This window comes from Coffea arabica, chromosome 4c, assembly GCF_036785885.1.
Source record: "Coffea arabica cultivar ET-39 chromosome 4c, Coffea Arabica ET-39 HiFi, whole genome shotgun sequence".
Classification (NCBI taxonomy): domain Eukaryota; kingdom Viridiplantae; phylum Streptophyta; class Magnoliopsida; order Gentianales; family Rubiaceae; genus Coffea; species Coffea arabica.
Genome location: NC_092316.1, coordinates 41,383,722 through 41,455,810, shown reverse-complemented (window position 1 = coordinate 41,455,810; position 72,089 = coordinate 41,383,722). Strand labels below are relative to the sequence as shown.

The 72,089-nt window shown below is 36.2% G+C and overlaps 2 protein-coding genes across 5 annotated transcripts; one reads left to right on the top strand and one right to left on the bottom strand.

The window, feature by feature from the left end:
* The first annotated feature begins 19,835 nt into the window (after positions 1-19,835).
* Positions 19,836-23,832, top strand: LOC113738575 (protein CANDIDATE G-PROTEIN COUPLED RECEPTOR 2). The gene is made up of 6 exons (XM_027265819.2): positions 19,836-20,367; positions 21,257-21,448; positions 22,907-23,066; positions 23,174-23,276; positions 23,377-23,458; positions 23,552-23,832. Exons 1-6 carry the CDS (start codon positions 20,056-20,058, stop codon positions 23,627-23,629), a joined length of 927 nt encoding a protein of 308 aa, XP_027121620.1. The 5' UTR covers positions 19,836-20,055; the 3' UTR covers positions 23,630-23,832.
* A 571-nt stretch (positions 23,833-24,403) lies between these two features.
* LOC113739167 (DExH-box ATP-dependent RNA helicase DExH14) lies at positions 24,404-71,313 on the bottom strand. 4 transcript variants are annotated; one of them, XM_072046224.1, is made up of 49 exons: positions 70,930-71,313; positions 70,776-70,837; positions 70,508-70,685; positions 69,374-69,818; positions 69,205-69,270; positions 67,756-67,860; positions 67,365-67,664; positions 64,322-64,438; positions 64,178-64,237; positions 62,858-62,929; positions 62,666-62,782; positions 62,391-62,552; positions 60,227-60,292; positions 59,903-60,055; positions 59,729-59,812; positions 58,342-58,416; positions 58,129-58,260; positions 57,932-57,997; positions 56,850-56,915; positions 56,631-56,753; positions 55,531-55,680; positions 54,465-54,677; positions 53,675-53,830; positions 53,354-53,578; positions 53,172-53,273; positions 53,002-53,082; positions 52,827-52,907; positions 51,523-51,726; positions 51,288-51,404; positions 51,070-51,192; positions 50,297-50,386; positions 50,097-50,222; positions 45,278-45,340; positions 44,636-44,724; positions 44,276-44,366; positions 43,665-43,814; positions 43,401-43,592; positions 43,226-43,291; positions 41,852-42,007; positions 41,614-41,757; positions 39,942-40,009; positions 39,682-39,847; positions 39,505-39,567; positions 32,924-33,019; positions 32,632-32,799; positions 26,391-26,561; positions 25,440-25,604; positions 25,240-25,371; positions 24,404-24,916 (listed from the first exon to the last, which is right to left on the bottom strand). In XM_072046224.1, the coding sequence occupies exons 1-49, from the start codon at positions 71,034-71,036 to the stop codon at positions 24,851-24,853; spliced, it is 6,270 nt and encodes a 2,089-aa protein (XP_071902325.1). In that variant the 5' UTR covers positions 71,037-71,313; the 3' UTR covers positions 24,404-24,850. The 4 variants fall into 4 exon arrangements, 3 of the variants coding, with proteins under 3 accessions (XP_071902325.1, XP_071902326.1, XP_071902327.1); XM_072046225.1 differs by lacking the exon at positions 43,226-43,291 and having other exon boundaries at positions 24,673-24,916; positions 41,852-41,941; XM_072046226.1 differs by lacking the exons at positions 24,404-24,916; positions 25,240-25,371; positions 25,440-25,604; ... (1 more) ...; positions 32,632-32,799; positions 32,924-33,019 and adding an exon at positions 33,191-33,410.
* Positions 71,314-72,089: the final 776 nt, after the last annotated feature.

Sequence of the window (72,089 nt, the reverse complement as noted above, 5' to 3'; positions counted from 1 at the left end):
ATCTACTTTCAATGCTTAACATTTCTTAACATCCTCACTTGTCTCCATTACACAAATCAAAAGCTCCCGACTTCTGACATCAAGAACTCCTCTCCAAACTTAACATCAAAATAGCCATCATGAGCAGCAAAACCTCAGTCTCCCTTCTTTTCTTCATTTGCTTTGTGGACTTGCTTATTAATGGCATAGCCATAGACTCTGATGCTAAACAAACTGCAGCATTTTATAGCAATTACTTAGCCGCCTATCAAAAGTACGCAGAGAATGTTGCAAGCAAGATGAACAACAATGGCATCCATTCAGAACTCCTATTTTTTCCTCCCCCAATCTTTTTCCCATTTCCATGGCATTTTCCTCCACTTCCAATTATATCGCCTTTTCCTCCACTCCCTAGCATCGGTGGTTTTCCATTTCCTCAACACCTTCTACCACCATCTGGTGGTGATGGCGGCAAGAGCCCTCCAGGTCCTCCACAAGGTTTTCCACATCTTCCGTTTCCATGGCCTTTTCCTCATCCACCGGCCGCTGGCACTCCATCCCCTTCATCCGGTGGCAAAGCCCCTCCAAGTCCTCCACAAGGTTTTCCATTTCCTCATCTTCCATTTCCATGGCCTTTTCCTCATCCACTTGCTGCTAGCACTTCTCCTCCATCTGGTGGCAAAGCCCCTCCAACCCCTCCATAAGGTTTTCCATTTCCTCATCTTCCATTTCCATGGCCTTTTCCTCATCCACCTGCCGCTGGCACTCCATCCCCCTCCATCCGGCGACAAGGCCCCTCCAAGTCCTCCAGCCAAAAGTCCTCCTGCTGGCCAGAATTAGAGCTTGATGTGGCTCTTTATTTTAGACTAATAATATAAATGTCTCGATATTTTAGACTTTAAAATAAAATATTATTATAGATTAAATAAAAGGTCGTATCAGTATCTATTCTTTTTTTAATAAAAGTTCTTGATTCGTAGAGAAGGTCGCATTAGTGTTTGTTCTTTTATTAGTCTACATCAATAAAAGTTCTTGATTCGTTCGTGTTAAAAAAAAAAAAAAAAACCTCCCGACTTCCACCTTTTGCAATATTTATAACGAGCAAACTTGTTAATCAAATAACAAATGATGTAAATATATCTTTGCCAATTTTGCAAAGGAAGGATTGTTTCACTAATGCCATTGATCTTGAAACATATTTCTGAATTGATAGAAACTGTCATTAAAGTTGTTCATTAGGTGAAAATCCGAAAGGATGCTTTTTGAAAAAAAAAAGAAAAAGAAAAAAAGGAAAGAAAAAGAAAGAAAGAAAGAAAAAAGAAAAGAAGAACAATTTTAGTGAAAATCCAAAAGGGCGCTAAGGTAGGATTCTAAAGTATGTAAAGAGTCGCAAATGGAAAGCAGAAGGTTGAGAATTGAATAGCTGGTGACTAGATTCATATGGGTTTCTCTTCATATTGTGACTCTTTTGGCAACTTTGGATTCAAAGAAGTTGATATCAAAAGGAGTTAAACATGATATTTTTCCTTATCAAAGGCTGTCCGGTCGTACCTGATTCATTTAGAATCTTTAAGTCATTTTTCATAAAGTTAATAAAGGTCGTTTTCTTGTTGAATATCATTTTTTACTCCATTTTGTGTCATTGCATGAAATAATTTTGTTTAAAACTTTTATATATTTTTCATTGAATTTTGTCAAGAGACAATTCTCATAATTTATCATAATGAGTATATAGACGTGTATATCTCGAAGTATACAGCATGATTGACTAGCACTAATACTAGAAGATCCAAAATGGGTTGCAAAACAATTCTAAATGAGACAAATTCTCAACATCTAAAAGTCCATGCTTACATGGTTCCCAAGCCTTGAGGGATCACATGATGGTGGAATTATATTTCGTCGCAGTTGTTTCCACTTTCTTTTTACAAGTTGGATTATGCGACCATTATTTACAGCTTCTCGAAGGGAAGAAAAGAATAGCACTTGTTTTTAGCTGAGTCCGATCTACACTAAGACAAATTTTTGTAAAGGTGATTTCTGATTCTATAAATATGCTCAATATTTGCTTAGAAAAATAGCAAAAGCGCTCCACGCCTTCTCATTTAATTAGAACGCTTTTTCATTTCTCCTATTATTTAATTGGGTTCGGATTTTATTCTACCAGGCTATCATTTAATTGGGATCGAATTTTATCCCACTAATTTGTCATTTAATTATGCTCAAATTTTATCCCAGTAATCTGTCATTTAATTGGAATCGAGTTTTATCCCACCAATCTGTCATTTAATTGTGATCAGATTTTATCCCACCAATCTATCATTTAATTGGACTCAGGTTTCATCTTGTCAATCTGTTATTCAATTGGATTCGGATTTAATCCCACCAATCTATCATTAATTGGGGCCGAGTTTTATCCAATCAATTTGTTATTGGACTTAAGTTTTATCCCATCAATTTTTTATTGGGATTGAGTTTTATTCCACCAATCTGTATTTAATTGGATTCAAATTTTATCCCACCAATCTATTGGTTGTTTGGATTTGGGTTGGATCCAACCAATCAATCTAATTTCAAAATGATTTTTCAAAATTTTCACTAATTGTTTGGGTTTGGATTGGATTCCACTGATCAATATAGTTTCAAAATGATTTTTCAAGTTTTTCACTGATTACTTGGGGTTGGGTTTAATCCCGTCAATGACTGTCAGCTCACAATTCAATACATGTATTCTCTTATTATTCTGTTTATTTGCTTTCTGTGATTTTGTTTATTTCATTCTATTTTCGATACGAATTTTGTTCAATAAATCCATGCACATCTCAATCTTGTTTTAAATGCCCACTTTGTTTGTTTGGTTCATTTGTAGCCGAAAGAGAGGTAAGTAATTTGGGGTCTATATTTTTGTCTTGAATTTCTTTGAAATTCAGATAAAGATGGGTAAGTTATAGATACCAAATTTTTTTCAAAAAATTTTATTAATTTTTATTGTGTCTTTATTTATATCATTATTTAAATAATCATTTTATTTTATTTTTGTAGGAAGAAAAGAAAAGGAAAATGGAATTTTCAAAACTAGAACAAAAATAGTAGAGATTTCCTTTCTAACCCAACCAAAAATTCCCCCCAAAACCCAAAAAAAAATCCCAAAGTCGAAGTAAAATCCATCAAAAAGCCTGGAAGTAGGTCTTGACAAGAGAAAGCCCATTGGCCCATTTTTCTTTTCTTAAAATTCTTTTAAAAAAATTTTCAGCTTCACGCACGTGCGCGTTTTTTTTTTAAGTGTAACCGAGAGGATTCGAACCCGAGATCTCTTGCTTACATTTCCTTCCCCCGTACCACCCAACCCAACCCTCCCCCGCACGTGCGCGTTTTCTCGTCCATTTTTTTTTGTAGCAAACCAGCAACAAGAAAAAGGGAATTTTTTTAGCAACCAAAATTTGTTTTTGCCTTTTGTTTTCTTTCCCTCTAAGTTAAATAGTATTTGGACACCTAATCATCGCAAATCCATGAAGCAACAGCTATAAAAAAATGCACAAATGAACCCAACAATAGTCACATAACCCCCTTTCCTTTGAATCTCAATCATTCCTCTTAGGTTTTAGTTTTCTGTTCCATTTAAATAGAAAAACACGCAGCTATTAGGGGGAGTTAGGAAAGTCGGCAAAAAATCAGAGAGAGAGAGAGAGAAAGAAAGAAAGAAAGAAAGAAAAGAGAGATTTCTTTTAAAACAAAAAAAAATTGAGCTAGGATTGATCGAACAGCCCTGTTTGTCACCTGATTCCGACCAATTCCGACCTCCTTTAGAGGAGATTATTTGTTCTGTACTATCTTTAGTCATGGGGGAACAACTTTTGTTTTGAAAACTTCCGAAAAAAGTCATTGAACCCTTGAATTTAAGGCCAAAATTCCTAGTTCATCATTACTTGAACCTCCGTGACTGCAACCTTTTGGCTTCATTTTCAGCGTTTGGGAGTGTTTTCCTCAAGTTCTCCACGTTGGTTCGAGTCCTCAAACACCAGAGGCAATCTCTAACCTTTTCTCTTTGAGGTTTCAAAGTTTATGTGAGATTTAAATGGACCACATAGTAGTTCCAAGTTCATGAACTTTAGATCTCACTTTTCCTCATGATTTATGATGTTAAAGTATTTGTTTGGTGTTTACATTAGTTCACAAGATCGTAGGGAATTCATTTATATTGAAATCTGGTTTTAAAAGCTGGTGAAAATGGATTCTAGCGAAATTCCAGTCATGTTGGCCGGAATTTTTTCAGATTCCAACAGATCGATTTGCTAGAAACTTCATGCCCGTCGAAAATTTCTTGATGATTTTCTCTCCATTTATGCTTCTATTTTTTTTTTTTTTTTGTTATGTTAAATCCATTTGGTTGTAAATGTTTGATGAAACATGTTTGTGGACTAAAGAATTGGGTCAAGAATTTATTTCATGTTAAATTTGTGCATGAGCTTTGGAGGTTCAAACCGAACGTTTTTATCAGAGTTTAGTAAAAATAAGTGGGTTGATCCTTTTTTCTTAACAGAAATAATCAAGTTATTTTGCCTTGGGCCAAGGGGTTATGGCAAAAAAAAAAAATAGAAATGGCCCAGTGTCATTTTTTCTATTAGAAAAAAATGTTGCAATCTGACCCCTAATTTTTCAAGTAATTTCTCTGTGACCCTAGAATTTTAAATTTTTTCATTTAGGTCCTTAATTTAATTATATTTTGGTCCCTAAACTTTATTTTTTATTGAATGTTGACCCCTAATTTTTTTAGAATTATAATTTGACCCTAAAAACTTCTCAATTTTTTGCAATTAGATCCCTGATCTTTATTTTTTCTTAATCACAATTATTTATCTTCTTTAAATTGTTAATCATAATTCATTTAAGTGCATCTAATTTGTAAATTTTTAGGGATTTTATATTTATTTTTTAAAATAATAAAGTGAACTTGCTATATGTTTGCATTTTCTTTTAAATTGTTAATTAAATTGGTGACTTAACCGTTTTTGTTGGTTTTGGAGTATAAATAGGGCAAACTCTACCTCGTTTAGTCATTATTTTGAGGGAGGTATCCTCTATTATTTCTTAATCTCTTTTTTATGTGCTCTCATGTGTTTTTATGTGATTGCATGTTTTAAGTATTTTTCTTTAATTTACTCATTTTATTCATTTAAACTTTCATTTATTTAATTTTGATGTTTATTTGAGAGGCATTTAAATGCCAAATTATAATAGATAGTTTAGTTTTTCTTTTTTTTTTCTTTTGCCCAAGAAAATGTAATTAGTCTGATAAATGTAATAGATAGGTCAGATAAGTTTATTATCTATATTTCCCCTTTTAGATTATCGTTAGAGCCCCAATGTAATAGTTAGGTATTGTATGCTTGTGTGCTTATGTGCTTATGTGGTTTATTCGCATCTATATAGAAACATCCAAATGTAATAAGTTTTGTAGGTTAGATTAAGAAAAATTTTGACTAAATCTTGCAACTAGACTTGGTTAGGTTGAAAGGGTGCCTTAGGTTTAAACTTATCAAATCTTTACGTGCTCTTTTTCAATCATAATTTCTAAACTCTTTTCTCTTGTTTTCAAAGACCAGAAGTTGTTTAAAAAAGGGTTTTATTTATTTTTTCATAAATGTTGAATGACTTGGTACATCTAAATTCAATACCAAGTGGTGATTTGCTTTTTCTAAAAAAACCCTTTTTAGACTATTATTTTAGATCCAAATCGTCACATTTACTAAGTTCCATTTTAAGTTCTTTTTTTATTTTCTAAAATAAAAAAAATTCATTTTCTAACTCACTTTCTATTTTATTTATTTCAAAAATAGGGCATGACACTAGGCTCTTAGACCAAGCTCAGCGTCAAAGTTCTCCCTCTCTCTCTCTCTCTCTCTCTCTCTCTTTCTCTCTTTCTCTCTTTCTCTCTCTCTCTTTTATGTTCTTAGTAGGTTTTGAGATTCAATTGCAGATGGAGAGTGGAGAATCTTGCAGTTCTTGGAAACCCTAATTGGAGATGGAGAACTGCACGGAAACCATAACCTAATCGACTTGTCATCTGCTTGTTGGCCATTGCTCGAACTGAATGGAGAGGATTAGAGGAATCAGGGTTTTCATTTTTCACATATTTGAAATCCACCCAAATCTTTTTAGCTGTTTAGGTTATTTAAGAGACATTTGTTTTTGTAATTGGTCAATTATTAAAATACATTTTAAACACTATAATAATTTGTGACTTACAAATTCAAATACCTCATAAACAATTTAAACAATTAGAGGAATTTGAGAGTATTTCAAATCCTTTGTCAAAATCCTCAATCCACATGCAACCTTATTGTTTTTTACATATAACTTTTAATATATTTGATTATTAATTTTTTTGGTCTTATTGTGAATTTATATTTTCTTGATTTCTTTTTTTGCTCAATTCTTCTTTTATTTGTTTTATATGTATTTTTTTATCTTTGATTTTCAATGTTGCTAAATTTTAGTTGTAGAAAAAACAAGCCCTATGTAAATGTAAAAAGACTTGTAGTTATGATTACTATGCACATTATCAAATTTCTTGAATTCTTGAGTATTATGAGACAAAAATACCCATAAATAGCTACAACTTGATAATCTATCTAAATGACTATCACCATCAATTTAACCCAGACATGAAAACTTTGTGGAGCATAACAAAAACACAAACATGTAATATATTTTAGACGTTTCTCAAAATCATGCAACACTAATTTCAAAAAAGAAAATTGTGAGTTTTTGATTAATACAACAAGAAATAATAAAAAGATATCTCTAGATTTGTGTTTAACTCAATATAGAATGCATGAATTGTGACGGCCCCACCTCACCCAAAGGCGAACCAGAGGGTTCGGCGGGCCGCCTGCCCAACTCTCGCCGGGACTCAGTCATTCACTACATTCCTCAAACAGATTACAATATAAATCTCAAAAATTACATCAAATTATCCAATAATTACATGTTAAGCGAAGTGAAAACGATTCCCCAAACTATACATCAAATGATTCCAAATCCAAACTGTACAAGATATATGCCATCCAGTCACGTGAATAAGTACTACAAGTCCTTCCTTCGCCTTGAGCCCTGTGGAGGGGAATAAAACATTTTGGGGTGAGCTAAAAGCTCAGCGAGTAACCAATAAAACCAGTAAACAAATCAGTTTCACAATCGTTCATTTCAGTGATGCCATGATTCCAAGATCAAATGTACATTTATTGCTCTCGTGAGCCAGTGAAATCGTTGTACTTAAACACCCAACGCTCCAAAAAAACATTTAACAGTAAACAATCAGAGGGGGAGCCATTTGCTCCAGATGAACAGTACACAGAGGTGGAGACGTTGGTGTTCAGCACACGAATTTCAAGTACTCATTTAAGCCAAAACATGTCATGGGCCACATGCAAGCACTCATGATATGCAATCAAGTAAATAGTGCAATAAACGGTTCATAAGTAACTTTGGAAACAGTTTAGGGTCACTCGCCTCCATGGCTCAGAAATCATCCATCATATAACATTGCCTTGCTCAAATCCCAGTCTTAGATCACAAACTCAATGCAATCAAACCCTTTAAAACTTCGGACAGCACTTCCCCCAAATTTGCTTACTTTTCCAGCCATCATGGCTTCATTATTTCCTCAGCCAGTCCCAAAGGTATACACACAACAACAAGTTCATCCAATAGCCATTCAGCAAGGTCCAAGTAGTACAAAGACAAGTCAAGTTAGGAAAAGTCCGGAAATGAAAGTTAAGCTCAAAACCAGAAAAACAGGTTTTGACGTCATTTTGCGGTAATGGTACAAAAGGCGCTACGACTGTCGGATGAAGGTAAAAGATACACCGTTTCGAAGCTAAGAGATAGGGTTACAATATTACAGAAGGTCACTCAACCCAGTTTTGGGTGCAAACAGGTCAAAAATGCAAGATACCACATCAAAAATGTAAAACAGATTCACCAAAACGCATTCTAGCGGAAACATCATAACTCAGGCTCTACAAGTCCAAATCCAGAAATTCCAAAACCAGATGATAGCTAAGAAACAGGGCTAAATTTCATCAGAAGACCCCAACAACCAATTCGGAAGCAATTCCAGCCAAAACAACCAATTACAGGCGCAATTCTCCATTTCGGGTAAAACCAGAACAGCAATAGTAATTTCGACTTTTCTCATTCTACACTACTCCGATTGACCTGAAATTTTGTAGCCGCCTCTAAAATATCATTCCCTACAACTTTCATGAAGACCACTCAGTCCAGTTCTCACCCTAACTAGGTCAAATTTTCCAAAACAACTCCAGATTTTCCAGTTCGAAATTCACTGCAGAAATCAACTAGCAGTCCTGCTTTATTCACTCATATCTCAGCACACACAACTCCAATTCAGGTAATTCCAAAGCCATTAGAAAGCTAAGATACAAGGGTATAATTCCTAAGAAGACATCAACAACCAAATCGGTAGTATTCCCAGTCAAACTACCCAATTACCAAAGCTGATTACTATTCTCGGATAGAAACAGGATAGCAGGGGTATTTCGGTCTTTTCACAGGCTACCGAGCTCAGATTGAGCTGAACATTTACAGGTAACTATAAAATATCATTCTCTACAACTTTCATGTTCTGTGCTAAGGCCAATTCGGCCTCTAACCTGGTCAAACAGAAACGGGCAGAATAGGGGTTAGTGAAAGCCTAATCTGGAATTCATGCATTCAAGTGCTAATCTTCCACAAAACAACATCTAAAACAACTAAAAACCACTAATAAGCAATTAATTGAAGTAAAGAGGATGTTCTTGGCAAAATACCTTAAAACCACAAGAAAGGTAGGAGCTTAGGCTTTGTCCTCCAAAAATCCTTCCATTCAAGTTCCTAATCTTCCTTAACTAGCACTTTGTATGGAGTAATTTGAGTTTTCAATGGTTGGAACTTAAGATTTGGCTTGGATTTGAAGTTGAAGATGAAACTTTTCCTCTCTTTCTTTCTTTCAAGTGTTCAGCCAAGAAGGAAGAAGAAATGGAATATTTTTGGTCAAATTTTGGTATTTAGTAAAGGTAAGAAAGTTAAGTCAAAGTCCAACTCCAATCGGGTCGCGACACCTAGCACCTTTTACTTGTAACACTTATCCTTTTGTCTCTCCATCATTAACCATCTAAGCAACCTCTAATTATCTCTTAACATCCGATAAATTAAACCCAGTATCCAAAACATAACCTAACTGACCGAATTTTTCCGAACTTTTCGCACTAGCGGGTCCCACGTCCGATATACGCTCTTTACTTCTCAAAAACTAACCGATATTAGAAAAATCATTTTAAAACTATTTTTGCTCATAAACTTTATCTGGGGAATTTTTCTAATCAAGAAAATGTAGAAAAGGCGGGCGTTAAAAAAAATAAACCCTAGAAAATTAGAAAATTTCCGGGTTCTCAAACTCTTTTTTTTTCGGGGCGTCACAATCTCCCCTCCTTAAAAGAATGTCGTCCTCGACATTTCATCTTGTACCAATCAAGTCAAGACATCCCGCACAAATCTCTCAAGAGTCAAATCAAACCCACAGTCCGGCATCCTAAACTTCAAGCCTAGGATACACTACAGAGATCTGAAACCTAAGCTCTGATACCAACTGTGACGGCCCCACCTCACCCAAAGGCGAACCAGAGGGTTCGGCGGGCCGCCTGCCCAGCTCTCACCGGGACTCAGTCGTTCACTACATTCCTCAAACAGATTACAATATAAATCTCAAAAATTACATCAAATTATCCAATAATTACATGTTAAGCGAAGTGGAAACGATTCCCCAAACTATACATCAAATGATTCCAAATCCAAACTGTACAAGATATATGCCATCCAGTCACGTGAATAAGTACTACAAGTCCTTCCTTCGCCTTGAGCCCTGTGGAGGGGAATAAAACATTTTGGGGTGAGCTAAAAGCTCAGCGAGTAACCAATAAAACCAGTAAACAAATCAGTTTCACAATCGTTCATTTCAGTGATGCCATGATTCCAATATCAAATGTACATTTATTGCTCTCGTGAGCCAATGAAATCGTTGTACTTAAACACCCAACGCTCCAAACAAACATTTAACAGTAAACAGTCAGAGGGGGAGCCATTTGCTCCAGATGAACAGTACACAGAGGTGGAGACGTTGGTGTTCAGCACACGAATTCCAAGTACTCATTTAAGCCAAAACATGTCATGGGCCACATGCAAGCACTCATGATATGCAATCAAGTAAATAATGCAATAAACGGTTCATAAGTAACTTTGGAAACAGTTTAGGGTCACTCACCTCCATGGCTCAGAAATCATCCATCATATAACATTGCCTTGCTCAAATCCCAGTCTTAGATCACAAATTCAATGCAATCAAACCCTTTAAAACTTCGGACAGCACTTCCCCCAAATTTGCTTACTTTTCCAGCCATCATGGCTTCATTATTTCCTCAGCCAGTCCCAAAGGTACACACACAACAACAAGTTCATCCAATAGCCATTCAGCAAGGTCCAAGTAGTACAAAGACAAGTCAAGCTGGGAAAAGTCCGGAAATGAAAGTTAAGCTCAAAACCAGAAAAACAGGTTTTGACATCATTTTGCGGTAATGGTACAAAAGGCGCTACGATTCTCGGATGAAGGTGCAAGATACACCGTTTCGAAGCTAAGAGATAGGGTTACAATATTACAGAAGGTCACTCAACCCAGTTTTGGGTGCAAACAGGTCAAAAATGCAAGATACCACATCAAAAATGTAAAACAGATTCACCAAAACGCATTCTAGCGGAAACATCATAACTCAGGCTCTACAAGTCCAAATCCAGAAATTCCAAAACCAGATGATAGCTAAGAAATAGGGCTAAATTTCATCAGAAGACCCCAACAACCAATTCGGAAGCAATTCCAGCCAAAACAACCAATTACAGGCGCAATTCTCCATTTGGGGTAAAACCAGAACAGCAATAGTAATTTCGACTTTTCTCATTCTACACTACTCCGATTGACCTGAAATTTTGTAGCCGCCTCTAAAATATCATTCCCTACAACTTTCATGAAGACCACTCAGTCCAGTTCTCACCCTAACTAGGTCAAATTTTCCAAAACAACTCCAGATTTTCCAGTTCGAAATTCACTGCAGAAATCAACTAGCAGTCCTGCTTTATTCACTCATATCTCAGTACACACAACTCCAATTCAGGTAATTCCAAAGCCATTAGAAAGCTAAGATACAAGGGTATAATTCCTAAGAAGACATCAACAACCAAATCGGTAGTATTCCCAGTCAAACTACCCAATTACCAAAGCTGATTACTATTCTCGGATAGAAACAGGATAGCAGGGGTATTTCGGTCTTTTCACAGGCTACCGAGCTCAGATTGAGCTGAACATTTACAGGTAACTATAAAATATCATTCTCTACAACTTTCATGTTCTGTGCTAAGGCCAATTCGGCCTCTAACCTGGTCAAACAGAAACGGGCAGAATAGGGGTTAGTGAAAGCCTAATCTGGAATTCATGCATTCAAGTGCTAATCTTCCACAAAACAACATCTAAAACAACTAAAAACCACTAATAAGCAATTAATTGAAGTAAAGAGGATGTTCTTGGCAAAATACCTTAAAACCACAAGAAAGGTAGGAGCTTAGGCTTTGTCCTCCAAAAATCCTTCCATTCAAGTTCCTAATCTTCTTTAACTAGCACTTTGTATGGAGTAATTTGAGTTTCCAATGGTTGGAACTTAAGATTTGGCTTGGATTTGAAGTTGAAGATGAAACTTTTCCTCTCTTTCTTTCTTTCAAGTGTTCAGCCAAGAAGGAAGAAGAAATGGGATATTTTTGGTCAAATTTTGGTATTTAGTAAAGGTAAGAAAGTTAAGTCAAAATCCAACTCCAATCGGGTCGCGACACCTAGCACCTTTTAATTGTAACACTTATCCTTTTGTCTCTCCATCATTAACCATCTAAACAACCTCTAATTATCTCTTAACATCCGGTAAATTAAACCCAGTATCCAAAACTTAACCTAATTGGCCGAATTTTTCCGAACTTTTCGCACTAGCGGGTCCCACGTCCGATATACGCTCTTTACTTCTCAAAAACTAACCGATATTAGAAAAATCATTTTAAAACTATTTTTGCTCATAAACTTTATCTGGGGAATTTTTCTAATCAAGAAAATGTAGAAAAGGCGGGCGTTAAAAAAAATAAACCCTAGAAAATTAGAAAATTTCCGGGTTCTCAAACTCTTTTTTTTTCGGGGCGTCACAATCTCCCCTCCTTAAAAGAATGTCGTCCTCGACATTCCATCTTGTACCAATCAAGTCAAGACATCCCGCACAAATCTCTCAAGAGTCAAATCAAACCCACAGTCCGGCATCCTAAATTTCAAGCCTAGGATACACTACAGAGATTTGAAGCCTAAGCTCTGATACCAACTGTGACGGCCCCACCTCACCCAAAGGCGAACCAGAGGGTTCGGCGGGCCGCCTGCCCAGTTCTCGCCGGGACTCAGTCGTTCACTACATTCCTCAAACAGATTACAATATAAATCTCAAAAATTACATCAAATTATCCAATAATTACATGTTAAGCGAAGTGGAAACGATTCCCCAAACTATACATCAAATGATTCCAAATCCAAACTGTACAAGATATATGCCATCCAGTCACGTGAATAAGTACTACAAGTCCTTCCTTCGCCTTGAGCCCTGTGGAGGGGAATAAAACATTTTGGGGTGAGCTAAAAGCTCAGCGAGTAACCAATAAAACCAGTAAACAAATCAGTTTCACAATCGTTCATTTCAGTGATGCCATGATTCCAAGATCAAATATACATTTATTGCTCTCGTGAGCCAGTGAAATCGTTGTACTTAAACACCCAACGCTCCAAACAAACATTTAACAGTAAACAGTCAGAGGGGGAGCCATTTGCTCCAGATGAACAGTACACAGAGGTGGAGACGTTGGTGTTCAGCACACGAATTCCAAGTACTCATTTAAGCCAAAACATGTCATGGGCCACATGCAAGCACTCATGATATGCAATCAAGTAAATAATGCAATAAACGGTTCATAAGTAACTTTGGAAACAGTTTAGGGTCACTCACCTCCATGGCTCAGAAATCATCCATCATATAACATTGCCTTGCTCAAATCCCAGTCTTAGATCACAAACTCAATGCAGTCAAACCCTTTAAAACTTCGGACAGCACTTCCCCCAAATTTGCTTACTTTTCCAGCCGTCATGGCTTCATTATTTCCTCAGCCAGTCCCAAAGGTACACACACAACAACAAGTTCATCCAATAGCCATTCAGCAAGGTCCAAGTAGTACAAAGACAAGTCAAGCTAGGAAAAGTCCGGAAATGAAAGTTAAACTCAAAACCAGAAAAACAGGTTTTGACGTCATTTTGCGGTAATGGTTCAAAAGGCGCTATGATTGTCGGATGAAGGTGCAAGATACACCGTTTCGAAGCTAAGAGATAGGGTTACAATATTACAGAAGGTCACTCAACCCAGTTTTGGGTGCAAACAGGTCAAAAATGCAAGATACCACATCAAAAATGTAAAACAGATTCACCAAAACGCATTCTAGCGGAAACATCATAACTCAGGCTCTACAAGTCCAAATCCAGAAATTCCAAAACCAGATGATAGCTAAGAAATAGGGCTAAATTTCATCAGAAGACCCCAACAACCAAATCGGAAGCAATTCCAGCCAAAACAACCAATTACAGGCGCAATTCTCCATTTCGGGTAAGACCAGAACAGCAATAGTAATTTCGACTTTTCTCATTCTACACTACTCCGATTGACCTGAAATTTTGTAGCCGCCTCTAAAATATCATTCCCTACAACTTTCATGAAAACCACTCAGTCCAGTTCTCACCCTAACTAGGTCAAATGTTCCAAAACAACTCCAGATTTTCCAGTTCGAAATTCACTGCAGAAATCAACTAGCAGTCCTGCTTTATTCACTCATATCTCAGTACACACAACTCCAATTCAGGTAATTCCAAAGCTATTAGAAAGCTAAGATACAAGGGTATAATTCCTAAGAAGACATCAACAACCAAATCGGTAGTATTCCCAGTCAAACTACCCAATTACCAAAGCTGATTACTATTCTCGGATAGAAACAGGATAGCAGGGGTATTTCGATCTTTTCATAGGCTACCGAGCTCAGATTGAGCTGAAAATTTACAGGTAACTAGAAAACATCATTCTCTACAATTTTCATGTTTTGTGCTAAGGCCAATTCGGCCTCTAACCTGGTCAAACAGAAACGGGCAGAATAGGGGTTAGTGAAAGCCTAATCTGGAATTCATGCATTCAAGTGCTAATCTTCCACAAAACAACATCTAAAACAACTAAAAACCACTAATAAGCAATTAATTGAAATAAAGAGGATGTTCTTGGCAAAATACCTTAAAATCACAAGAAAGGTAGGAGCTTAGGCTTTGTCCTTCAAAAATCCTTCCATTCAAGTTTCTAATCTTCCTTAACTAGCACTTTGTATGGAGTAATTTGAGTTTCCAATGGTTGGAACTTAAGATTTGGCTTGGATTTGAAGTTGAAGATGAAACTTTTCCTCTCTTTCTTTCTTTCAAGTGTTCAGCCAAGAAGGAAGAAGAAATGGGATATTTTTGGTCAAATTTTGGTATTTAGTAAAGGTAAGAAAGTTAAGTCAAAATCCAACTCCAATCGGGTCGCGACACCTAGCACCTTTTAATTGTAACACTTATCCTTTTGTCTCTCCATCATTAACCATCTAAACAACCTCTAATTATCTCTTAACATCCGGTAAATTAAACCCAGTATCCAAAACTTAACCTAATTGGCCGAATTTTTCCGAACTTTTCGCACTAGCGGGTCCCACGTCCGATATACGCTCTTTACTTCTCAAAAACTAACCGATATTAGAAAAATCATTTTAAAACTATTTTTGCTCATAAACTTTATCTGGGGAATTTTTCTAATCAAGAAAATGTAGAAAAGGCGGGCGTTAAAAAAAATAAACCCTAGAAAATTAGAAAATTTCCGGGTTCTCAAACTCTTTTTTTTTCGGGGCGTCACAATCTCCCCTCCTTAAAAGAATGTCGTCCTCGACATTCCATCTTGTACCAATCAAGTCAAGACATCCCGCACAAATCTCTCAAGAGTCAAATCAAACCCACAGTCCGGCATCCTAAATTTCAAGCCTAGGATACACTACAGAGATCTGAAGCCTAAGCTCTGATACCAACTGTGACGGCCCCACCTCACCCAAAGGCGAACCAGAGGGTTCGGCGGGCCGCTTGCCCAGCTCTCGCCGGGACTCAGTCATTCACTACATTCCTCAAACAGATTACAATATAAATCTCAAAAATTACATCAAATTATCCAATAATTACATGTTAAGCGAAGTGGAAACGATTCCCCAAACTATACATCAAATGATTCCAAATCCAAACTGTACAAGATATATGCCATCCAGTCACGTGAATAAGTACTACAAGTCCTTCCTTCGCCTTGAGCCCTGTGGAGGGGAATAAAACATTTTGGGGTGAGCTAAAAGCTCAGCGAGTAACCAATAAAACCAGTAAACAAATCAGTTTCACAATCGTTCATTTCAGTGATGCCATGATTCCAAGATCAAATGTACATTTATTGCTCTCGTGAGCCAGTGAAATCGTTGTACTTAAACACCCACCGCTCCAAACAAACATTTAACAGTAAACAGTCAGAGGGGGAGCCATTTGCTCCAGATGAACAGTACACAGAGGTGGAGACGTTGGTGTTCAGCACACGAATTCCAAGTACTCATTTAAGCCAAAACATGTCATGGGCCACATGCAAGCACTCATGATATGCAATCAAGTAAATAATGCAATAAACGGTTCATAAGTAACTTTGGAAACAGTTTAGGGTCACTCACCTCCATGACTCAGAAATCATCCATCATATATAGGGTTGCAAACGAGCCGAGTCGAGTCGAGTTTTGACCTAATCGAGCCGAGCCTCGACTAAATTTTACCAAGCTCGAGCTCGAGCTCGAGCTCGACGAGCTGGCAATTTTCGAGCTCGAGCTCGAGCTCGAGCTCGAAAAAAATAAAAAAAAATTATTTTATTTTTAAAAAAATAAAAAAAATAATATTTTTTTCTGAATAAATAATAAAATATTAAGGATATATACGTAATTTCGCTATGAAAATAAAAAATTAAAATATATTTATATATAATATACGTAATTTTATTATTAAATAAAAATAAAAAATATATATAAATATATATACTCAAGCTCGCGAGCCGGCTCGCGAGCTAACGAGCTTAATAATCTGAGCTCGAGTTCGAGCTCGAGGTTGACTCGAGCTGGCTCGAGCTCGACTCGAGCTCGATTAATCTCGAGCTCGACTCGAGCTTGACTCGAGCCGCTCGCGAGCGGCTCGCGAGCGGCTCGATTCGTTTGCAGCCCTAATCATATAACATTGCCTTGCTCAAATCCCAGTCTTAGATCACAAACTCAATGCAATCAAACCCTTTAAAACTTCGGACAGCACTTCCCCCAAATTTGCTTACTTTTCCAGCCATCATAGCTTCATTATTTCCTCAGCCAGTCCCAAAGGTACACACACAACAACAAGTTCATCCAATAGCCATTCAGCAAGGTCCAAGTAGTACAAAGACAAGTCAAGCTAGGAAAAGTCCGGAAATGAAAGTTAAGCTCAAAACCAGAAAAACAGGTTTTGACGTCATTTTGCGGTAATGGTTCAAAAGGCGCTATGATTGTCGGATGAAGGTGCAAGATACACCGTTTCGAAGCTAAGAGATAGGGTTACAATATTACAGAAGGTCACTCAACCCAGTTTTGGGTGCAAACAGGTCAAAAATGCAAGATACCACATCAAAAATGTAAAACAGATTCACCAAAACGCATTCTAGCGGAAACATCATAACTCAGGCTCTACAAGTCCAAATCCAGAAATTCCAAAACCAGATGATAGCTAAGAAATAGGGCTAAATTTCATCAGAAGACCCCAACAACCAATTCGGAAGCAATTCCAGCCAAAACAACCAATTACAGGCGCAATTCTCCATTTCGGGTAAAACCAGAACAGCAATAGTAATTTCGACTTTTCTCATTCTACACTACTCCGATTGACCTGAAATTTTGTAGCCGCCTCTAAAATATCATTCCCTACAACTTTCATGAAGACCACTCAGTCCAGTTCTCACCCTAACTAGGTCAAATGTTCCAAAACAACTCCAGATTTTCCAGTTCGAAATTCACTGCAGAAATCAACTAGCAGTCCTGCTTTATTCACTCATATCTCAGTACACACAACTCCAATTCAGGTAATTCCAAAGCTATTAGAAAGCTAAGATACAAGGGTATAATTCCTAAGAAGACATCAACAACCAAATCGGTAGTATTCCCAGTCAAACTACCCAATTACCAAAGCTGATTACTATTCTCGGATAGAAACAGGATAGCAGGGGTATTTCAGTCTTTTCACAGGCTACCGAGCTCAGATTGAGCTGAAAATTTACAGGTAACTAGAAAACACCATTCTCTACAATTTTCATGTTTTGTGCTAAGGCCAATTCGGCCTCTAACCTGGTCAAACAGAAACGGGCAGAATAGGGGTTAGTGAAAGCCTAATCTGGAATTCATGCATTCAAGTGCTAATCTTCCACAAAACAACATCTAAAACAACTAAAAACCACTAATAAGCAATTAATTGAAATAAAGAGGATGTTCTTGGCAAAATACCTTAAAACCACAAGAAAGGTAGGAGCTTAGGCTTTGTCCTCCAAAAATCCTTCCATTCAAGTTCCTAATCTTCCTTAACTAGCACTTTGTATGGAGTAATTTGAGTTTCCAATGGTTGGAACTTAAGATTTGGTTTGGATTTGAAGTTGAAGATGAAACTTTTCCTCTCTTTCTTTCTTTCAAGTGTTCAGCCAAGAAGGAAGAAGAAATGGGATATTTTTGGTCAAATTTTGGTATTTAGTAAAGGTAAAAAAGTTAAGTCAAAGTCCAACTCCAATCGGGTCGCGACACCTAGCACCTTTTAATTGTAACACTTATCCTTTTGTCTCTCCATCATTAACCATCTAAGCAACCTCTAATTATCTCTTAACATCCGGTAAATTAAACCCAGTATCCAAAACTTAACCTAACTGGCCGAATTTTTCCGAACTTTTCGCACTAGCGGGTCCCACGTCCGATATACGCTCTTTACTTCTCAAAAACTAACCGATATTAGAAAAATCATTTTAAAACTATTTTTGCTCATAAACTTTATCTGGGAAATTTTTCTAATCAAGAAAATGTAGAAAAGGCGGGCGTTAAAAAAAATAAACCCTAGAAAATTAGAAAATTTCCGGGTTCTCAAACTCTTTTTTTTTTCGGGGCGTCACATGAATGGCTAATGAGTATTGAAAGAATTGGCAAATGGTATTACTCCAATAGCAACTCAAATTCTTTATATAAGAATAGAATAGCAAAATCATGCACATGTACTTAAATTGGAATGATTGGAAAAAAAACTACTAATTGAAGTATCTTTTTGACATAGTTGTTTATCTCAGAGATACCATCTTATAGGATAATTGCATCCTTTAGTACCAGACTATAAAACCAAATCGACCTTAATGTAGAAAAAAAAATTCTTCATATAAGAATAGAGCAGCAAACTCATGCATATACTTAAGTTGGAATGATTTGAAAAAAAAAAAAAACTAATTGAAGTATCTTTGGAGGCATACCTTTGGCTTATAGATTGGTTGGACGGGAGTTTTTTTTGGACAAAAATTAAATTTTTGGTGAGGTATTTAGGTCTCAATGGGAACTCAAATATTTCTCAAAAATTCCCATTAATTGATGGGTGTAAATGGAATCAGTCCCATATAAGACCCAACCTTAAAATTAGTAAATCCATACAGCCTATAATTCTATTGGGTATGGATAGCCCATTGGAACTTGGGATAGATATTTAAGTTGGAATGATTTGAAAAAAAAAACTAATTGAAGTATCTTTGGTGGTGTACTTTTGGCCTATAAATTGGTTGGATAGGAGTTTTTTTGCACAAAAATTAAATTTTTGATGAGATATTTAGGTCCCAATGAGTATCCAAGTATGTCTCAAAAATTCCCATTGTTGCTGGGCGTAGATGGGATTAGTCTCATATTAGGCCCAACCTTAAAATTAGTAAACCTATAGTGCCCCATATCCCTGGAGTATGGGTAGTCCACTGGAATATTGGTAGTCCATTGGAACTTGAGACAGATTACCATATCTAAAAAGCACACATTTTCGTTTACTTCTTATTCAATTTAGAGGTGGTAAATAAATAATGTATAATTTCAGAAACCTTCCCATGATTAAAGTATCGATAATTTTAGAAACCTCTTCTTTTGACAATTTCACTTGGTACTATCGAATTTTAAAAAATCTCATGATTTTTTTGTATAATTTGCAACCCATTTTAAAATATAATATTAAATAATTCACTTTTGGAGAGTAAATATAATCTCAATCATATTTTAACTAGTTCAACATTTTTTATACGAACCATTGACACACTAATATTAAAGAGTTTTTTGATCTCATTATCATCTTAACATTTCTTATTCGAACCAATGACACAACAATTGTTAAAATATTTTTCGATCTTGTTATCAACTTTTAGATTTTTATTAAAGAACTATATCCATCAATTAAAAAAAATTAAGAGATACAACTTTAAAACTTTACATTTGAATATAAAACTTTAAACTTTTCAGGGGAAAAAAAAACATTAACAAAGCAAATAAACCCTATAAATATTTCCAATTTTTAAAAGTCTTGCAAGGTGCAGAAGAAGCTGAGTAGTTAACCACTTCCTCAACTCTCTCCTTTCATCATGTTCCATTACCCAACCCACCCAGTAAAGCTCCCACTTAATTCCCCGTCATTTTTTTTTTATTTTGGCTGAGAAAAATCAGTATTTGTAATATCATTTTTATATATAGATTAGGGCTCTTTAATTGATTAGTTGTTGAAATTTCGCTAATTTCCGGTGATGATCAATGTCAAAATTGAGGGGAATCTCCTCGATCGCTCCGGTAGGAGGAGCTGACGCCGGCGAAGGGGATCATCAATATATAATCTTCCGGGGGTATCACGGCTTGTTCTTCTCTCCCTCCTCTCCCTCCTCTTGCCATGGATTCTGGCATAACGCGGCTCTTGTAGTGCCGTCGGCGTTGTTTATAGCGTACCTAGGGTTTCAGGCGAAGCGGAATATCAAGAAGCTTGGACATGGCAGGTCTTACGTCATGATTGTGTATTATGTTCTCCTATGGTCCGCTGCTGTTCTTAATCTCACTTGGTCCTCTTTTCAGGTTGCCTTTTTCGTTTTCTTTAATGTTTTTTCTTGATAGTTATTGGAAAAAGTTTAGAACTTGTGCTGGTCAATTTGGTGATGACAGTGAAATTGGCATCCTTGCCGGTCTGCTAATTTGCATAGTTGATAAATTTGTTTTTCTGGTCACCATTTTGTGTTGTGTTAATGAGAAAATGGAAACGGGTGAGTTCAATAATTATCTGTCTGTCTGTGAAGGTTTTTTTTTTTTTTTTTTTCTGTCTATGAGGATTTTAATGATGTTAAGAGTGTGGAACTGCTAAAGACAAATAAAGGGAAAAAAAATCATTTTGCATGTTTTAGAGTCGGAGTCTGCCAGTTCGTCTTGATGTACCTGATAAAGATAGTATATTTAGTGACATGACACTTATCTGGGGATTAACTTTTTGATTTAATTAATAAACTTGGCCTACACGATGAACTATACAAACTTTTATGCATTAAATTAAGTTGAAATTTTTTGTTGGTTTTGTGAAAATGGTTGCTTGCTCATGTGTACAGAAAAGTAAGTCTGTAGAGCCATAAACTGAGTGTACGGTCTGCAAATAAGTTTAGTATTGTTTCTCTGTGCCTTTTGGTTTAAAGCTCTGTCTTTAGTTCTCCTGAGGTGAATGTAGATGGATATATGACTATTTTGTGCAAAATTTATTTCAAATGGTTAAACTCTATTGCAGCCTAATAAAAGTCGCTGGTGTAACTTATGCCTTTAATATGAGTTTTTCTTACCTGCATGGTTGGCGGGTGACTTGATCATTTCAAAGTAATTGGTTTTGAGATCTTCTCTCTTAATGTGTTATTATGGGAGAAAATTTTGTCTGTTTTATAAGTTATGTATTCAAATGTTGAGTTAAATGATTATGAAATAACAGGTATGGCAGTGTGTTCCTGAGAAAGATGTTGCATGGAACCTATTGTCATTATCCACAGCTTCTCTATTGCTGTGTCTGGAAATTAGCATAGTGGCTTTTTTGCTTCAAGACAATTATGTTAGTGGCTTGGAGACTCTAGCACATACTTTCATGGTTTCGGGTGCCATTGTTGGTGTAGATGCTTTTGTCAAGGTAACACTTATTTGTTTCTCATCAAACAACTCCTTTCACTATATACTTCATAAAGGAATTCCCATTCATTTTCTTCAGTGTGACTGCTAATTAGTGATTCTTTTCATCTTACTCAGGCATTCATTGTCTAGCTTCACTCTCCTCCCCCCAAAAGAAATATTTTTCCCCTTTTATCTTTGTCAGGCTTATGAAACTTCTGATATCCTCCAAGAGAAATTTCTGATGTCCTCCATTTTCCCATTAAGGATACCTGCTTCTCCAAAATTCACTCAAAAATAACGACAATCAATAAGTAGTTTAATAAAAGCTTATAATTAGATATGTTCACATATTTACCAAGATATATGGGTGCATATCTGTCTCTTGCACTTTTATAGAGCTCTATGGTCAAGGAGAAAGATCCAAATTGGAAGTATATAATATATCAGTACACACAACTAAGGAAGGCAGACAAAGTACAGATGGGGAAAAATGGAAGGGAGAGGACAAGACACAACATTAACAACTTTTGTCAGGATTTACAAAATTGTGCGTTTGATCCACTTTGACCCACTTTGTCGGGAGTCGGCAAGGCTGTAAGCCGGTGAGTGAAGGTTTCATGAACCTGGTATTGATGTGGAATTGCAATGTCAGGTCACTTGTTAAAATGGATTTTCCTCTGCCCCTTGGATACAGCTTTAGTTTCACCAAATAAAGGAAAATGGGGAATAAACAAAAAATATTGAGCACTTTGGTGCAAAAAAAATGAAGGCAAATAATTTTGGTCTGAATTCGCTCAATCTTTTGTGACCCGACATTATGTACCCTATGATGGATTTCCATTTCTAAAGACTCATAATCCCTTGCTTTGTCCAATATATCCAGTAATACTTGTTTGCAGATGAGGATTTCGAATCTCGTAGGAGCGATTTTATATTCTGCACTCTAGTAAATTAAACATAACAATGTAAGCATGCCCCTTTTTTAAATCATCTATTTAGATACGATTACTCCTTTTGCCACATTGGTTTCAGCTGGGATGTCTCGGAAGCCTTTTTTTTTTTTGCCATTCTTTTTATTGACATTGCAATTAGGAGCTAGGGGCTTGGAAGATGGATTAATGCATAGTTATCTTTTTTCATATGGTGTATACAGCTTCTATGTTTCATTTGTCTGCTTATGCCATATAATAGGTCTTCTAAGCTAAAACTAGACTTGTTATGCCACATAATGGGTCTCTATCCTCATTCTGCTTACCTCTTCCTTCTTGCAAAGGTTTCAAATTCTACTATCATCACTAAATCCATCCTGATATCGTCTTACCCTCTTCCTCCTTCAAGGGTTTACTATTGCACTGTTGTACTTGAGTATCTGAACCCGTGCATGTAGCTTCCAGATTAACAAATTAGAAATGAGGAAAAAATAAGAAAGAAGAGATTTGTCACTACCATTCCATTAAATTTTTTCCTTTCCTGGCAGGTAATATGTATATTTGGACTTGGGGTTCCACTATTCATTGATGTAGAAATTACACATAGAGGAAAATGGTTCATCTGGTTCACCTACAGACTAGTGCTTTCAGCTGTTTATGCTTATATATTGTTTGTGCATTATTCAAAGTGGAGAGATAAGCTGCCACGTAAGTCTAATTCTTCTAGTGTTTGGCACTGTTTCTTCTTCTCTTTTTTTTTGTGATTCATTTTGGCTAACATAATCTATACCCTCTTTTTCTTGCAAATCTTGCAGCAAAACCGGCATTCTATAATTATGTTATTATGTTGTTCATCTTTAATGCAATAGCATTATGTGCATGCGGATTTGCTGGTATTGGTGCTGGCTTTGGACTTTGGTAAAGTATCATTTCGGAATCGAGTAGAAAATTTTGTATTCCAATTTGACATAGCTCACTGAAATTTAATGTTTTACAAAACCTTCCCTTTTATTTACAGGCTGTACAATTTTTCTGTCGTATGCTATCACTCGCTTTATCTTCCTTTTCTGTATGTTACTTTCCTGGCCGACTTTTTCGAGGTAATATTGTGCGCTCTCTATTTGGTGGAGTTGCTTTAGACGTTGTGCGAGGCTCAGTCATATTTAATATCCCTCTATTAATGCTATTCACAGGAAGAAGATTGGCTTCTAGATAATGCATATTATTCAGAGATGAAAGACGCGGGATTTTTTGACTCAGAATGGGATTAGGTAACTTGTTAACTTGTAAATGACAATGGCTTTGGATAGTCCTTGTAAATAGATGCTGGCTAACGACTACCCTACTGCTGCTGCTAAGAATTGTAGGAAATCCACAGAAGTATCGCTTCTTATTGAATAATGTAATGTTTAATGTTTTTCTTGTCACGTCTTAAGTCATAAATAAAGTGACCTTGCCATGTAAAATTTGTTAATCACCTCTTAGAACTTCACTAACAATTTGAGCATTGCCTGTAGTTGCAATTACCATTTATTTATCTTTTTACTTGTTACTATCCAAGAAAAAGATTGGCCAGTTTTCCCAGCTGCTTGTTCAACGTTATTCTCCTTAGTTTACACCTAACCTCACCATCCCAATTTGGTGATAAATCAGGGCTTCTTTTTTTTTTAAAAAAAAAAATGTGAGTGGTTGTGGCGGCCTGGTGGGGAAGAACCAAGGGGATAGAGTAGTGATGACTTTACTACAATTGGGGATTCCTTGGACAATTCCCTCTGGGTAGTGATCAGCTATGACTTCCACAAATTAGGTTATGTTTGGATTGTAATTTTTTTGAAATTTTTATAGAAAATATACTGTAGTAATTTAATATGTAATGTAAAAAAATGATTAAAAAATATATTCACAAAAAATATAAAAATTTTTTGGTAGAAAATTCCTTTCCAAATGAGGCTTTAAGGTTTCTTTGAACAGTTCCATTTGACGATTGCAAAAGCCATACAAGTGGACAGTCCTATTCCAGTTGCCGATGCCAATTGCCATACAAGTGGAAGGGTAAAATTTTTCGTGCTGCATTGCTAAATAATTACAACTTTTAATGAACCAATTTTTCAACAAAAAGCCTTATACAATAGTAAACAGCAATTCACCCCAGTCCTAACACATTCCTACGAGGTTAACTAAAACTGACACTGAGGTGGACAAAAATGGGGGGCCAGAGGTTAAAATAGGATGAGATGAGAAGCCCTGTACCATAATAACAACAAATGGCCCAAAAAGGATTGGCTGAAACCAGCAATGAGGTGGACAAAAAAAGGACGGGAAAGAGGCAAAATAGGATGAAAAGATGTTCATCACACAGTTGCCCTGATCTTCAAACATTATCAGAACAGTTAAACGGACTTTTCAAGGAGACATTTGTGTATACACATATACAGCAGAGAATCAACCGCTCCCAAGAGTCAAATCAGATTCATCTTAGACGATTAAGCAATTTATTCAATGGGATACTCTTGTTCATACCCCAAATAACAATCTGAAACCAGAATCAGCCTCATCTCCTGAAAAAAATGAAGCCACTCCATATTAAAATAATGCAGAAGGAGATTCCAGATGGAATAGAAGACATCACGAGTAAAATGGCCTAAACATGAAGCATGACCTTTTCATGTAACACAGGAATGGTAAAATCAATAAGCCAAGATATCAGAATATTCCTTTGTTTACTGATCATATGTTCTTTTTACTGTGCTCATAGGTTGCAAATAATGACAGTAAACTCTCAAACTTCACCACCATTCACCAGATCTTCAGAAGTAACTGAATAAGCAGCACTTGCCAAGGGACAGACAGAAAGCATTTTCAGTTAAGAATATGTGCAAACCTGCAAGTTGACTTGAGTTGATGGTATCTCCATGCGTGTCACCAAGCGATCTGAGAAAGACACCCTCTTCAAAGCATATAATTCAGAGGTAGAAGTGTCACCAAGAACCAGCCACCATGCTTCATTTTTTACCTGTAAGAATGACTGTCAAAACTTGTTGCACTATAGATCATCCACCATCAAACAATGTAAGCTGGTACCTTGGGAAACCGAGGAGTAAAAGCCCTTGATGTTCTATGATGGGTATTTGTTTTTTCCACTCTGATGTTCAGATTAAAACCATTGGAAATCTCAGATGAATTGCTATCAGAATTCCTTCTCTCAACTTTCAAATACACTCGAATACGAGGCAAATGCTGTAGATCCTGTAAAAATTATATGAATTCAATTTAAGCACATGCACAAAAACTTAGGGCCAAAAGGAAGGTATGCTTATTAATTATGATTGAGTGTTCAACAAACAAATCCACCACTGATGCAAAGTAGATTACATGACTCAAATGGCTGTTACTATTACAAAGAAGCCTCCATAATTAACAGATTTCAGAACTGGTTAGTGTCAAGTGGAGGAAGATGACTTGACTGGAATAGACAAATGTAGTATCTACCAAACAAATATTTGGGCTCATGTTCAGCACATGGAAATACACGAGGAAAAAGATAACATTAATGCCATGGGATGGGAAGAGAGATATGGCACCAAGTTTAAAATACAGCTAGGCCCCTCACTATAATAACATGGTGCATACTGATCTTATGACTCGGGATGCATCTGTATTTTAACATTCAGATAGCCACTTTGTGAACAGTAGTGACAAAAGCTAACTCTACCCTCAAGTTAAATGGGGCAACTTGGGAAATATTTAACATACTCTTACTACAAAATACAGATGGAACATCCATTCGCTCATCCACTTCAGCTTAAAACAAGGCCATATAAACCAACAGCACAAAAAGATGCATCAAACTTTCATCTACTCACACATCCATTCACGATGTACCCTGTTAGGTACATATTCTGAAACTTCATCATAACTTCAGCATGACAGAGTTCTTCAACAAAAACAACATTTTCGCCCATGAAAAACTATCTTTTTTTTTGACAAATTGTAAATGCTTAATCAATCTAATGAGAGGAGAATAGGAATCACCTGATGTAGTCTTGAGGCCGTAGCATTGTCAGCAATAGCCTGTAGAACTGTGGAGGGAGTGTCCAACAATTGCTGAATCTTTGCAATGCCTCTTCGGCTCAATGAACTAATCAGATCATCAGTCATGCATGGCAACATCCACAAAGAAGAATCTTTATCATACCATAAACCCTGCAAACAAATGAGAAACTATTCAAGTTTTTTGCTAAGACATCAACAACTGGTGATACAAGACATTGATCCCTGCTGGCTTTGTTTTTGTTCAGTGGTTCTGGAAAATGTAAAGGGTTTATACAGTAAGTCTAACAGCTTGTGATGATGACAAATAATATCCATGCTGTTGATAATGGGCACACTCATGCAGCCAGCATTTGTGCTTAAAGTGAAGAACAGAACCAGCTGGTGCCACACAGTTTGTCAGACAATTTATGCGAGCACCATTTGTTGCATAATGCAAAACAAAGTTGCTAAAGGCATCATCAATGTAGAAAACATGCTCGGCAAACATTAATGTACATCAGAGAATTTATTTGACAAATAATTCTTGAAGAAGCAAAGCACAGAAAAAGCATTACTCGTCTGCTTAGAGGGAAAAAAAAAATAGGACGCCTTTTCATGTGGAAAGTGAGGCGTATAATGATTTGATGCCAGCAACTTCTACAAGGGAGTCATCAATGTACAATTCACCTCCTTAGTTTCAGCCTATCAACAAATTGAGAAAAAACTATCCGATCACTAAATTAGGCAGTACACCAAGCAGTGACCATGGGAGATTCAAGAACCATACTAGGCAGTTAGTTGTGGAGAATTCAACAAATGATGATTAGATTATCTCTAATATTTGTGCTTAAAGGTTATAATAAGTACTACAGATATGCATGGTAAGAGAATATAAGTATTTTTGTAGATAATAAATTAGTAAGGATATTCTTGTAAATAGTTTGTTAGGTTTGTACTCTTATAAATACTAGTTGGTCACTCATAATATGGTGACTAGATGTTTTCCTCCCAAAATATCTATTCTCATGGTATCAAAGCTAAAGTCCTAGGATTAGAGTTAAACATCTAGCAAAAGTCTTGTTCACGTGACACTGTTCATCGAGCACTGTTCACGCAGTACTGTTCACGCATACTGTTCATCTCGAGTTTTGACCCTTTTTTGGTTTGAAGCGCTATTCGCTATGACTGAAAGTTTATCAAAAGGTATCGTGACGTCCACTAATATTATGCCAGTGGTGATGCCTCAAATCACAAATTGGAAGTTGAATGACACTAATTATCAACACTGGTAAAAAATCGTTAAAATTTATCTGACAGGCTTAGAAAAGCAACGATATCTCACAGATGACTCTCCTATGGAGGACAACAAGAGACTAATGTGAATTCAAGAGGATGCCCAAATTCTTGGAGCAATTTGAAATTCTATAGAGCCATAAATTGCATTCCAAATTGCTTACATGTGTTCTCATTGTGAGACAACAAAAGAAGTTTGGGATTATGTCTGGTTATTATACTGCAGTAATCTTTTACGGATGTATGATATTTCTTTGGAGTATTTTCAGTTGCACTAATATAACAAGACAGTAACTGAATACTTTGCCGATCTTAAGCGAGTTTCAGAAGAATTAAATGCTATAATGCCTCTCTCAAGTGATATTACAGTTATGCAGAGGCAAAAGGAACAAATGCTTATGCTCATATTCTTGGCTGGCCTCAAGCCAAAATTTGAACCAATCAAATCTCAAATTTTAGCAGGTAAACAATTACCATCCTTTGCAGAGGTGTATGTTCGGATCTTACGTTCTGCATCTAAGGATAATGCACAGGGTGATGGTGCTCAATCAATGACAAATCTGCTTTAATTGCTAACAACAATCGGATAGAGCAACTTAATTTTGGACGTGGCTCTCGTGGAGGAAGAAGTAGAGGAAATCATGGAGGTCGTGGAGGTTGAGGTACCCGTGAGTGCACTCATTGTGGTTTGAAAAATCACTCATGATAGTTGTTGGGATTTAGTTGAAAAACCTCGATTTGCTAATACGGTTACCACTGATTAAACTGAATCAAGTTCTTCAGCACAACGATCCCAGAAGACTTACCATATTCGAGGAAGATTATGTCAAATTTCTGCAGTACCAAACTGCAAATCACGCATCTCTTCCCTCTGCTTCTTTAGCATAAAAAGGTAATGCTATGGTTTGTCTCTTCACATCCTCTAATTTTGACTCATGGATTATTGATTCCAGAGCTATTGATCATATGTACTTCTACAAATTTTTCTAATTTTCAAGAATCTACTTCCTTCCCTCATGTTACTTTAGTTGATGGATCTACAACTAAAGTTAAAGGACTAGGCACTGTAGAAATTAACCCATCTCTTCCCCAGTCTTCTATTCTTTACGTATCCAATTTGCCTTTTAATCTAATGTCCGTTAGTAAGCTTACTAAATTTCTACAGTGTTCAGTTATTTTTTCTCCTGATTTTGTTGTCATTCAGGATTTGAAGACAAAGAGGACGATTGGTGGAGGGCATGAGCATAATAGTCTTTATTTTCTAAACTCCAATGGTCCGATTGCTTGTCTTGCTACTGTTTCTCCTCTTGAAATTCACTGTCGTTTGGGTCATCCGTCTATACAAAATTTGAAGAAGTTAGTTCCTACCTTTAGTCAGTTGTCTTCACTAGAATGTGTCTTGTCAATTACGAAAGCATCATCATGTTTCTTTTGCTCCTAGAGTCAATAAGCGGGTTTCGAAACCCTTTTTGTTAGTTCATTCTGATGTTTGAGATTCTAGTCGAATCACTTCAAAGTTAGGTTTTAAATATTTTATAATCTTTGTTGATGATTTTTTCAAAGTTACATGACTTTACTTAATGAAAGATTGTTCAGAACTATATTCCATTTTTTGTGCATTTGTTACAGAAATAAAGAATCAATTTGGTGTGCCTATACATATACCTCGCAGTGATAATGCGAAAGAATATTTTTTCACTCCTTCTGATACCTTAATGATTAAATCCGGTATTCTTCATCAGTCCTCTTGTCCTCACACTCTACAATAAAATGAAATTATTGAAAGAAAAATTGGACATTTAATCGAAGTTGCTCAAACACTTTTGTTGTACATGAATGTGCCCAAACAATTTTGGAGTGATGCAGTTTTAATTGCATGTTATTTAATTAATCGCATGCCATCCAATATTCTTGGAGGCCAATTACCTCACTCCATTCTTTTTCCTTATGAACCTAAATTTAAATTGCCTCATATTTTTGGGTTTGTGTTTTGTTCATCAGTTTGCTCCCAGGGTGGATAAATTAGATCATCATGCTATTAAGTGTATTTTCTTAGGATATACACGAGCACAAAAAGGGTATAAATATTACAATCAAGTTTTAAATCGTTTTTTTACTTATGTTAATGTTACTTTCTTTAAATCCACTCCTTATTTTATGAAATAAGGTATGTCTTGTGAGTTAGACTAGTGTTCCTCTTTTCCTTCTCCTGTTTTATTAGTCCCTTCATATTTATTACCTGAGTTATCTAGTCCACTAGATTCCACAACTCGTTCTAATTTTCAAATTTATTCTCGTCGTTCCGTGATTGAGAAAGCTCCTGATATGCCACGCATTTCACCAATTAACTCTCAATCTTAAAATCCAGGTCTGATGCCCTCCTATAAGTCAGATCTTCCTATTGCTTTACACAAAGGTAAGAGGCATTGTACTTCTCATCCTATTTTTAATTTTGTTTCTTATTCTCGTCTCTCTCTGTCATATTCTTCTTTTGTTGCTTCCCTTGATTCTGTATCTATTCCTAAGTCTATTACCCATGCTCTCAATCATCGTGGTTAGAGATTAGCTATGCAATAAGAGATATTTGCTTTAGAGAAAAATGTTACTTGGGATCTTGTCCCTCTTCCTTCTGGTAAGTCGGTTGTTGGTTGTAAATAAGTGCACACTATAAAAGTGCAGCCTAATGGTTGTATTGATAGATCGAAAGCTCGTCTGGTAGCTAAGGGATTTACTCAAGTGTATGGAATCGACTACTTACAAACGTTTTCTCCTGTTGCAAAGATTATCTCTGTTCGTCTTCGTATCTCTTTAGCCACAACTTATAATTGGCCATTGCATCAGTTGGATGTGAAAAATGCGTTTCTACATAGAGATTTGGAAGAAGAGATATATATGGAACAACCTCCTAGATTTGTTGTACAAGGGGAGAATTCGCGGTTGATTTGTCATATGAAAAAATCCTTATATGAATTAAAACAATCTTTGAGGGCTTGGTTTGGCCGGTTTAGTAATGTTGTCATGGAATTCGGTCTGACAAGATATGGAGTAGATCACTCTGTATTTTATCGGCATTCTAATGTTGGTAAAATTTTATTAGTTGTTTATGTGGATGATATTGTGATTACAGGTGATGATATTGGGGAGATCCAGAAACTTAAATCCAATCTGCAGGCAAACTTTCAGACAAAGAATTTAGGTCATTTACAGTATTTTCTGGGTATTGAGGTAGTTCGGTCTAAATATGAAATTTATTTATGTCAAAAGAAATATGTACTCGATATGCTGAGTGAAATTGGGATGTTAGGTTGCCGACCTGTGGATACTCCTATGGATCCTAATGTGAAATTAGTAGGAGATCAAGGTGCATTACTAGATGATCCTAGACAATATCGAAAACTTGTGGGTAAATTAAATTCTCACTGTAACGAGGCCTGACATTTCGTTTGCAGTGAGTGTTGTGAGTCAATTTCTTGATACCCCTCATACTAGTCATTGGGATGCTGTTATACGGATTTTTAGGTATCTTAAGAGTGTTCCTAGAAAAGGGTTGTTGTATCAAAATCATAGACACACTGCTATTAAAGGATATAGTGATGCAGATTGGGCTGATTATGCCTCAGATCGAAGATCGACCACAGGATATTGTGTGTTTGTTGGTGATAATTTAGTGTCGTGGAAGAATAAGAAGCAAACAGTTGTCTCCAGATCAAGTGTGGAATCTGAATACCGCGCTATGGCTCACACTGTGTGTGAGTTTGTTGATTGAAGAGCATGCTACTTGAAATTGGATTTGAACATAAACAGCCTATGAATTTAATGTGTGATAATCAGGCGGCTGTTCATATTGCATCTAAACATATTGAACTTGATTCTCATTTCATTCAAGAGAAATTGCTTGATGGAGTCATCAAGACATCTCATGTATCGTCTGTAGATCAATTGGCTGATTTGTTTACCAAGAGTTTATGAGGATTTAGGGTGAAATACATTTGTAACAAGTTGGGTGCTTATGATATATATGCTCCAACTTGAAGGGGAGTGTTAAGAGAATATAAGTATTCTTGTAGATAATAAATTAATAAGGGTATTCTTGTAAATAGTTTGTTAGGTTTGTACTTCTATAAATACTAGTTGGTCACTCATAATACGGTAACTAGATATTTTCCTTCCAAAATATCTATTCTCAATGCTAACTGGTCTTTTGTGAGTATATATCTAGAACAACAGTAACATAGTTCTGGTAGGTTTTAAATCTTCTATCATCATGAGAACTTTCTCTAGCTGCCACCATACACCACATATGATAGCAAAAGGTACATAGAAATTTCCACCAAATTCATCTAAAATACTTTCCAATGATGGTACTTGTAATAAAAATACTTTGTAGCTGGAACAAAGTACCAAAGACCACAGGACACCTTATGCCCATAGCATCAAATTGCGTATATTAAGTTTATTTGTGTAAACCTTGAGACATCACAGCTGTGTTCTTTCTACTTGATGAAAAATTCTACAAAAATTTAAAAACAAAAGAGAGAGAGAGAGAGCCTTTGCAGATATGCAAATTGACAGAACTCTCTATCAAGTGTTGATCCGAGAATTTAGATGATGGTTAATATACCAAATATTGGGATTTGTTATGGATAATTGACACAGTATATGCAAATTAAAGTATGACATTTCTCATGTTCCATCTTTTTCCCTAAGAAAAATTTTGTAAACTATGACTTATGATAAACTATCAAGTTGGCAAAACAACACGAGTGGCGACATTAATGCAAATATTATAAGCGAAATCAATGTGAGGACTAGTAACCTGATTTGATGAATAGAAATTCTAAGGAAATCAGTTTGCAAGAACTTATTAGAATAAAATGGGAGCAGGAAAATATATATGGCTTTAGCTTTTGTCAATGCGCCCTTCATCTATCTAATGAAAAGAGCTTACCTGCATAACCATTTGCAATAGATGCATGCAAGTCAGGGCACTCGAGAGCCATCCACTGTTAGCACATACGTCTATCATGGCCTGGATGATGCGTATACTTTGATCAAGCACAGACTTTAAGTCAGTAATGTAATCACTGATTGGTAGATCCAATTGTGAAAAATGTGCCTGTATCACAATTATAGAGAATAATATATCTGAAGAGACATAATATTAAGGAAGATAAGTGAACCTCATAATCTGCAGATATTTATAAGTGATTCCAAATGAGGAACTCAAGGATCTAGAATACCTGAAAAAGAAGATTTGCTTTCACATGAGGATCATCAAGTCGATTTTTGTCCACCATATATCGTACTCTTCGGGACAATCCATCATTATAATTTTCCTATAAAATTAAGTAGATACTTCAGAGAGAAATACTGCAAACTTTAGGAGTATGATTAGTTACTACAGCATGCAGGCATAGACTAACCATTTAATCACAAAACAATCGTGTATGTGGTCCGAAATACATTGTAGAAATTAACGTCGACTTCTTCATGATGGGAGCACAATAATATTCTTCTCTATCTTAATGTTCTTTCCTTGGTTAAAACACTTGTTAACTGAATAATCTTTGACAGACCTCACCTTTTGGAGGAAAATAGTTTTGCGCATCCAATCAAACCAAGAGAGTTGCACTTGATTGTTATAATAGGTTGAATAATGTGTAGCAAGGTTTTCCCGAACCCAAAAGCACAATCACAAGTTTCATGCTGGGAGCAAAGGTAAGTCACCTAAAAGAGTAAAATCACTCAACAGAAATTGCAAAGATATGATGGGCATCGGCTTTTCAGAACAAAAACTTGTCACTCCAGATTTCTGAAAATATCCTCTTCCTTAGTTCTGCCATATTACTAGACATGCAGGCATGTGCTATTCACAACTGATAGGTAAATATATCATCTCATGTAGCATGACAAATGATGCATACAAGATTAACCAAAAAAAGAAGAAAAACCAGGACCAAAGATATGTTTGAAGTACAAACTCAACAAAGAGTTCATAAACAGAAAAGTCTGACTGGAAAGATTATGGCTTGCGATTCTGAGGACAAGCTCTAATGGATAGCAAAAACTGACCATTAAATAAACCGTTGTGAATCTTGCTGTTATAAAATGCCCATTTAAGATTTATTTTGTTTTCTAATTAAATAATGACAAGACCTGTCAAACAAAGAATAATCTTCTTTGATTTTCATGAATATAAAATGAATTGTTTGTCACTCGTTAACTTTCATCAGCCTGCCTTGATAAGCAGACTAAGAAAAGAAAGTAACCTAATAAGAATTCAGAAGAAAGTTACAGCTAATTATAAATCTTTTTACTGGAATAAAACAACACCTATAAAACAGACACAGAATCAAACCATGATCTCTAAAGGCCGTAGCAGAGATTCTAGGTGCCCCTTTTTCACCTCCAGATTATTAAAAAAACAAAAGGCAGGGGGGGTCCTTTTTGTTCTATTGCATTAATGGATTCCAACAAAAACCTAATAAGAATTCAGAAGAAAGTTACAGCTAATTATAAATCTTTTTACAGGTATAAAACAGCACCTATAAAACAGACACAGAGTCAAACCATGATCTCTAAAGCTTGTAGCAGAGATTCCAGGTGCCCCTTTTCCACCTCCAGATTATTAAAAAAAAAAAAAAAAAGGGCAGGGGGGGGGGGCCTTTTTGTTCTATTGCATTAATGGATTCCAACAAAAACCTAATAAGAATTCAGAAGAAAGTTGCAGCTAATTATAAATCTTTTTACAGGTATAAAACAGCACCCACAAGAGGAAAAATCCAAGGAAGACAAATGTATCATTTAGAATATATTGAAGATATGTGATTTGATATTATGGAAAGATTTGATATTGTAAATATTAGGAAAGATATGATTATAGTATCATATATTAATTAAGTATCATATGATTATAGTATCATATAATAATTAGGTAATAGATTGATTTAGATTAGCATGATTTTAGAATCTAAATTAGATTACACTTGTGTGTATATATATGTATATTGTGTAGTCCAAATATATGAAGAAGAGTATTTTCTCTCCATTTTTCTTAGTTTTCATGGTATCAGAGCCCTACCATCAAGGTTAGGGTCTCTGTCCGCTGCCAGAAAATTCATTAGTCATCATTTAGTTCATCTGGTTCTATATAGGACATATCTGTGCTCTATTCGTCACTCTTGTTTTAAAGAGCTCAGATCTGTCCTTTTTTGTTTTTTTTTTTTTTTGTTTTCTGTTAATTCTAAACCCATGGCAGAAACGAAATCTGTCGTTACGTCTGATGTGGTTCCTGTGATGTCTAAGATCACGGACCACAAACTCAACAATTCTAACTATCTTGATTGGAGCAAAACGGTTCGTCTTTATCTGCGAAGTATTGATAAAGATAATCATCTGACTGATGATCCTCTAAAAGATGGTTCAAGACAGACATGGCTAAGGGAAGATGCTAGATTGTTCCTGCAAATACGGAATTCTATTGACAGTGAGGTAATTAGCTTAATTAATCACTATGAATTTGTTAAGGAGTTAATGGAGTATTTAGAATTTTTGTATTCTGGTAAAGGGAATATTTCTCGCATATATGAGGTGTGTCAAGCCTTTTATCGTGCAGAGAAACAAAATAAGTCCATCATGACTTATTTTATGGATTTTAAGAAAACTTATGAGAAGCTTAATCTGTTATTACCCTTTAGTTTTGATGTGAAAGTTCAACAAACTCAACGGGAACATATGGCAATTATGAGTTTTTTGGCTGGTCTTTCACCTGAATTTGAACCTGCTAAATCTCAGATTTTTTCCAGTCCTGAGATCTCATCCTTGCAAGATGTGTTTAGTAGGTTGCTTCGCATAGAGAATACCCAGTCTATTCAGTCCAACAGTGCTCTTGTTGGTCTTGAAAAACAGCAATACAAAGGTGGTGGTAAAGGAATTGACACTCGGGGATAGAATGCAGAAGTGGTTGTGTCACTATTGTCATAAGCCGGGTCATATGAAGCCTGATTGTAAGAAATTGCAGTACAAGAACCAGAGAACTCAATCCGCACATATTGCTTCTACCAATGATGCTATTAACTATGAAAAGTCTATTACGATCTCTGCAAATGAATTTGCTAAATTTTCTCAGTATCAAGAATCATTAAAGTCTTCATTTACTCCCGTAACTGCCATCGCTGAGTCAGGTAAACCAAACACATGCCTTGTGTCCTCGTCCTCCAAATGGATAATTGATTCTGGTGCCACAGATCATATGACAGGTAATTCCAGTCTATTTTCTACCTTTCAGCCACACACATCTGCACCTACAATTACCTTAGCTGATGGGTCAAAATCTCGTGTTCTTGGATCAGGCTCAGTTAACTCCACTCCATTAATCTCATTGTCATCTGTCTTAAGTTTGCCTGAGTTGTCTTTTAATCTAATTCCTGTAAGTAACTTACTCGTGCCCTCAATTGTTCTGCCCAATTCTTTCCTAACTATTGCTTGATTCAAGATCTTACGACGAAGCAGATTATTGGTAAAGGGCATGAATCTGGAGGTCTTTACATTCTTGACACACAGATACCAAAGTCCATAGCTTGTTCTGGAATTGTAACTCCATTTGAAGCACATTGTAGGCTGGATCATCCTTCTCTCCCGTTGTTAAAGATACTTTGTCCACAATTTCAGAGTTTGTCTTTATTAGATTGTGAGTCTTGTCAGTTTGCCAAACATCATCGTGTTAATCTGAGTCCTAGGGTCAATAAACGAGCGGATGCTCCGTTTGCATTAGTTCATTCAGATGTCTGGGGACCTAGTCCAGTCATTTCTAAAACTGGATTCAAGTATTTTGTTACTTTTGTCGATGACCATTCTCGTATGACTTAGTTATATTTCATGAAAAATCAGTCAGAGTTGTTTTCTCATTTTTGTGCTTTTTGTGCTAAGGTTAAGACCCAATTTAAGCGTTCTGTACAAATATTGCGAAGTGACAATGCCAATGAATATTTATTTGCACCTTTTCAATCTTATATGGTGCAAAATGGCATTATTCATCAAACCTTTTGTGTGGATACACCATCCCAAAACGGGGTCGCAGAACGAAAGAATAGACATTTGCTCGAAACTGCAAGTGTCTTATCATTTCAAATGCATGTTCCTAAACATTTTTGGGCTGATGCAGTGTCCACAGCTTGATTTCTAATTAATCGTCTACCTTCATCTGTTCTGAACAGTGGGACTCCTTATAACACTCTTTTTCCAAATAGACCTTTGTTTCCCATTGAATCTAAAATCTTTGGGTGTACATGTTTTGTCCGTGACTCTCGTCCCCAAGTCACTAAATTGGACCCCAAATCATTGAAATGTATTTTTCTTGGTTATTCCCGTGTCCAAAAAGGATATAGATGTTATTGTCCTAGTCTCGACAGGTACATTGTGTCAGTTGATGTTACTTTTCTTGAAAATACACCTTTTACCCCATCCTTATCTCATTTATGTCAGGACGAGGATGATGATTTGTTAATCTATATTGTGACATCCTCAAATTCTTCCCTGCTAAACCTCCAATTACTCAGGTATATTCTCGACGACAAAAGTCTCCTGATGCATGCCCTGAACCAGTTCATTCGTTACAAGATCCTATCTCAAGTGATGATCTTCCTATTGCTCTTCACAAAGGTAAGCGTCAATGCACTTATCCCGTGTCTTCGTGTGTATCTTATAATCATTTATCCACCTCTTCTTATTCCTTTATTACATCTATTGATTCCATCTCCCTTCCTAAAACTGTTCGTGAAACCCTATCCCATCCCGGATGGCGCAATGCTATAATAGAAGAGATGAATGCTCTAGATGGTAATAATACCTGGAAGTAAATTTATCTACAGGGAAGAAGGCCATTGGGAGTAAGTGAATTTTTGCAGTTAAATTCAATCCTGATGGTCGGTTGCTCGGTTAAAAGCTCGCCTTGTTGCCAAAGGCTATGCCCAAATCTATGGAGAGGATTATTTTGACACTTTTTCCCCTGTTGCTAAGTTAACATCTGTCAGGTTATTCATTTCTATGACAGCCACTCATAATTGACCTTTGCATCAACTAGATATCAAGAATGCCTTTCTTCATGGAGACCTCCAAGAGGAAGTTTATATGGAGCAACCACCAGGGTTTGTTGCTCAGGGAGAGTCTGGAAAGGTTTGTCATCTTCGGAAGTCCTTGTATGGACTGAAACAAAGTCCTCGTGCTTGGTTTGAAAAATTTAGTCTAGCAGTTGAAAGGTTTGGGATGCAGAAAAGCAAATCTGATCATTCTATTTTCTACAAACAGTCTGAAGCTGGTATTATTTTGTTGGTAGTATATGTGGATGATATTGTTATCACTGGGAATGCTGCTGTAGGTATTTCATCTCTTAAAATTTTTCTCTATAGTCAATTTCAGACAAAGGATTTGGGACTGTTAAAGTATTTTTTGGGTATTGATGTAGCAAAGAGTGGGAAGGGGATATTCCTGTCCCAAAGAAAATATGTTCTTGACTTACTATCTGAAACGGAAAAATTGGAGGCTAAACCAGCTAATACCCCAATGATTCCTAACTTGCAACTCACAAAAGAAGGTGAATTGTTAGAAGATCCTGGGAGGTATAGAAGATTGGTTGGAAAGTTGAATTATCTTACAGTGACTTGTCCAGATATCGCGTATTCAGTTAGTGTTGTTAGTCAATATATGTCTAATCCTACTGTTAATCATTGGGCAGCTGTAGAACAAATTTTGTGTTATTTAAAAGGAGCTCCTGGACGTGATATTCTGTATAAAAATCATGGTCATACTAGGATTGAGTGTTTTTCAGATGCTGATTGGACAGGATCCAAGGTAGATCGAAGATCCACAACTGGATTTTGTGTCTTTGTTGGAGGAAACCTGGTCTCATGAAAGAGTAAGAAGCAGAATGTTGTCTCGCGATCAAGTGCAGAGTCAGAATATAGAGCTATGGCACAATCGATATGTAAAATCATGTAGATAAATCAACTTCTAACTGAAATAGGTCTCAAAACCTCAATGCCTGCAAAATTGTGGTGTGATAACCAAGCCGCTCTTCATATTGCATCCAATCCCGTATTTCATGAGCGAACAAAACACATCGAAATAGATTGTCATTTTGTTCGTGAGAAAATACAGCAGGGCTTGATTTCCACAGGATTTGTAAGGACTGGAGAACAATTGGGAGATCTCTTTACGAAAGCTCTACATGGAGTTCGAGTTGATTACCTTTGTAACAAGCTGGGCATGAGCAACATCTATGCTCCAGCTTGAGGGGGAGTGTTGAAGATATGTAATCTGATATTATGGAAATATTTGATATTATAAATATTAGGAGAGATATGATTATAGTATCATGTATTAATTAGGTATCATATGATTATAATATCATGTATTAATTAAGTAGTAGATTGATTTAGATTAGCATGATTTTAGGATCTAAATTAGGTTACACTTGTGTTTATATATATGTATATTGTGTAGTCCAAATATTTGAAGAAGAGTATCTTCTCTCCATTTTTCTTAGTTTTCAGAATAATAAAAGGAAACAGACACAGAATCAACCCATGATCTCTAAAGCCCGTAGCAGAGATTCTAGGTGCCCATTTTTCACCTCCAGATTATTTAAAAAAAAAAAAAAAAGAAGGCAGGGGGGCCTTTTTGTTCTGTTGCATTAATGGATTCCAAGAAAGGTCGGAGAATCCCAGTTATAGAAGTTTGAAATTATAGGTGCAAATGTATGATTATATCTAAAGAAGTTCAAAGTCATAAATGTGAAATTTAGATTATCATCTAGATCTGTTACCTCATTATGCCGCACAGGAAGCTCATCATACTCTGAAGCACCAGATAATATATGGAGGAAGACCTATGAAAATACGCAAATCTATGATGATAAATGTTTGACGAGGGAAATAAGATGCAAAAGCATACGAGAAGCTAAAAGTGAATTCATAGAGTAGAGCTCAAGAAATATACTAACTTCAAGGGAGGTGTCTGGCCCTATGTTAGAACCAAACATCGACACAGTTGTGTATCTGAGATAATACTGGGACGCTATTGATCCTAACATCATTGGCTCCACATTATCTTCATTGATCTTAATGCATCCACTGTCTTCCAAATCTTCAAACGTGCTTTGCACTAAGCTGTAAAAGACACAAAACAAACTTAGTTATATTTTAGTCAAATTACTATCACAACATATTCTGATATAAAACTGTTAAATTGACATCTTATTACCTTGATAAATAAGAACTAACATTTCCTGGTTCTACATCATCCAGGCCGTAATAAGCAGGGTTCACCATCTGACAGAAGGCGACTTCACTAATAGAAAACAGAATAGTTGTCTTGGAGGCAAATATACTATCTTATTTAGAATATCTCAGTAGATTCCTTAAAGAAGGCTCAATAGCACATTTATATCATGTTACAACATGGACTCGCACGCTTACTCATATGTGTCTTTGTCTACATATATACTAAACCATTACACTTAATGAGAGTAAAGTTTGACACTAGCATGCTGGATAATGATTAGGATATTGCTGATAAGGGAAGCATAACATCCATATTTCCCAGGATAAAAGGAATAACCATGAAACGATCAAAGTTTCAATAGCCATGATTTAAAACTTATCAAAGTGTATGCTTTTCATTTTTCTTTAGTTACAGATGCTACTTTTTTGTGTCTTATCAAAAACTAAAAGCAACTTTAAACAAGTTCACCTGGATTTTTGAACTCACTGAGGAGATAATTATTTGAAAATCCAGCTTAAACAGGTCCAAATTCAGCAGAGATAATATTCAGAGGCCAAAAAAGGTTACCTTTATCTAGTTAGAGATTACATCAATGTCGCAGAGTGATTAAAAAATTTTGTGAAGGATCAAGGTTACATTGGTACACACTGCCAATGTTTTTACGATAGATTATTAAACATTTTCTGAAGTTTATTTTTTTTTCTCTAATAGCATATCTATTTTACTAACCAGAAAATTAGACACTTCCCAAATAAATATTGATGAGGTATAGATGCGAATGAACGTTTTTATACAGGAAACAATTTACTATTGAAAATGCAAAATCCATTTTATAGTAAAATTAACATTCTAAGAATCTATTTAGTCACAAACTTTATCAAAAGCTAAACCTAATCCATAGACTGAAATAATAGAACATGACTACTTATATGCTACGATTAATAACAATAGTGTCAAACTGCATAAGTTACTGATTACAGATTCAACAGCAAGTGAATGCAGCTACATGTTTTCATGAACAAAACATGAAGAAAACCTCTTAATTACATAATAAAATTGATTTTGACCAGTCAACAAGATCAACTTAAACAAGAAGACTATGGCATCTTCAGCCAACAATGCAAAATTAACTAATTCTCATAGTACATGATCTTTTCAATTTTGTAGGAAGCTTGCTCTAAAATCTGTGCAGATTAACTAAACAGCTATAAATAGAATTATACAACTAAAGTTCCAATTTTCCTTTACATACATGAAATCTAAAAGTTTTGTTTCTCAAATATTAAGTTGCAAATCTACGTATTCACCAAAATATGCTTTCCTTAGCAAATTAGATCCCATTATTGCATTCTATTCATCAATCTATTCATCGACAACTTTTCAAATATCACAAAAATGGTTTTTTCCTTTCAAACATTAGTACCCTTCTTTCCTTCCAAGTAACTTCCATCATTTGAAAGATGACACGGCAGGTCCAACTTGACCATATGGGATTAACTCTGGTTTTCCTGACTTCATGTTTATATAGAAGTCTAATTGGTACATAGAAATAAAAAGTAACTTTCAGCATATCTCATTCAGGGAAATTGAGGATGAAGCAAGAGTGTAACCAACTTATTCACAAGATAAACTGATATCATCCATATTATACCAGTCTTCGGAACAAGTAAGTCCAGGTGAGATAGTGCATTGCATCCTCCTTATGACAAATTGTTCCAGCAACTATTTCAGCATTGATGTGATCATGCAACTGCTCTCTCAGACTGCTTTCAACTGGAAATGGTTCATATAGAAACTGCAAGATCAACTTAAGCTATTAATCATCTAAAGAAACAGAACAAGTTTGGCATGAAAATATTTTTTGAATGCAACACTCAGATTTTTTTTACCTTCTTGTAGAAGCTCTTTTTTGGTTCATGAACAAGAATGACAGCTTTCCCATGTTGATCATATTGTGGTCGACCTGCTCGACCCATCATCTGTAAAATATCCGTGATGGGAAAATCAACATATCTTTTTGCTTTTCCATCATAATATTCTGTGCCCTGCATCAAGAAGGCATTGGCTTAATAGGACCACTAATTGAGCCATACCATGGATGGAAGTATGGGATAGACTTCCAAGTAATTAGCAAGAGGGTAGTCAAAAAAGGAAAACTTATATTTGACCCACGCTAGGAAAAAGAACAAAAAGGAGAGGAAAAAAAGCATCAGATTACCCAGTACCACAGTCAGTCAAATTTCCAGGCCATGTTCCTGAACATTTTGCTTTGAGAAATGATTTTAGAGGAAATGGATTTGCATGATTCATTATATGGGTTGCATATTCAAAGGATTTTGAATTCATCTGATGTGAAACCCCGATCTAGACAACCAAATCACCATGGCTTAGGCAGCGAAAATTTGACCCAACTAATCCCTAGAAGTCACGAACAATTTTGATATTATCTCAACCCGTAACTACTCGAATTAACGAACCAAATTGGGGGTAGTAGAACGCCACAATCAAGGAGATACTCGATTGATAAGTTCGGGTGAATAACTTGAGAAGATTCTCAAGTATTCAAAGGAAGCTCTCTTGCCAAAGAGAAACTGAAAACTCACTAATCGTATTTAATAGCCAAAAAACTGATCTGAAACAAAGAGGAAGTGGGGCTATTTATAACCCTTACAAGCATTAACCCTAATCCAAAAGTTGACCAAACTACCCTACATACTTAAGAAAGATTTTGGGCCTTACTTGCTAACAAATGGGCCGCAATTAAACTAGCTTAATTACCTAGACTTTCTAAAGCGAGAAATAACCAAAATCAACGAGGAAAATCAAATAATCCTACTAAACTCAAGCATTCGTGCAATCAACTAGTCTTCACTTGAATCTTCTAATTCCCCATATGCTTGAATGGGCCTTGGTCTTTATATTCTCATCATCATCGTTTTCATGTAGATCAGAAAGCCAATCTATTTTCTAGGGATCCCGAAATCTTAATAGAAATTAGATTTTTCTAAATATTTCAAATGGATGTTTACTATCAATCCAAGCGCACATTTTGGACTTGAGATCCGTCATGCTGAAATTCTAAAATTACAGGAATCAGCTGAACTTTCCTGGTTATAGTTAATTCCCTGGCTGGAAACTTGGAAGATCATTTTCAGAGAGAGAGAGAGATGAAAGATACTCCAAGAATGTAGTTTCAGTTAGAAAATAATTCCTTCCACTACTTAGCATAATGCGAGAAGTGAAATTGCAGCAGTAAAGCTCACCTTAATAACAACCAAATGAGCAGGAAGATTTACACCCCATGCTAATGTACTAGTACAAACTAAAACCTGCCAGCATATGAACATTTATGTCTGGTCAATGGATAAATGTCAAAGTTAATCCAATTACAGAATTTTGATTCATGCTAGAAAAAAAGTTCACAAGAATGAGAATTGCCTGGATCTTGTTATTTGCAAAAAGTTCCTCCACCAGAGATCTGTCCTTATCATTTAGACCTGCATGATGCAACCCAATGCCAAACTGTAAAGTGTGCCTCAAGTTCTGATCTGTGACCTGTGAAAGGATCATCTGAAGAGATTCTTCTGGCATAGCCAAGAACTGCCTTGGATGCTCATCTGAAGCTGCGAACTTCAATAACAGAAAAGACATTACGTGAAATGCATATAGAAAAACATTACTTGAAGAAGTGTTAATTCTTACTTGGATGAGGTCTAATGCCGTAAGCCTTGTTTGGCGACGAGATGATACAAATATGAGAACTGGTTTCGTAGGTGAATGCGTACATATTGCAGCATATGTGGGTTTATTCATGCTATTCATCCTTGGGCAGTAAAACTTCCCGGGGTACCCCTGCATACAAGATTTACATATTTTACTACCAAATTGTAGCAAATACCAAGATCTTAACCACTTCCAGTGAAACCCAACAAAAGTAAACAATAAATAAATAATAGCAGATAACATAATAAACCCTTTAAAGGCGGATCAAAATTTCATGTTGATATGCATTTCTCAACACAAGAATGGTCTTGTGCTAGAGATGCACTTACGCAATTACTATAATAACAATGCTCTAGTTATAATCCATCTGCTTATCTGCTCATGTGTCAAGAAGGACAAAAAATTTACTTCCATTTTTACAATATTGTCATATCCATAGCTTCATTTCAGTCTTACTGATGACTGTTTTTAGATATAACATGTAACAGCTACCCTAGCAAACTTCTAGCATATTTTCTAGTTATATACAGAAAAAGTTGGAGCTCATATAAAACGTACTGAACATATAAAAAAACTAGTTCCCAACTTGCCTGGATATGAACTTCAAGAGGAACAGGCCTGACACTTGGCTTGAAATTGAAAAGACCATTTTCTTCGACGCCCAACCAATCAGCTAAATTACTAATCAAATAAGACAACACAACAATCATTTTTTTTCAAAAATAAGAAATAAAGTTTCTTGATCATCAAACAACACATGGTGATGGTGAAGAATGCCAAATGAAAATAATTATACAGAGCAAACCCTATAAAGCAACAGTAAAGACACGCTTAATATATTTAATATATATATTAAATAATAACTTCAAAATGGCACCGGAATGACATAAAGATGAGAAAGAAAAGGGAATAGAGGTGAGTGACTACAAGTCAAAGAAAAAAATACACACTGTGCATTTGCTAGTGCAGTTGATAGGCCCACAAATCGAACTTCTCGCTCTGTTTGGGATGATATATATCTCATTCTTGAGACAATTACCTGAAAAAATCATGGAAAATGAAGCTACTCAAGAAATTGTAGGACTTAGAACTCAGCAAAGCAATATACTAAGGGTCATTATTATAAGCCAAACAGTTTGAGAAGCAATGAATCCAGTATACCTTCGAACTCTTAGAATTGGCAAAAGGATCATTTCTTATACAAGACCATTTGTTATCATTATCCTATTATCAGTGTAGCTGTTAAAGGAAAAGGCGGAAACTATAACAAAGGCTCGGCTACTACTACTTTCAAGTAAACACAACACACATATGTATGTAAATCTAGATATATATACGTATGCATCTAATAAACATCTGAAAACTTAACATAAAGTATGCATATAATGTTCATTGTCAACACTGAATCCTTTTTATTGATGCCCTAAATAGTGCAAAATGTCAAGAGGATATTTTGGACGTCCCCATATTAAGCAATATGACATGCCAACAAACAAAAGTGTCGGTGACAATTCCTACCTTACTACATATATGTACATTTGGGACAAAGATAATCACATGGTACTCGGCTTAAGCAATTACGAGTTTCATACCTCAAGAATGGGTCCACGATCAGCTCCAAGTAAATGAATCTCATCCAATATCATAAGCCCAACCTAATGTGAATTGAAAATTTAATTGTGCGCAAAGATATAAAAATGCACAAAAATGTAATAATGAATCTGTCGAAGATATTATCTCCTATGATTATGGGAGATATTATCTTCCATAATTACCTCCCATAATTATGGGATTTTATTGCTTATGATCAATCAAGGTTGAATAGATAGGATATGAGTTGATTATGTAATCCCTAAAATCATGGTTCTATTACCTTAAGTGGTGGCAGAACTATGATAGGGTTGTCCTATATATGCCTACCTTGTAAGCATATTTAGTTAGTGGGAAAATAAAGAAAAGGAGAGTTTTTTGTTCATTTTTTCCTTTTCTGTTAAAGTTTACATGGTATCAGAGCTCCGGCTCTGTACCAATTCCTGCCATGAACTACCGAGCAGCCATGACTGGATCGACTGCTCACACAAGAGAAGACTCATCCTCGTCTTCAGTAGTTATCCAAACTACAGATTACTCCGCTTCAAATTCTTCTTCCCTACAAATAACCGTTCATAAATTAAATGGTTCCAATTATCTGGAATGGGCTCAATCTGTAAAGCTGGCTATCGATGGCAGAGGTAAACTCGGCCACCTTACTGGAGAAATTCAACAACCAGCTGCTGAAGATCCCAATTTGAAGAGATGGCATTCAGAGAACTCTCTAGTTATCGCTTGGTTGATAAACTCTATGGAACCAGCAATAGGAAAGCCACACTTATTTCTGCCCACAGCCAAGGATGTGTGGGACGCTGTCTGGGATATGTATTCCGATATAGAGAATTCGTCTCAAATTTTCAATCTCAAGACGAAATTGTGGAAATCAAGACAAGAAGATAGAGATGTTACAACCTATTACAATCAGATGGTAACTTTATGGCAGGAATTGGATCTTTGTTATGAGGATGAATGGGACTGCTGTGCAGACAATGTTCGATACAAGAAACGGGAGGAGAACGACAGAGTCTATGTCTTCTTGGCTGGACAAAATCAAGAACTCGATGAGGTGCGAGGTCGTATTTTGGGCAGGAAGCCTCTCCCCTCCATTCGTGAAGTATTTTCTGAAGTCAGAAGAGAAGAATCAAGGCGTAAGGTGATGCTGAAGTCATCACCAAAGTCCAAGGCAGAGGATGAAGTTGAGACTTCAGCATTGGTTTCTAAGGGGACAGATTTGGACGGGGATAAAAGAAGGAAGCCTTGGTGTGAACACTGTAAAAAGTCGTGGCACACAAAGGACACATGCTGGAAATTACATGGGAAACCATCGAATTTCAAGAAGAAAAATGGAGGTGATAGCAAGGTGTTGCAGACTGTGAATGAGGATTCTCAAAAGCAACAAACTGACTTTGAGACACCAGCCTTCACAAAGGAACAATTAAGCCAACTGTACAAACTCTTTAAGTCTCCACAATTTTCAGTCACTGAGCCAAAAAGCTTCACTCCTTTCTGTTCTTTTGCTAAAAATGGTAAACCTTTTACTATTGCTCTTTCATGTAAAACATCAAATGCATCTTGTCCACGGGTTATATGGGTTATTGATTCTGGGGCCACTGACCATATGACTAGTGTGTCACAATTATTTTCTACCTACAGTCCATGTGCAGGCAATAAAAGGGTCAAGGTTGCTGACGGATCATTATCCGTCATAGCTGGCATAGGTTCCGTTGTCATCTCTCCTACTCTAACACTTCATAGAGTTCTTCATGTTCCAAAGTTATCATGCAATTTGCTGTCCATAAGTAAATTAACTAGGGATCTCATGTGTCGGATTAATTTTTTCCCCTCTTTTTGTGAGTTTCAGGAACTGACAACGGGGAGGATGATTGGATGTGCTAGAGAAAATGGGGGACTTTACTTCCTTGAAGATGGATCAGATATGACAACACCAATCAAAAAACACATGTTACGGGTCTGTCTCTATTACTAGTAATAAAGAGATTATGTTATGGCACTTTAGACTAGGACATCCTAGTTTTTATTACATGAAATACTTATTTCCAGATTTGTTTAAGAATAAAGATTCATCTTCTTTTCAATGTGAAATCTGCGAATTGGCTAAACATCATCGGTCTACATTTTCTATACATCCTTATCAGCCCTCAAAACCGTTTTTTCTATTACATACTGATGTTTGGGGTCCCTCTAGAATTTCAACTTCATCTGGAAAAAAATGGTTTGTTACATTCATCGATGATCACACAAGAGTTTGTTGGGTGTATTTGTTAAGAGAGAAATCAGAGGTTGCAAGTGTGTTTCAAAAATTCTACAGCATGGTTTTGACACAATTTCAAGAAAAAGTCAAAATTGTTCGGAGTGACAATGGAAAAGAACATTTCAATAAAATTTTGGGAAGCTTTTTTCTTGAAAAAGGGATTGTGCATCAAAGCTCCTGCAATGATACCCCACAACAGAATGGGGTAGCTGAAAGAAAAAATAAACATCTTTTAGAAGTGGCGAGGGCATTACTTTTTTCAAGAAATGTTCCTAAATATCTATGGGGCGAAGCAATTTTAACTGCTACATATCTCATAAACAGAATGCCCTCAAGAACCTTGAATTTCCAAACTCCTCTGAATTTTTTCAAAACCATTTATCCCATGTCTCGATTAACATATGAAGTCTCATTAAAGGTGTTTGGGTGCATATCCTTTGTTCACAATCATGGACAAGGAATCCGAACCTAGGACAGAATTTAATGTTTTTGAGTCATTAGATAAAGTTTCCTCTGATTCAAAGATTGCTGATTTGGATCTTCCTATTGCACTTCGAAAGGGAGTGCGTTCTTGTACCAAACACCCTATGACTAACTATGTCTCTTATGAAAAGTTATCCCCTACCTTCTTGACATTTACTTCACAACTTTCTTCTGTGGAAATTCCAAAGAATGTACAGGAAGCATTACAAGTTCCAGAGTGGAGAAAGGCTATTGAAGAAGAGATGTATGCTCTTGAGAAGAATCAAACATGGGAAGTAACAAACCTGCCACAAGGGAAAAGGACAGTAGGATGTAAATGGGTCTTTACCATCAAGTATAATTCCGATGGGACATTGGAACGGTACAAAGCTCGATTGGTGGCTAAAGGGTTCACTCAAACCTACGGGATCGATTATCTTGAAACTTTTGCTCCAGTGGCAAAATTAAACACTGTTAGGGTGCTTCTCTCAATAGCAGTAAACCTTGATTGGCCGCTCCAACAACTTGATGTCAAGAATGCATTTTTAAATGGTGATCTGGAGGAAGAGGTGTACATGGAGTCTCCCCTTGGATTTGAAGGGAAGTTTCAGTCTAGAGTTTGCAAGCTAAGAAAATCGTTATATGGTCTCAAACAATCCCCTAGGGCCTGGTTTGAAAAATTTACTAGGTCGGTAAAGAATCAAGGCTATACCCAAGCTCAGAGTGATCACACCATGTTTGTTAAACACTCCAAGGACGGGAAGATAGCAGTACTCATTGTGTACGTGGATGATATCATCCTCACAGGAGATGACTTAATTGAGATGGAACGGCTGAAGAAAAGTCTTGCTTCTAGCTTTGAAATCAAAGATTTGGGAACACTACGATATTTCTTAGGGATGGAGGTAGCTCGGTCCAAGAAGGGCATTGTTGTGTCCCAACGCAAGTATGTTTTGGATCTTTTAAAGGAAACAGGGATGAGTGGATGTCGACCTGCAGACACTCCTATGGATCCGAATCACAAGTTAGCAGATATAAAAGATGGAACACCAGTTGATACTGCTCGATACCAAAAGTTAGTAGGCAAGCTAATTTACTTGGCTCACACTCGTCCTGATATAGCTTTTTCAGTGAGTGTTGTGAGCCAGTTTATGCATTCTCCATATGAAGAGCACCTTGATGCAGTATATCGAATTCTGAGGTACTTAAAAAGTACTCCAGGAAAGGGATTGTTCTTTAAAAGAGGAGATCGAAAGACCATTGAAGCTTATACAGATGCTGATTGGGCAGGATCAGTCATTGATAGAAGATCAACCTCGGGGTATTGTACCTTTGTATGGGGCAATTTGGTTACTTGGAGAAGTAAGAAACAAAGTGTTGTAGCTCGTAGTAGTGCAGAGGCAGAGTACCGAGCTATGGCTCATGGTGTGTGTGAGATGTTATGGCTGAAGAGAGTTTTAGAGGAGCTGAAAAGACCTATTGAACTTCCAATGAGGCTCTATTGTGATAACCAGGCGGCAATTAGCATAGCTCAGAATCCTGTGCAACATGATAGAACCAAACATATTGAGATTGACCGCCACTTCATAAAAGAGAAACTTGAAGGAGGAATTATCTGCATGCCATTCGTTCCATCAGCTCAGCAAATAGCTGACATTCTCACCAAAGGACTCCTCAGACCAAATTTTGAACTTCTTACAAGCAAGTTGGACATGATAAATATATACGCACCAACTTGAGGGGGGGTGTCGAAGATATTATCTCCTATGATTATGGGAGATATTATCTTCCATAATTACCTCCCATAATTATGGGATTTTATTGCTTATGATCAATCAAGGTTGAATAGATAGGATATGAGTTGATTATGTAATCCCTAAAATCATGGTTCTATTACCTTAAGTGGTGGCAGAACTATGATAGGGTTGTCCTATATATGCCTACCTTGTAAGCATATTTAGTTAGTGGGAAAATAAAGAAAAGGAGAGTTTTTTGTTCATTTTTTCCTTTTCTGTTAAAGTTTACAGAATCAATTAAGTAGACAGAGAATGAACTCATTGATGGGCTTTTGGGGAAAAAAATGTCACCTTTTTAACATAATTTCGACTATGCCAGTTGCGACTGATACCATCCCACTTTTCAGGAGTAGATATAATAATATCTGCTGATAAAAGAGCCATCATGTCCGGGGTATAGTCTCCTGTCATTTCAACCTAATGAAAAAAATCATATTAGTACAAAGAGCTAATTGCAGAAATTGGATTATGCAAGAGACAATGATGTGCACCATCTGTTTTCCAAGTCGAGTAACAAGATGCTTCCTCCAATCGTTCATCCTTTCCCGAACTATAGCCTTCAGAGGTGCTATGTAGATGACCTGCATTAACATCATGACTTAGGCACATAACTAATTATATTCCGCAGCAAGACAAATTTTAGTTGTTCAACATTTTAAAGTCTTTATTTTTTTTTCATTTCGATGGATGGCCATCAATGTTAAGAACCAACATCCAATGAGGGTTTGCAACATCCAATGAGGGTTTGCACTAGGTCATAGTCATTGATATAAAATAAGAAGGTTCAAACAAGGAATTCTCTACAATACAAAGCGGACATTCTTTATTGGTTCTAAACTAATGTTCCAACTCCCAACCAAGCTAGAATCTTATCCTCCAAGTAACTAAACCCATTAAGACATGAAACATTGAATCATTATACATTGACTAAGAAACGGAAATTAGAAGAAAGCTCAAAAATAACTAGGCCAGGTGATATACAGTGCTTGAACGCTAAAGCTAGAGAGATGTAAACAGCACTTTTATGAAATATCGTTCTTCTCCTCTGTAGCATCAATTACTTGTTCTTGCAGAACACCATCAAAATAAGGGGGTAAAGAGCTTAAGCTTTCAAATTATTCATTATTTCAAAATTATATACGACAACCACCTATATCTCAAAGGAAAGTTCTTCATCACTCATTCCACAAATTAAAACTGGCTCGAAGTTCTGCATTCAGAGCAATGCAGAAGAAAAATTAGATGCAGCAAAAAATACGAGTACCTTCATGTCAGGCTGGGTGTTAAAGAGATGGAGCATAGCAAGTTCAGCTGATATGGTTTTTCCACTTCCAGTTGGAGCTCCTAAGAGAACATTTTTGTTCGAATGATAAAGCACATGAAAAGCCTGCCAAAAGATCAACAAACATAAACTAACAATACTGAAGCTAATTACTAACATGACTACTACTAAAGTCTGATTGAGAAAGTAAAGATACAAACCTGTGTCTGAATAGGATTGAAATGTGTAAAGTTGTACAAAGCTTCATATGTTTCATTGCCAAGTGCAGTCACAGGAAGGGGTTTCAAATCTAAAAGTTCAGTATGGGATGTGCGACCCTGAATGAAATATCATCGTGTTGTGAAGAATTTGAAACTAAATGATGAATGAACCTACAATTAAAAGACACTAGATGCATTCAAGAAATATATATGAGGAATAAGCTAGCAACACCACCTCTGGCAAGGCAAGATTATGAAAGGATATAGTGTAGAATGCCTCTGCATGCAACCAGGAGTCAGAAACTGCACGAATGTAATACTGAGGAGGATGTGGCTCAAAGATTGGCACGGTAAAAGATAGCTTATAAGGTTCCGCTTTAGCCATCCGCTTTGTCAATGTAAATAGCTCGGAGTGGTAAATGTGATCATTATCAGAATCCTGTGAGTAAGAGAGCACCAAAGTTCTGTAAAACTTATAAGGACTCTAGGTAGACGTTGAAAACAATAGAAAAGACATCAGGAAGTTTGAGTATAACCCATAAGTCTAGAGTGATCTTTTCTTTCTTCTTTACACACACACACTTCTTCTGTTGCAGAAAGTTTAATCAAGTATAGCCTAACTCCAATTGATGCAAAACGGCTTTGAAAAAGCCGCTATTGGCAATAAAATACCTACAAGGAGACTAACGCTCCAAGATAATAGACCAAAATGTAGCACCAGGAATTTTTGTCAAGCAAAACTGACGTAAAACAATTTTGAGCTAAGAAGACCAAAGAAAAACACACTCTTCACAGCAACATATGCTCCTTTCCCTTCATACAAACCAAAAAGAACCTAAAAAAGGTCGCTCCACATGTCATAATCTCATGCTTAATGTATTGATGATCAACCACTAAATATTAGTGAATTAACAAACTTGCAACTGAAAGATCATGCAGCCCACATGGTAACCACAAGACCAGTCTGAACTGCATGATTGTTTGTCAACATTCATCCTTTAAAAATGCAGAACTAAGCTATGGATGGGCTTGCATCGCTTTTCAAGTTTAAATTATTAAACAGACAGTATTTTTCTTCTTTTAAAAAAGATCCAGAATACTGGATGCCTTTCTAGAATCCAACCTAATATCTACGTGCAAATACTTTCATCTGAACATTATGGTAAACTGATAATCAGGATCAAGGGCAAATACAGTCATAGAGAACTAGTAAAGAGGACAAGGCTCATATGGCTCTTTTTTCAACTTGAGATTTTTACCATAACCTGGAGGAGTTTTTGTCCTTATAAGGCCAAAGTTCATCGGGTTTCTATCAGCTTTTGGAATGAAATCCTTGTCCCTTTCTGGTTATTATTGTGACTTGTTCAGAAAAATAACCTTCTTATCTAAAGCTAATTTGAAAACCACCTATTTAACCAAATGTTTAACTTGAAGGCTACGCTAAAGGAAGAAATGATCCACAGAAAGCTGATCAATAAATTTGTGCTCATAGGCTTCTTAGGTTTCTGTTCAAGACAGAAGAACGTAGCAAAAGTTCACCTCAACCAGAATCCACCACCTTAGGGCAGTGCCATGAAAGCGATCCTTCCACACAAAATCTGGTGTTATAATCAAATCCACCTAAAAGACAGCACGTGTCAATTTTGTACATTAATATCAAATTTGTAGTTCAAAAATGAAATGAGTTTGAAGAATCTTGTCAGATTGGAGATACCTTGAGAACAGTTCTCGTAATTGGACTTACTGTAGCAGACAACAGGACTGAAGGAAAATATCCCAAGTGTTGCTTGACCAACTTTTGTCTCAAAAAAGCCATACCAAAAACTATCAATGTCAAACAGCTACAGGTATTATTGAGGTGGTAAAATATAGCAAGGAAAGTACCCTTCCACCAGGTGCATAACGGATCAAAGCTCCAATATCTTTCTCTTGCATCTCTTGTAGGCGATCTAAATCAGCCCCTTTCTCTTCGAGCTTCCTCAAAACCTGAATGGCAGATAATTAGTCCAGGTCAATGGTAAACGACCTACATGATTCATTTCCAAAAAAACATTGTGCCAAAAAACCTCTGCTGAGATATCCTTGTCAAATTGTCTAAGAGGGTGTTGATGGGGCCAAATTTGGCGATCCACTGCCTTACAATAATCTAACATTAATGAAGACATCTCAGACCACCCTCTGCGTAAACAAATCTCAAATAGAGCCCGCATGATACGAGCCAAGCTTGCACTTATATATGCTCCATCAGAAACTAGTGAAAATGAATCGATGGAGCCCCGAGATATGTACAGCTGCAAATCAAAATAAGCACATAGTGGTAGTAAGAAAGTTCCATCACCTCAGCAGAAATATAGTCATCACAGTTGACAAAAGTAGTCTGCATCTACCTGAATAAGAATTGAGACTTTTCCATGTTTATTTGATGGACCTCCCTTAATTTCTAATGGACATGAAGTGCGGGCCAACATTTCTAACTCATTTTGTTCTTCGTCACGGAGAACGATGTTTTCAAATTCAGAAGAATGGGCAACCATATCAATTATCTACAAAACCAGAAAGAATTTTTAGTTACTTTCAGCCTTAAAAGATGGTAAATATCTGGTTGCAGAAATTTTTCCGCTCCTAATCTTATATGCTTTCTTCTTTATATACAACACTAACATATTACTCACAGACATATATAGTTACATAAATTTCCTTTCAAACATGAACTACAAAATAATTTAAGTTGTTGCCATATTTTCTTAACATGTTAGTTACAAATTAAAAAACAGGACAAGCCTTAGAAACAAATCTGACACTTATTGACATACTGCACTCAACACTCTTATCCAACTCCATGTAATATAGCTGACAGACTTTTAAGATGAGCTGATCATCTACAAAATAAGATTGAAAATCATTTTCCCTTTATAATTCTGAGTTCCAAAAAGCCATGTGCTACTTCATCAAGACAATTCAGAGCAAACATTCAAGTCTTTCATCATTTTGTTAAATTTTTTTTTCTTTGTTAACAAAGCAATTCACTATTACCCGTCCCAGCAAATTGCCAAATGACATCTGCTTCATAAAGCTTAGACCATTTGGGAGATAGATGTTTCAAACATTAAAATGGCATAATGCCAAAAGCTAACAAAAAGTGAAGTGAACGGGTGCATGCCAGACTATCTCAATCACCTCGCTTTCATTCATGTGCTGTCTTAGCAACTCATTGTAAGTTTCCACACTGGAGTACTGGATGTAAAAATGGCTAGCAATACGACCGAGCTCTGTGCAATAGATGTTGCCACTTTTCTCATCGAAACGCATCATTTTTGCTTTATCAAGAGCTCGTGCTGCATCTGCTACAAGAGCTCTCTGCTTCATGCTCAATGTAGGGTCTGCAATCACCTGCAAAAACAAAAGCCCTTGACTACCATCTTCACTTTAGTGAGGGAAAAAGTCATAGGAGAACAAGCAAAAATAAAGGAAGGAGGAAGAAGGAAAAGTATTATAGAAGAAAGTAAACGACTCTCTCTCTAGAGAAGCAAAATGCAAAGGAGGGAGAAAATGGGGAGACAAGAGTTGGGCTTTGGCAGAAGTTTCAACCTAGTACTCTTCTTGTTTCTTTACCAAACACGCCTACTGAAATAGGTGTTCAAAGAAAAGAAGCCCCTTAAACTCTATCCATCACAATACATTACCACCAAGCACGAACATAAAATTTTGAACCAATAGATGGGCATAATGAAAATATCCGATCTCTTCATCAGTCAAAAATATCAGAGGTTCGGGCCATAAGTTGGGTAACAGCCACAACATAAGGTATTATTTCACAGCTCTCTCTCTCTCTCTATATTTATATCCAGTGAATTCCACAGGGATTAAGCCAATCACATAGCCAAGGATATGAAATATTTACTAGAGCAATATATCAAACAAATGTGATTACAGATCCACCAACAAAAAATATAAAGATATCCTACAATACGCATATGTGTGTGTTTACACAAAAGCACGTGGAAACACACACACATAAATGTGTCGCACATGTAAACATGTATGCCCACGTGCACATACATAGAGAGATAGATTAATAGCAACGGAGAGGGGGAAAGGGCGGAGAGGGCGAAATAGAGACGAACAAGAAAGGAAATTTAAACAGAATGGCTGCCCTGAGAAACACACCTGGCAATTCCTGAACAGATATGAACAGATCAAACAAAAAAAATAAAAATAAAAATTTGACAGGTGAATATGATACCTCCTCCCATCCAATACCATATGCAAGGGGATTCATTTTCATTCTAATGAACAGATATGTGTATCCAAGCCAAGCACAAGCCTCCTTCACATTGGTCACAGTGCCCAGTGCCACCTCAGCATTTAAATTATCCTTCAAGGACTTAATGAACTGCAACAGATGTAAAATGGGTGTTGGGTACAATGGCAGTCATTTAAGAGATATGTTCAATATACATGTCCAATTGAAGGAAATAAGACACATACTAAGACAAAAATCATTAGGATCATATTAAAAATTAACCGATTTACTATCTTTCCAAATGATAACTAAATAATTTCAAGTCTACCAATACTTTAATTACTCATCTGAATAACATGGGCTAGATGAGGCAGAGGGCAGCCAAAGTAGTAAAAGCTCTCCAAATTGTAAAATATTGTTGTGGGTTCAGCCCTAACCTCCCTCACCCCACCCCATCAACAATTAAAATTATGGCCACTTGAGATGGGCCTTGGAATGGAAAAAATCTAGTTTCCTATTTCATTGCTAGGACAGGAATTCTCAAGTTTGAATGTAGTAATGCATTGCTTGTAAAACGTTATAAACACTGAAAGCAGAAGATGAATGAAAACCTTGTTGAGCCAGAAGACTGAAACAAAAGGGATATAAAGATAACAGAAAACTGTATCTCAAAGGCTCTGCTTGTAACCAGAAGAGAGTGTCAACCATAATTTAAGACAAAAGGTTAAATCAGTTCAGTGAACATTGGCTCATCTGTTTTCCTCATTTCATGTTCCAAGAACATGTTCCTCGTAGAAAGCTACTACTATTAGTTGACAAAATTCATGGCAAGTATGTGTGATATGACAAGATTAAAAAACCTTCTAAACAATTAAAAAAGATGCAATGGTGAAAAACATATGGCAGATTGCTGAAGCATTAGCATTTGTAGGCTGGACAACAAAAGGTTTAAATTCCTACACACTGAGCCCTTAATGAGCAGAGCTAGAGCACAACTTAGACAAATGAAGATAGCAAACTCTCGAACATATATGGATACACCAGAAAAATCAGAAACAGATTTAAAGGGCCAAAACTCCAAACCAAAAGACAAGTTTCACCTGACTTTCTATGGGTAGTTGACTGGTTAGAAGTCGCAAATAATAGGCTAACTTGTCATGCATGGTGATTATAATTCCTTCCCCACTTTTGTCAAACTGAGGTCTCCCTGCACGTCCAAAAATCTATAACAGCACCTCATTCAAAGAAAGTTACAAATTAATCCCAGTTGAGTAATGGATTTGGAGACACAAAAAATACAAGAGAAACAGTCCACTTACCTGCATAACATCAAGCATGCCCAAATCTCGCCATCCACCGGCCTTTGGATCATATATTTGAGTTCCCTGGACAAAAAACATGCACAAGATTGAAGCACCAAAATGGTCCAGATATTAAACTATGTCACAAGAAACTGGAAGAAAAATCTGGACCACAAGTTTAGGATTGTAAAGACATACCTATCTATATATATGTCCCTATGTATCTAGGTATCAACATGTATTTCACCTATTAAAGAAACAAACGACTCATGCAATGAGACTAGTTACATCCATGGTTTCCTTCCCAAAATAAAGATGACAAAGGTGGGTCATTAACTTTTTGTTCAAAAAGACAAATCTTAGAAAGCCCCTTCAACTTTGTTTAGTCGCAGCAAATAGTGGATAGAAAGATAAAAGATGAATAGCCTTTCTTTTCTAGGCAATTCCAGCCCAGTAACAAGGCATTACAATGATAATAAATACTATAATCAAAGAACTTGCAGAGAAAGATAACAATCTTGTCTATTGTGATATACTAATGGTTGTTTTGGCTATTAGTTTAGGTTTTTATTTGGCTCTTCAAAGAACTCTATGACAAGTAATATGAGCTCATAACCCACATAGTGACAACTTGGACAGGAAGCCTTCAACCTTGTTTCAGTCACTCAACATACTAGCTACTTAGCAACTTTATTACATTGTACAGAAGCCATATAGAAATAACATTGATGATAAATGGACAATGATGTGGTACAAATAATGTACCACACCAAGAAAGAAAGAGATGCTTAAAACTAGAATTTACTGCATCCTCTAAGGACTGCATATTTTATGTATCAAACAAAAGGAGAGGTGCTTCGCATAAGCTGATCTTGCAGAGACTTCCTCCACATTACAATTGTGCATATTGTAGAAAAACTTTGGATAGTGTTTACTCCACAACAGCTTTTACAAATATGCCGGTGTCATCCCTCCCCATTCCACCAGCTTATAGGCAAAATTCCCGAGCTCTTTTCTACACTAAAGACCTCAACTTGAAACTTAGAAAAACAGCACACCAGTTCACCTATGAGTACTAACAACATAAACAGTGCTCAAACCTTAATCACCACTGTGTGAGCAGGCAGATTTACTCCCCATGCCAGTGTTGCAGTGCATACAAGTACCTAGAAGAAATTTGAAACAGCTGAGTAAAGAAAGCTACATTAGAAAAAAAAAAAGAAAAGTAAAGAACATTGTTCAGTCACTGCTAGATGAAGTGAGGAAGAAAGATTAACATGACAAGTGGACAACTTACCTTCAAAAGTCCTTCTGAGAAAAGTCGCTCGGTGAGTCCCCTATCAGCCCGTAACATCCCCGCATGATGAATACCAATTCCATTTTCAAAAAGATCCACAACCTCCTTATTTCTGGACTTGAGAACTTCCCTCTGTAACACACAGATTAGCTGAGCTACAGAACACCTCAATATATAATCCAGCAGAATTGGCAAAGTATTTTTTTTTCTTGCCTTTTTAAGCTCAAATTGAGGATGTGAATAATTCCTAAAAAGTTCCAAGTCCTCGTATTTCCTGGCCAGTTCAACCTGCACAACATATCAGAGATGTACATGCATTACAAAATCAGCTCTCAGAAAAATTTCCTCAAAACCTGATGCCTTATCAAGCATATCTGAAGACCTAATTTTCTATCTCGAAATTTTGAGAAAACTGACGACTCAAAGAGGCCTAGCTAAGTATCTTGATTGTGGTTATCCACTCTTATAATTAATATAATCCTCACAAAATAACTTCATCTCCAATCGTAAATAAACAAAACACAACTGCCAATCAACCACACCCTCGTGAAACAACTTCCACCTCAATCTTAAATAAACAAGAGACAATTCCCAATCAAACAAATCCTCATGAAATAACTTCATCCTCAATCTTCAATGAACAAGATACAACTCCCAATCAGTCATATTTTCGAAGATGCATCTCCTGCTAGTATCTTCATGAAAATTTGCAAATTATTTTCAAACTTCACAACTATATCAGAATTAACATCCAACAAACTGTTAACAATGTGATACAGTTAATCTCTGTGGATAAAACCAAAGTCCTTGTAGTCTCTCGTGTTTCTTAGATAGACTTCAGTAAGCTGAAACTCAATTACTTACAGGAGTCAATCCTAAAAATGTACTTGCACCAGGAACTAAATAAAGATTAAGTGATCTCCTTTTGTATAAAAAATGGGAAGCAGACAAGAAAAATTGGAGGTAGCATAATAGAGTAGAATATCTCCTATGGATTAGAGAACAAATAAGATCACTCAGCAACAATATAAAAAGTCTTGCAGTTGGCTGGGGGAAAAAATATACAATAGAGCCCCTTGCAATAAAATCATATAACAATTTCTCCTACATTTCCAAATATTTAGACAAATGCCTGTAGCTGAAATTTCATAAGACAAGGTGATCTTAAATCAGTCCGCCATTTTCTTTGATAAGCGCTCTTCAACAGAAATATTTTCTCCTAAATACAAGCCTTCATTAACAATATTGTACATCTACCAACTTAGTTAGATGGTTGCAAGACTAATAGTAAAGGAGGCTACACATTGGAACTCTCAACATCATCCGAAAAAGAGAGAATCTCTTGAAATAATTGAGGGTAACTACCAAAAGAAGAAAACCTTGCAGCATTTTCAGACAAGACAGCCATGCAAAGCTTAATAGGATGCTACTTTCTTCAGATATCTGCTTATGTATGCAGTATCTTAGTGTGGTCTACAACCTGAAAGACTCCCTCTCACTGTTATCAAATACCATGACAAGACAAAGGAAAGGTAAAAACCTTTAAATTAGGTGAAATCAAAGAAGTTACTCCTGCTTTAAGACTTAAATTTGAGCGTACCAGTTTCTCAGCTGTTTTCCTTGTGTCTTTCCGGGAATGGACAAAAACCATTGCCTGATGCCCTTGCTTTAAAGAATCAACAACCTAGTGCAGGAAGTACAGTTTTACGGAAGGAATTCATGGATTGGGAATTAGAAATTATGTCTGAACACAAAAGAGTTCAAAGAACAAAACCTTATTATAGCATATCTCATTCAGCAATTCAACACGAGCCAGAAAGTTATGCTCACTGATCCCAATATACTGCTGGGCAAGAGGTACTGGTCGATAGCTAGAATCAAAGAAAAACAGACCTGTCTCTGTATTGACCCTTAGAAATTGTGCAACCTAAATGTCAACAATCCAAAAAAAATAAACAAATAAAAAACAAAAATAAAAATGAAAAAACACTTGCATATAATGAACAAAAAAAGGTAAACTAAACCTTAGCTAGAGCATAAAACTTTAGATTATGATACAACACTGCCTATGGGTTTATGAAAGATATCAAGTACCAACCTCTAAATAGTTTGGTAAAGTGGCTGAAAGGCCTACGATGCGGATCATGCTCTGTGTGGACTCTACCTGTCAAAAATTTCAAGCAAGTATGCTTAAATCTGATTTTTCCTAATATTGACTGCCGGAGAATTACACACCCCCAAGAATAAAATGAGAAGCAATACAAATTTATGAAGCCACAAAGTTTCCACTTATTTCTCTGAATAAAGAAAAAGAAGGTACTTAATCAATAAAGTACATAATTTGTTCCCATGATAAGACATTAGATAAAGAATCAGTAATTATTGAATGAAAGCCACAGGTGTTGCAAATTGTGGATCGAATTAGACTAGTGATAGAATCTGCACTGAAGAACCAGTACTTCTTGTGTATTAGGTTTGCTTCATGACATGAGCTCGCTTGTCATATACTCCATAAGCTACCTGATAAGTTCTATTTATCAGTAGCTGTCAACTTCATATACCAGAATCTATCTTTTCTACTAGGATGCTTCAAATCGTTATCTGAAACTTTTGCTGAGCCTTTTCAAACATAAGCCCCCAATATAAGATGATCCATCACCTTCCTCTAAGAAGACTTCCATTAATTTTTGAATTCTCACAAGAAGAATGAATAACAAGACATAAGAAAAAACTTCAGTACATTATTCCTCAACCACAATGATTGGGATAAAAAATTTTGACAGCACGTACATTTATGCAAAAACAAAAGAGAACAATGCAACTTATTCAATAACTCAACTTGTTTTAATGGTCAATTTCTTTGACTCAAATAAACAAGCAAATGTGGCAAAAAAAAAATGGAATCGAAGGAGTAGTTTCTTTGAAAATAATCAGGAACTTTGCTATTCTTTGAATCAAATTCCTGGAGATGGAAGTCCATTTCTAACAAAAAAAAAAAAGCATTTGGTGAAAATTTTAGACGGAAGCTATGTTAGTCCAATTTGGGGAAATCACCCATGATGGCATCCTGGAAATGAATTTCGAAAAGAAGTCCATCTAGGGATTGGACCTACTTTACTAAAAACATGAATATCAAATATAACCTCTGTCCTACAAAAGATCAGATCTCATGATAAATAAAAAAAGGAACAAAAAAGTGAGTTAATTCTATAGATAGAAGTTAACCTGGAATCCAGTAAACTGATACATTCAGGATCGACTGGGAAAAAAGAACCTTTACTGCCATTTTAGATGCATAAAATTAAGTTTTTCTTTTAGACACGGCAATAAAAACAGTTAGGTTATTTGTGAATGACAATACAATATTTGTCAGTTATTATTTGCAATTGCTTATGGGCAATTCATGGTTGCTGAAAAAAGCTGATAAATAAAGATCAGCAAAAGCTACTTTGGGTAAATTCTATATTTTAGCTCTTTTGCCAACTGAATAAATTATAAAATCTAGATCTAAAAAAGTAAACTAGAGCTTTAACAAAAACTGGGTTTTCAAAATCGAATTCTAAAACTAGGTGGAATCAACAAATGAAAACACCACCTATATGAATATCAAGTGCATTGTTGTTTAACAGATTAACTCATACAGAAAATTAACGTAATAGCTTGTTGACAAATTACAAGAAAGCGCAATGTTGTCAATTACTCTCATGCAGTTCTTGAAAGTTTCACCAAACATAATTTAAATGAATAAGTGGGCTTTTAGATCTAAAAGCACTTCTGAAATGCATCTCCATCAGATGTTTCTTATTTTGTAGAAGGCCATTTGCAAAAGTCCATCCATAAGATGGACTTCCATGCAGGAGATGTGGTGCCCAAGCCCATCTTATATCCTATTTTCTTACTACAATCAGAAAAGAAACAACATATAAGTTCCTCCTCTCTCTCTCTCTATACAGCACAAACACACTGATGCACATGCATATGTAAAATTTTAACGTTTCCAGCCCTTTACTAAATTAAATGGATATTTTGGCACCAAATCATGACTTTTGACTTTCCATTTACCAGAAAATATAAGTATGCAATCATCCCTTTCTGGCCATTCTCCTAGAATCTATTTTTATTTGTCCCAGGCCATATAACAGGGTTCACTCCCTCTTAAAATTTACACCTATCTGACCACAATTATCTCACATATTGCAGTGCACTGACAAAAACAACTGATCTGCTTCTTCAAATATAATAGATGAACCAAAATTCCTGACCTGTCGAAGAGTCCGAGCAACTAATGCCTCTATTACGGGACCTCTATCATCATTCAATAGATGCACTTCATCAATGATAAGGAGCTTCACAAGCAATGACAGCGACATATCACTGCTTTTACGAGTAATAACATCCCACTTCTCAGGTGTTGTCACTATCATCTGATTAACATGTATCAAAAGAAATATATGACAAGAAGATACAAAATCTATGACGAGCAAATGATGACAAGAAATCAAATATATCAAAGATATCAATATGTATGCCTAACAACCTGTGTTTCTTCAAGTTCATTTTTTGTAAGTTGCATATCTCCAGTAAGTTCTCTCACAATAATATTCAATGGAGACAATCGATGGCTAAACGTCGAAGTAACCTCTGCAGCTAATGCCTAGAGAGGACAAGATACAAAATGAGCCATAAATCAAAAGGAAAAAAAATAAGATCGAACAAAGCCAAACTGTACCTTCATAGGAGCAACATACACTATCTTGAATTCATCTTTATGCAAGTAACCATCTCTGAAATGATGTTTAATCTGCATTACAAGAATACATATATGAATAATAGACAAGTCCAGCTAAAAATAGTTACTGTAAAGTGAAAACTTTTAGAAGCTCTTCAACCTAATTATTTTTGCATCACTTTGTAGGGGAAAAAAGGTATTCGGTTTGATGAACTTTTTAGCTGAATTCTTTCAAATTAATAGCAGGAACAATCTAATTATTTGCCTGCTGATTAAACAACAAACAAGAATAAACTGCAAGCTTATGTGTATCATACTTCCAAGACTAGCAAGTCAAACTCTAAATTCTTCATTTTGCATTACCATCAAAATCTAAATCCTGTATTATGCACTACCACATATCTCTCTTAAATCCATTCAACAAGTTGATTAGACTAGCATAAGATACCTAGATGAACGATGAGGCCACATGAACATCAGGCTCTAAAATTTTTTATTTTGCACATAAATATATCCTCATATAGATGCAAAAAATTCATTAGAAAGCTTGATATCTTCAGATTGATAATCAGACTTCACGACCACATGATATCCCCTAGAATTATTCCAATACTAACTGGATCAGAAAACAAAAGATTGTCTTGATCCAGAATCACCCTGACCATGTTTAGATTGGCCATTATTTAGGATTTTTTTTTTTTTGGAATATTCTCTAAACACTTTTTGCAATCACCCATGAATATTCCCAACCATCTATTATCCACATACATACATCCCAAAATGAGCTCAGGATTATTTTCCTAGAAGTACTGCTAACAAATGCTATCCAAACGGAGCCAAACTCTGTCACAAGACCCTCACAAGTGCATTTTTCTGTTCAATGAAATTATAGGAATCAAAGCCTGAAAAGTTCCAGACCACAGACTAAAAACAAATTACTGTGACAACTGCAAGGGAGATTGTTGATCAGTATTAAAGTTTAAGAAGAGCAAGCAAATAAACCAGTAAGAAAACCTATGCCAGAAAATCTCAAAGTATAAAAAGATAGAGCACATGAAAGTCAAAAGCAAGCACATATCAAAATCCTGCATCATAAAGTCAAAAGAAGAGGGGCACGATCGAGAAGCTTTGTGGTACAAATGCAAAACAATCCGCTAGACATGACAAAAGTTATTAATAGTTGAAGAAGACATGAACAAAACATGCTCAAACTTATGTGCCTAAAAACTCAAAACTAGAACAGAAAATGTGATGATTGCTCCTGATCAAAATGCCTTCTATTACTGCAGGGAGAAGCATAGATGGATACCATCTGCATACCTCGTGTAAAATGGCAATCATCGCTATATTTGTTTTCCCAGCTCCTGTTGGAGCACAAACCTGAAAATATATGAAAATCATTCTGATATCTAATAGCTACATTTTCCTTAAATAATTTCTCCAAAGCATGCAATAGGAACTCACAAGTATGTTTTCATTTGTATTATATGTAGTCTGGAATATTCTACTCTGAATACGATTCAAGGTCTTGTAGCCATGGAAAGCAGCTTGAGCGAAGTCATCTAACTCCTTTATCTCAATCTGATAAGACACATCATAAGAAAGAAAAAGTATCTAGAACATCAAATCTGTAAACCAACAAAAGCGACTACTATGACAGAATTCAGACTGTACATAAGAAATACGCTACAAGTTTGAAACACTAAGCCCTTTTCCCTTTATCTCATATGCATGTTATACTGATACTGGAGATAAAAGACATAAAAAATAAAAAATAAAAAATCAAACGCATAAAGTTACGTATGCAACTGACAACATACACAGAATAGTTTTTTGGGCAACATAAATAGGCCAAGACCAATCAACTTCACACTTTTATTTCACATATTGTCTTGATTACCCAATCCATGACTAAATGAGAAAACTTTTCACCCTTTCATTAGTTTTCTAAAGCAGCTCCATCTTTTTCTATCATATTGAAGGGCATTCATGTAAGGCATGCTGCTGCCTAGGTGCGAATTTGAAGATATGTTTACCATGGTCCTTGAAGTACTTAATCAGTAAATCTATGATATATCAAAAGATAAAAAAGAAATTGACTAAAGTAGATAAAACTATAAATTTTATAGTGACAATGCATGCAACATTTTTTTAGCCAAGCTTTGTTTTACTAAAAATTTAGTAGCAAGAAATGCAATTCACTTGATCCATTTGAATAAGTTCAATTATTATCAGTCAGATGTTACTTTCCACAAGAATCATTTTTGGGCTGCTCCTGGAGATGTACTTCTAAAAGATTGGTCAATAAATAACTTCACAGTTATGCAATGAACAATCATGCAATTACTTGTGCCATAGCAACTCAACAAGTTCGTCTTTCGAATCATCGAAAAGTCTTCTCCTATTTGACAGCCAAAAAAAAAAATGTACTTTTCTCTTCTAAAGTTGTATGTACTTAATAACTTTCTGGTCAATTATTTCATACCAGTCTAATTTTTGGGGTTGAGAGGCTCTTTTCTCCTCCTATCCAACAAAATGAAATTTAAGGTCATTAAAGGACAAGTCTTGTTCAAACCTAAAAGCAACATTAGCACAGTATCAGCGAGCATTACCATTAACCGAACTAGTTGGATGAAGACATCTTAAAGTTTGACAATGAGCTTTGGGTTAAATTTCTGAAACTCATATATTATTCACCATTTTTTCATATTTTGTAATCTTCAAACTCCAAAGGGACTTGCCATCCATGACATCTGAAATATATCATAATTAGGCTTAAAAGACAATACCAGTTTAGCATATAGCTAAAAGAGAAGATCAAACCAAATGCCTGCTAAATCTATCAAATTCACCTCTCCCCCAGTATGGCAATCTCCAGCACCACCAACCCCTTCCTCCTTGCTAAATGTGAACACCAACACCTTCTTTGCCCCTTCCTCCCAATACCATCAATGCAATCTCTCATTCCCCACTTGCACAGCCACCAAACCTCATAAGTCTAGCACGATCAATCCCCTCTTCTTCAAGACTCCCCCTCCAACACCCTTAGTACTACCAACTTGCAGAGACCCCTACCAATGTCCAAAATCAGCAGATCCTCCTCTTCCCTCATTAGTTTCACACTAATTCTGCCTTTCATCCCAATTTTGTAAACAACTCCTTGATACCTCAGAAGTGCATGCCAAAAGCAAATAATCACATCCTATGCCTCCATAATCAATGTTCTACTACAGTGGTATTGATTAAGCAACAAATACTGTCTGCATCAAAGATTGAGATAACAAAATATAACGGTACAATACCTAGACGAAGGCTGTCAACAACTGGTGTACATCTTTTCTTTCATTTTTTTCCCCTTTTTTTCCTGGTTTCAAGGTGTTCTGCTCTAGTTACGGGGGTAAAAAGATTGTAACTCAACTAGTGGCTCCAAACAGCTTTGATTCCATTTGATAGGTAATACACTGAACAAAACTTCTCTTAGAGAGAGAGAGAGAGAGAGAGAGAGAGAGTTATTGTATTCTTTGTCCTTTAACTTGTTTATCCCTTCCCAGTACTCCCCTCCCACCAACCACCACAGCACCCTTTATTCTGTTCCCTGCCTCAAACCTTACTTTTTCTCTACTTCTGTTATTGTGGTAGATCATTCCAATATGACAGCACAAGATAGTCTCAAACAAACAAAATGAAGTACTACCACAGAACATTCTAGATATAACATAATCAGTGTTGGGTCTAGGCCTTAATTGCCATTTATGGAAGAGTTTTACACTTCTGCAGGTTGGGCACAATAGTTTAGCCTAGATTCATGATGATATCACTTAAGCTTCCTTGGCTTAACTGAACGTTTGTGCAACAAAATAGTTGGAGATGCACAGTATACTCTGGGGGTGGCTAAGGGGCTGATGGTGTCTGGCAAACAGTACAATGTATAGATAGGATTCCACTGCTGATTAGGGTGGGAGTCAGTAGTGGTTGTAAGGGTGGTTTGGGCAGTGGTGGAAGATGGTAAAAATGGCAGCACAGTTGGTGGGGGCTGTGAGATAGTGCCAGTCGTGGAGGGAAAAAGCTAAAAAAAGAATAGACATGACTAATACCCAATTATTTGAGTAATAAGTAATAAATAAAGGATCCAAGCATTTTCATCTTCCTAAAGCAACATTATGTATGACACATATGCCAATTTGACAATAAATGTTGAAGCCAACAGCTAAAACAAATGGAATGACAAATTCTTTACCTTTTAGAAGTTAAAAGGATAGTTGGTGACAAGTAGTTAAATAAACAAAATTAAACTTTGGTTATGATTAGTTCCTCCTAGGTTCATAGCCATTATATTTCAAGCCCAACATGCAATGAGGAGGAAAATCAAATAAAGAAAGCCTATCTTATTAAAATAGTACCAATAATGTCTATATGACCTCTGGCTGACATAGACCTAGATCATTATCACAAATTGGCCACCAGCTTGCCAGAGAAATCAGAAAGAAGCCAAAGAAACAGAAATTACCAGTTTTTCTCCAGGTTTCATTGGTGCAGTTGGCTTTGGAGGAATGAACACTTCTTCATAACCCTTGTAATGCTTCTTAATGGTGCCTTGAGGAAGTGCAGTAACTGGTAGCTCATGAGCATCACCTCTCCCAATGATATCATCAAATAGCCCTTTTTTCCCACTTGCTTGCACTAAGGAACTAAAAGTCATAGCAGATAAATCATTTTCAACTCCATGATCAGTTCCACGTCTGTGCTTCTTCTCTTCCTTCCGGCGAAGTTTATCAAATTGACGTTCAGACTCTGTTTGAACTGTAACCTGAAAGAGGAAAAATGGCAAAACTTGAATAAACCATTCTAGTAAGTACTACAAATCTTGAGAATACAGCAAGAAAGGAGCATATGGTAACCTGAGTGCCATAGCTAGGCATACGAGACTGCGCGTTAGAAGCATTCTTGTCAGACTTCAGCACAAATAGCCCATGATGAATAGCATCGAGAAGTTCCTTCCTATGCTGAACATGGAGGAAAAGTTTCAGAATAAATTAGTAAAGAAAAGATTGCTGTGGGGTTAACCACAAAAGAAACAAGCATTGAATCTGGTGGATAATCAGTGAAATGGGTTTCTGCCCCGTATTCTAGCCCGTTTTGGTCAATTGTGCAGTAATTTGCTAAAATTATGCAGAAGTGCCTCATGATCTACTTGGAATTTACAATCAACCTCAAACCTGGTGGCATATCCAACCTCAACAGCAAATGCAAGGCAGGCTATTTGATTCAGAACGGAAATGTAAATATGATGGCAAAGAGTCTGAATATATTTAAGACAATTCCCATTTCAATCTGGTAAGTCCTTATTTAAGCATCAGTTTCCAAATCAATATTCTTTTTTATTTTTTTTTCTTGTTTTTTACACCCCTGTTCCTTTTTCTTTTATTCTCCTCCTTCCCTAAGTTCCCCCACCAACTCAGCTGCACGTCACACTGCAGGTGACACTATGGTCATCTCATCTAGATACTCTAAGCAAGTTTTACTCTGTTTTCCACATAGATCCATTTTGGCCACCAAAACCATTAAAAGTAACCAAAATACACCAAAACTGAGGGCAACTAAACTCAGCTCCATTTGCTCCAAGCTTCAAAATATTCACTACTAATGAGCAGCGTTCCTCATTCAGAACTTACCCGACAAGGAATTTTGCTATATTAGGGCCATTATAGGTGTTGCCAGTGTTCATTGAGGCTTCTTCTATTCCGAAATTGCACAACTCAAATGGCCAAATTTTCCCTTAAAAGTATATTAGACATGAGAAAGCATCAAAAGTCAAAATGAAATGAAACATACAAAATGCCGCCTCTATCTTTAGAAATGATTGAGATGTAAAAAGCACAGATGCCGTCAACTTTCACAAACCATGATATGCACTCACAAGTGCAGAGAAGCCACCAGAACTTTCATTCTCTCTCTACTGCTACTCATTCCGCTTATTCCTGTGTGACTTAATTACATCTAGGTGTCCTACGAAGTTCCAGAAAAAATGGCTTCATCATTTTTATCCTATTTACCCATTTTAAATGAATCTAACCACCAACTGGTGAATCATTTGAAACCCACCAAAAAGAAAGGTAGACTTATGAGTTGGATGAATGGGCGCTTTCTTTCAACAGATTGGTTCCAACTGAGGTTTCAAATATGTAAGTTATCATCAGTTTCATGCAAAAAGTATGAAATCCTATACAAACTGTTTATTTCTGGTGATTAGACCATTGACACATGAACAATTCATCATGAGCAGAACAACTAACCAAATCATCGCGCAAAATAGCACACCAACTTTTATGTGACATTCTTATACATACCATGATGAGATCTTGAACAATTTCAAATGCACTATCACCAACAAGATCCAGCAAGTCTCCAGCTATCTTGAAAATAAAATGGTAAATGATATAAGAACTTGTGTTATTTTATGAAATCAAAATCCCAGAAAAAGGATCTTGGACAACAATGAAGCACATAGCCACTCACCTCGTCACCTGGTTTCTCTGAATCAAGTACTCGGCAAATTGCCATTGCCAGTTCATCTCGAGGTAGCTGCGAAATACTTTCACTAACTATCTTATCACAAGCATCCCTTAACCACTCTAAGTCAAAGTTTCCTCCACTTGCAGAAGGAATGTAAGTTGCTGAGTCACCAAGCTCATACCATGCACCATGATTTGGAATTTCAGTGGCCTCCTCAATAAACAGATCACTGTCCTCCAAGACAACATCAACTAGAAACCGTGTGGGGGCTCGAAAAACCAGATCTGCACCAAATTCCATATCATCAGCACTCTCATCTTGCCCTTCTGGTATATACACAGTTCCATCATCCTTCTTCTGCAACTCCAAAAGCCTCTTCACTAAAGAGAGTACTCTTTGCAGCTTTAAAAGAGGAACTTCATAACCGAACAGCTTTTGCAAATCTAATCTGGAACGTATAGAAAAAATCCATGAATTTTTTCAAAGCCAAAAACTTTAACATCGTATTCAACCCATATACAGTTAAACAGCTTTTATTAATACACTAGTATACTTAGGCCATCGAATTTCTAGCCATTACCAAGCAAAAACATGTTTACACCAATATCAACTAAGTATGCATGCCCTCTGTCCTTCTAAGCATATATTTATCCGATCAGCAATTGCAGATATTATTCAAAGAAGAAAATGTATTGTAGGATAGCCTAACATGTCTTCCTGCAAAGTGCAACCAATCATAGTTCCCATTCATATAGAATAGCCACATGCCAAATTTATTCAGCCCTTTAATGTTCATAGGGAAAGGAATACAAAACAGATAAAGAAAAAATTACCAATAACACTGGAACTACGTAAATAGCCAAGAGAGGTTCAAAGTCTTCCTTTAACAAACATTAGATGACCACCAGGTACAGAGACTAGACAGAAGGTCCACAATAGAATAGTTAACCAAACTTTGCGCATGCCTCTAATGTTGCAACTCCATAACACTCTCAAGTAAATTATGTAACATGACTAGTGAACCTCTTAAGAAATTTTGTGAAAGAACTGCCAACAAATTCAATGATCAAGATTCAAGGGGGCAAATGCTATCACAAAAAAAAATTGTTTGTAATCAATAAAACTTCTCTTCCTTACTTCTTCTCAGCAATAATCTTATCCACTTGATCATCTTCCACATCCTCCAATTGGGTACAAAAAAGCTTATATACACTCAGAGCCACCTCCTGAAACTCCTCTGACACCACTTCGCCGCCCATCAACTCCACCACCGCTCCAATAAATTGTTTGTACACTTGCCGCACTTCATTAGACGCTGTTAAAATTATTTTAAAAAATCAAAAAATGAAACCTGTAAAACTAATTAACTGAACTCTATACAACAATATAAAAATTTCTACAATACCATCATCCCATCTATATACAATCTTCCGAGCGAGTTGCGATTCTTGAACTGAATTGGCAGAACTAAAAAAAAAAAAGTGCATATTGCATTACCAAAAAATCGAGTTAAAAAATTACCAAAAGAATCCTAAAATTGGAAAGTTGGATGGGAGAACCTGGGAGGTTTGAGGTTTTGGAGGATGGTTTTGCGATGAAGATACGCTTGATCAACATCAAAAGGATCGCGGAGAGAATTCGTTAACCGCGGAAGTTCCAGCAGCATTTTCTCCCTGCTATTGAATTTTGCCACCAGCAGGTCTTTTAAGACTAGTGGTGTGGGCTTTCAGTTGCACAAAAATATAGGAAGAATTTCTCAATCGGTCTGAACCGGTTACTTTGTGATGAGATTGGGGAAAATGCAGAAAACCCTATAACAAACATACCAGTTGCAATTTGCAAACACAACTTTTGAACTATTCGACGCCAAATTGGTAGTTATTAAAACCAACCGGACATCAACCTGGCAGAGGACCGGATTGGTGAGTTGGCAGTTCAGGTGTAATTCACTATTTCAACTCACACTATAAAATAAAAAATATATATAATATAATTAAATAAATATATAAATTATAATAAGCACGGAAATTCTTAAATCTTAATAAACCATAACCTATTTGTACATTATACACACAAGCCATAATCATATATGGTATTTAGTTCATGAATTTATATTGATATTACACACAAACACAAATGATAAATATAAGTATCAAACCACCAAACCTAAGTCACGAACAATCAATTTAGTACAACCGAACATAAAGTCATAAAATGATAAACATAAATAACACCACAATTTATCGCTTCAATTGTTCACTGCATCTATTACTTATGCCAATGGTTCCCAACTTCTACCAAATTTAGTACCGCCAAGTTCATTGGCATCACCAAAATTGGATGCACCGTAGCTTGCATTAAGATGATTTCTTCCAATATTATCTTCATCTCTAATGTCTAATTCATCCAAATTTGGAGTTTCATCTATATAAGTAACAGAAACTAATGAACCATGCACTCAATTTAGATTGTATTTAGCAAAAAACGAAATAGAAAGATTAAGCAAGCATATAGCTCAAATAGAATAGCTCACCACTTTGTCGGCTGATAGCAAATGCAGCTATTTCATTCCTAAAACTTTCTAATTCAATTGATGTCAACTGTGAAAGTTTGTAGTCCAAATCCAAGTTTCATTGGTGTTGAAGTCCTCAAAATCAATAGGATCATAATTTCGATGCCTTGCATTTCTAATAATACAAAACATTAAAACTAGTTAAAT

Bases quoted from the DNA above. Each gene is read 5' to 3' on its own strand.
- LOC113739167 (XM_072046224.1), bottom strand. From the start codon at position 71,036: ATGCTGCTGGAACTTCCGCGGTTAACGAATTCTCTCCGCGATCCTTTT. The intron at 62,783-62,857 runs GTACAGTTTGGC...TGTCCTCTCTAG, and splicing joins TGTATGTTGCTCCTATGAAG to GCATTAGCTGCAGAGGTTAC. The intron at 53,831-54,464 runs GTGATTGAGATA...CTGGTTTTGTAG, and splicing joins AGCACATGAATGAAAGCGAG to ATAATTGATATGGTTGCCCA.
- LOC113738575 (XM_027265819.2), top strand. From the start codon at position 20,056: ATGTCAAAATTGAGGGGAATCTCCTCGATCGCTCCGGTAGGAGGAGCT. The intron at 20,368-21,256 runs GTTGCCTTTTTC...ATGAAATAACAG, and splicing joins TCACTTGGTCCTCTTTTCAG to GTATGGCAGTGTGTTCCTGA. The intron at 23,067-23,173 runs GTAAGTCTAATT...CAAATCTTGCAG, and splicing joins GTGGAGAGATAAGCTGCCAC to CAAAACCGGCATTCTATAAT.